The sequence below is a fragment of the Dufourea novaeangliae genome, unplaced genomic scaffold (assembly GCF_001272555.1).
Source record: "Dufourea novaeangliae isolate 0120121106 unplaced genomic scaffold, ASM127255v1 scaffold39, whole genome shotgun sequence".
In the NCBI taxonomy this organism is placed as follows: Eukaryota; Metazoa; Arthropoda; class Insecta; order Hymenoptera; family Halictidae; genus Dufourea; species Dufourea novaeangliae.
In genome coordinates, this window is record NW_015373918.1 from 2,342,820 (window position 1) to 2,414,908 (window position 72,089).

The following is a 72,089-nucleotide window of genomic DNA, read 5'->3' on the forward strand; positions in this document are numbered from 1 at the left end:
CGAGTGTTAGGAAGACGTTTCGCTTCACAGTTTCAGTGAACAGCGATCATGATAGCGATGGCGATAGATTTATTACTAGTGATATAGTTATAATCAAACGCGTCGTATTTTGTGTAAAAAGACTCGCGTATAATTGACTTGAATCAACAATTGCTCGTGTACACGAACACTGAAATACATATAATTATAAATGTAAATGTGTCGGAAAATTTTGCAGGTTTGAGTTGGGAGCGCCTTTGTATATCGATCGGTATGGTTAACAGAGCTTAACGATGAAATGTATGGTTTCAGGGGTGGACAAGGCGTACGATGCTTAGGGATGCTTGGTCGAACGACGGTGGGAAAGGCTGGTGCCGATGGTGGTCTAGGCTGGGCGGATTGCTGGCGATGGCGACGGCCATTTCCTGTCTTGTTGCCCCGTTTCCGGGTGCCTCGGCCAATCCGGAAGCGAAGCGTCTCTACGACGACCTGCTGTCGAACTACAACCGCCTCATCCGCCCTGTTGGCAACAACAGCGATCGCCTTACTGTCAAAATGGGACTACGCCTCTCCCAGCTCATCGACGTTGTGAGTAAACACCACTTAACCTATTATCCTATCGTACAACTAGCGTACACGTTAGAAGCAACATACGTACAGACAAGGTTACCACTTTCCAACGGGAGGCCAATCTATTCGCGAGTCTAAATCGAAAGTTTTTTTTTATTTTTGCGCGCTTCTTGATTTGCTCTACCGAACCTCAAAGAGGTGTGTGTCACTTGAGAATATATATACTGACGCGTAGACGTGTAAGCGAAGTACAAATCCTCGTATTTCACAATAGATTACCTGCTGTATTCCGGTAAACAGTAGGTACCGCGAAGTCGACCGATGTTCGGTCACTGTAGTTTTACCGAGACTACCCGCGAGGGGAGCAAAGGCAAGGTAGAAATTCGTTTGGATCCGATAGGTACACAGCGTAGTCGATGGCTCGTGTAGGAGGTATATCCTTGAAATGTATACATATACCGATCGTTTACGTACTTGCGGCGATAAGTTGAATTCCGGGAGTTCTCTGCCCGGAACCGGAACTAATTTACAAGCGGGTTGAGATCCGTAGCACTTGAGCCATTAATTGCCATAATCTGATCGCAAGCAATCAATCGTGTCTCGGCGAGGTTTGCTGGACCCCGTACAGCCACCTATACACTCTAGCTCTAGGTCATCTTCTCGACGGATCAATGTGCTACAATTACGCGATTGTATCTGCGTCCCTTTACCACCCCCATCTCCATCTCCACCTACCCACTCCCACCCCAATACCCATCCCCATCCCGATCCCGCCTCAATCCGGGACCCGCATTGTTTCCTTGGTTATTACATTCGTGTTACACGCTTATATATCCCGACTCCGAATTTCGCCTGTAATTACCTCGATCGCCGCCGTCAATAGACTAATACGTGTTCGGGCTGAACCTATAATTAATTTGTTATGGGCTGCAGCCGACCGAATGGCGGCCGTCGCATTAGTTATCGTCGTTGCAACGTCAACGTTAACGCCAACACCGTCTGCGTCGTTTCTTCGTTTAGGTTGAGCTGCAAAAAAAAATGGATCGCGTAACGTCGGTCGAATGGAACTATATCGTTAATAGTCTTGGCGGAGTGAATGCTCGAGTGCAGGAAATCCAACTGGAAGCAAGCACGCGTTGGAGAACAAATTTTCGACGTAGAGCGAAAAGCGAGGTTGTGGCGGGAAGTGAATCTGATTGCCGAGCTGGGTTATTATAAACTCGTACGCAGTAAAACTTGCCAACGTGCCCGGATTATTCGATTAAATCTGTTTATTGTTGTTTACGTCCCGCCTGGCTATTCCGTACGACTTTCCTAGTCGTTGGAATGGAATTAAAATCGACCGACCGTGGCGGCGCGACGTTCCCGTTTCATCGAACCAGCCGATTCGACGGAAAAAAAATGTACCAACACCGCGACAAAGCAACAGATGCTGGTCCGCCAAACGACGGGACGTGCCAATAAACAAATTCGATGAATCGCGGACACATTGGCTCGTTTCGAAGGAACAAGCGGCGGTGATCGTTTGTCAATTGGTAAACGTTCACAGGCTGTCGATGACGTTTACAATATCTGTGCCGTGACAATTATCGTGAAAACACACGAGTTCGTGGATTACGATTACAAGCTGCCCGAGTTAGGAATTTGTAATATACCGGCAATGTAGCAGCGGTTAATTCAATTTTCCCTTTTTCGTGTGTTTTCCGTTTCTCTCGATATCGAATACCGTGAGTTGCCGAACCAACTGTTTTTTTTCTCCGCGGAAAAACATTTCGTTCGGAACGATTCGTTTTAATTTTCCCAGAGGAATCGTGATTCGGTAACGTGTTACGTTCTACTGAATAGTTTCATTATTAACCTGGACGCGAAACAACTACCAACTCGCGCTGCCTTGTCGCGAACACCCACGAAACGCGCAACCAAATACAATCGATAATTTCGTTCGGTGAATCCTTCGTTTCCATTCTTCGACGTGTTCCACGAGTATTCTGTACAGAATATTCAGCGACAGACGAGAAGAACGCGTCTCGTTAACTGCACTCTTGAACCACGAGCCCGATGAAACTTTGATGAGGGACAACGCGCGCGGCCACTTCTCCATTGCATAGTCGAATCGCGAACCAGAAATCGCCGACTGGTTCACCGTAGAATGCAAATCACGACCGAATGAAAAGAGTTCGCGTATCGCGAGATACCTACTCGTGTGTAGACGAGAAAATACCGGGGTCACGAGATAAGGACCGTAGGTGGGAAATTGTTCAACACGGGAAACCTAGTCTGAGCGTTACGAAACGCTTACGGTAACACGAACAACGATGCTCTGTCACTATTTGTCGGACTATTCGGCTTCCCTCGGCTTTCAAAGACTGGGTCGGGCCAACCTGTTTCTCTAATCCGTAATTCAAAACACGCCGCTCCATTCAACCTCGGTTTCCTGCCGCGATCGCGTTACACGATCCACGATTTTCACTCGATCCTCGTCATCGACGTTTTCCTCGGTCGGCCGATTTCGGGATCCTCTTGTCGCGCGGACAGCCAACGCCCACTTTTCGCAGCCGACCAAAGGTTCGGAATCCGATCGATAATCACGGACTAACTGGCCGATTGTTTGCCGTGTGTAAACGGTTTCGCATTGTCCGCGTACTCTTCCGTTTAGACGCGTTCGCTCCAAGATACATACTTGGAATTTCTACCGGAGCGTGGAGTGTTTCTGCCGGAGACATAAAGCTGACCGTACCAGACGGATTTAAACACGGCAGATGGTTCGAATCGAGCCCTATCGTCTCGAATCGTATCGAATCGAGTCTCGCGATACTCGAACGGGATGGAAAAGCATTATTGGGTTAATGGATGCGGCGAGTGGTAGGTCTGGTCACAGAGGAATTACGTCCCAGAAGGGCCATAAGAGAAGCGATTTCTGCCACGGCGGCGGCGGCGTTGGATCGTTATTTACACGGCCTCCTTTACAAAGGAAACACCTTCCTCGAATCGTGGCTGTTCTCCTCCACGGGAGAACGGGCTTCGACTTCATAGGGATTTACGAGCTGCAGCACCCGGGCGAGATTGACTTTCGGCTAGAATAGCTGACCCCTTGTAGCCGCCGTTCGAAGCTTCCTCGCTTTTTCCGTCTTTGTATCGCGAGCGGATTTTCTGTCTCTCGCAAACAGACGAAATCTTGATTGAGAAAGGAGACAAACGACGCCGAACAAATATTGTTGTTCCATACCGCTCCCGAAGAAAAGCAATTATTAAACGTTGGACGTGGTAAATGCAGAGCGAAAAATTTACCGGCCAGCTGCGACTATTTGTCCTATCGATTATTCCTCGAAAGGAGGTGATTAATTAGCAAATATTTGAACGACTCGAAACAATCTGTCGCATACCTGCAACAGTATTTGCATCCGGTCGAATAAATGAGATGTATCAACTTAAAAGTTTCCACGGAACCGACGCGAGGTATTCTCTTTTTTCTTTTTCCTTTAAATTTTCCACGCAAACGATAACGGCTTGAACTCTCGCCTCGTTAGGGCCACAGCAGAGGGTAAAACGAAGGACTTGATCCCCTCGTTTCTGCTAATTAAGCCCGAGCTCGCGATATCTGACCGGAAATCCGGAAAGTAAATTCGCAACGGTTCGATTCTCCCTGCGAGCGCGCGCTGGCTGTGTTTTGAACAGCGTGCACAGTTTTGCATCATCCGACACTGTCCAATTACTACGGGCAGTTAGATAATCAAAAGCGTGCAATGAAATATCCTTTGATTATGGGCTTTTGTTTACTTGCCGTGTTTAGATGCACGATTTTCAACGCACTCTTCGGAGCGACAGTTCGCCACGATTCGATTCTATTCGCGCACTTTTCTTTATACTTCACTCACGATCAGAGACGATTGGTCGATCGTATACGATTTCATTGGAATTGAAACATTTGACCGTAGGATGTCGTCTGCGTTCGATTGTACTCGACTTTCGGACGATTTGATTCTTTTGGAACACATTCTACTGCACTCCTCGCGACTCGCGAGTGAAAATGGACCGGGACGGTTAATTGAAACGGGCCTTATTGGAAACTCGATAATTGGAACTTTCTTCGATTAAAGCGCGGCAGTGTTTAAAGAATGCTGAACCATTCTCGTCTCGAGATAAAACAATTACGGTTAGACAATCACGGTTCTCGACGATCACGATGGAACTACGGAGCCTCTGTGCGTTGTTTGCCAAATCGAACGGTGAATTACACTTCTCGATACAGTTAAATCGATCGAGTTAAACGGAACGTGTCGTTTTCCATTACGCGCATTTCGAGGGGCGATTATACACGGCGGATTGGTGCAATGCAAATAAGCGATCGCCAGTTCCGGAACTTTATTGCTTCCTCTATCGAACGTAACCAATTTAAAAATACTCGGGTCTTGCCAATTAATAGCACGGATATTTTGTAACTACGTCGATTAATCAAGCGGAATTTCAATGTAGGACGTAGGAAAACCTCGGTATCTGTGCAATTTCTTCAATCACTGTCAATTAACTCGAATTACTACAGTCGTAAGTTTTTTTCCTCGTTATCACTTTGGATCGGACAGCGAAATATTGTTTTACATCATCGCGATTCGAAGTGACGGTTGCGCAGGGCTCATCTTTAAGCTAGTGTTACAGCGATCGCGTTACCTCGTCGTTATCAGTAGCGACACGATAACGAAGACGCATTTTCGTTCATTAGGCTCTCGACCAGAGAGAAACATCGGAACGATTTTTCCCGTTAACGGTTCGAATCTTCTTACAAGCGGTGTTTCTCGACAGAGGTGTCGAATGTTCGTTAATTATCGATAGAATGTCGCGTATCCTGGAATTTAGGATTTCATTCCTTTCTCGGGTAACGAGGGGAAGGGTGGCTATATCTCGCAATGCACACTAAGGATAAAACAGGATCAACTATCGAAGTTGAAAGTAAGTTTCTAAAATACTGTATGGAAAGGCATACTATTCTCTGTTCCTAGTTTCGAAGTCAATTTAGAAGTTTGACACGACGTTAAGGATAGCGGAAAAGTTACATAAAAGAGGACAGCGTTGAGTACAGAAGGGGGTAAATCGTAACGATATGTCGATCGAAATCAGTCTGAGCGACGGACCACGAAGCGGTAAGCCACTCTGCACCGGGTTTGCGTGGATAAGGGCAGCGAACTTTTTTTTTTTTTTTTATTTTAGTAATTTAACGGGTATTAACCCAGTATACATATATAACAATTAATCACAATAAGATTAGAAACAGTTACATCGATATATTATACAGTATGGAATTAGTCACAAAAGGAAATTGTTAATGAAATATTAACAAGATTAAACAGTTCTTAGTGCTCTATGTAGGGATGCCTTAAAGTATTCAATAGAGCAACTGAAAAAGTCAATCAGATCAGTGAAATTATTGGCTGATTTCAGGATTCGATAAATTGGATCGCCTGAACCATATTTAGTTTTTACTATATCATAATAAAATATATGATTCTTTCTAATACACCTTGAAGGAGCACAAAAGTTAACGAGCTGCAACAATTGAGGACATGAGATCTGACCATTTATAAGCTTGAATAAAAAAAAAAGATCGTTGACAACTCTGCGATCAGCCAAAGAAGTCATGTTTAGTGTGTTTAATAAAGGTACATAGTCGTGATCATTACGCCGCATAGGGGTGTTCAGTCTAAAGGCAATGTACCTGATAAATTTATGCTGCACTCTCTCTACCATTAACACATATTTTGAAAATTGAGGAGACCAGACTGTTGAAGCATGCTCTAACTGAGGCCGGACTAATTGAAAATACAGTAATTTAATGGTGTTAATATTTTTAAAATTAATAGTGAAACGTTTGATAAAGCCTAATGTTTTGAGAGCAGTGCTTACAATGTTATTGTAGTGCTTTGAAAAATTTAACATTGGTGTAATCCAAACGCCAGGGTCTTTAGTTTCATTAATTTCTATTACTTCATCACCATCAAGATTATAGTCAAAAGTTGCGGGATGCATTTTACGGGATTACCTCATTACATAACATTTAGTGAGATTAAGATAAATCTTGTTCTTTCTACACCAATCACAAAATCTTGTGAGATCAGCCTGAAGTTTGTGCGTATCACTAACATCCGAAATTCTTCTAAAAATTTTGAGGTCATCGACGTATAACAGAAACTTGCTGTTGACAAAAACATCAGCTAAATCATGAATAAAAATAATAAAAAATAATGGACCTAGATGTGCACCCTGTGGAACACCTGAGGTAGCTTTAATGGGAGCAGATAGGCCGTTATTTACTTTAACAACTTGTAGACGCTCTGTAAGGTAAGATTTGATCGATGCCAGCAAGTTTCCATTACATCCGTAGACGATGTCCGTAACGATTATTATTTTCTTTCCGGATCTATTATTATTATTACTGTTATTGCTGTCATTTGAAATTACCAGATGGATCGATAACAATGCAAAGAACCAAAGGTGGTTGCACCGCGTTCCAATGCATGAATCCCGTCGGCTCGGTTCTAAATCAGCCGCGCATAGTGGTGAGACCCCTCATTTCCTGCCTTGTTACCGGTCGACGCGAATAATTAAATTTCCTTCAGTCTTCGCAGGTGACTGATCTCGGGCTAATTGGGACGATTAAGTTCGCGATTCCCGTAATATCTGCCGAGTCGAGCGTCGCCTAGTATGTACGAACCGTGGGTACTTGTGAACGTCGAAATCCTGTGAAATTCATGGTTACGGACTCGACGAGTTTCGAATATGTATTTCGTATAAACGGTAAACGAATAATTACAGACTCGTTCGAACGAAGGGAGAGAATCGATCGAATCGTCTGCACGGATTACAGGGCGGCCAGACCCGTGACGAGGGAATAACGGGGACGGTCGAGTAAGGCCGAGAAAGTTTCACCAAACGTAACTATCGATGAAACGGTATGACAAGGGTCAAGTGAATTCTAAGGTTAATGGTTCTACTGACAGATGCTGCCTCAATTGATGGGATGGGTGGCTATTAAAATGGAGATCTATTAAGAAGGTGACTCCTCGATATTAGGCAATACTCTACCGTAATGTTCGAGAGTCTGTCCACGCTTGACATCGCGATTCGTTGGCGAATTCTATGTAGCTCCATACTATGCAACCGTGAATCGCATCACGCTGTCTGTGCCAATTAATTATTAGAAAATAGAGACGTCACGCAGAACCGAACCATTGAAGCGAACGTGTAAACAGTCGAGACGGTATCGGAGGATCTTCAGGGCGTTCGTAATTTCCTGTTAGGCGAGGCTCTCAAACGAGTCGGCGACACGCGTCCAAAGAGACGCATCGGGCCGCATCGAGTCGGGAAAACAAAACGAGATGACGTCGTAGCAACAATGGGCGATCGATATCTGTTTTTGCCGCGGCATTGCGGGTTGAGCCGAATCGAATCGAATCGGGACACGACGCGACGCAACGAGACCAAGTGCAGAAGGTGCACGCGAGTTTACACGCAGTTGACCGTAAATTGATGACAGTACCGACAGATCGACGAGATTCAACGCGGCGAGTAATCGCTTTCTCCCTTGTTACCGGCCACTTCGGGTAATTAAGTTTCCTGTAGTTTTCACAGGCCAGCAGCCACGGCTGGTTGGAATCCAATTGCCGTAACTACCGGCCGCAACTCTTGTATCCACCCTTCGAGCATCCAGCGATTCCATCGGGTAGAAGATTAACCTCCTGTGGCGCGAGTTATCTCACGATCATTTTTACTCGACGAGCTGCAATTGGTAAATAACGCTTGGCGTAATTAAGAGAGAATAACCAAACGTTTAGTACATGTAACCTCGTTGCAAATCAAGCTTTATTATTTAGTCGTCTAAAATCTTTCCGCGCGTTCGAAGCTCCTCGTTACGAGCACGACTCGAATGGAGAAGCATCGAACCTGAGCTGTCCCTTCAATTCCATCGGCTTTGTCGTCGGGACCCACGGCAACTTTGCTTCTCTTTGGGAACGTCAGTCCATCCGACATTGCCTTTCATCCCATCCCTGCGTTTCCTTTCATCCGATACGACGTGCTATCGATGATCCACAAATCGTAGGTTACTGTCGGCGACCATGGAATATCGGTGAAACGTATCATTTTTCATGCTTTCCATCCGATCATTCGACGCTTTTGAAATACGTCTCGAACCGCCTGGAATTCCGAGGCTTTGAGTTGTCTTCGCCAATCGGTAATAACTTTGACGAATTCACAAGGAGTTACTCCGTACAAGAATCGCGTCGGTTTAGATACGGTGCCTTTCCATGGGTTCGCGATGCCTGTAGACTCGTGAGAACTCTCTGTACATTTTTGCTCGTCGACACTTTCGCGCGAAAATACAACGAAAAAGGCGAATGAAATCGCAATTATCGGTGTAACCTTGGCTGCGCATCGCGCCGCGCCATGCTGCGCCGAATGGAAGAACCATTGAATGGGCCACGCCAGGCGAAATCAAAACGGTAAATAAAAACCTCGCCCATTCGCGTCTGCAAGTTTCACCCGTGAAAAACCGGCTCGGCGAAACTACATCAAACGGAAGCTGTTTCTTTGGATACACGGGGAACGTAGACGGATCCAGGGGTAATCGTTCATCGTGAAAAGTCCGATTACACCGTGCAGAACTGATGTACGCGCACAACTCGTCTCGGTGCACTTTTGCACTTTCCTGCGGGCTTATCCAGGAGCGATTTAAAGCACGGCCTCGAGTGGCAAAATACATAGGTACTCGGTAGTTAGGTGGCAGTGGCTGGAAAGGGAGCGACGAGAAAAAAAAAAAGAAAATAAACGAGGAAGAAAAGCGCAAAAAAGATAAGGCCAACGCGATGCGACACGACACGGCGTATCTCAGCAATGAGTGCGCGTCAGTCACCGGTACCTACCTACTTATCTACATACGTATCGGACTCGAGGGCGGGATATCATCGATTTTCGCGTAAAAGCTGCGAAGGTTCGTCGGTATCTTTATGTCGACAGGAGCGTCGTACTCGACTGCCGCGAGAACTCGGCTGGACTCTCGTTCGATCGCAAGCAAACTTCAGAAAAATCGGAATATCAAGATACATACGATACGACGTACCGGGTATCAGTCGTTCCGACTCGATGTTAGTGTATCGAGATCGTTTGCCTGTACCTACACTCGTACGGTATACCTACTCGAATAGCTTAAAAATGGTCCAAGTATTGTATACAAATATTGCAACGCATTCTTAAGCTTCTTATCGCAATTTATATTATACGTTGCTCGATGGTCCAACAGAGGGACAGAAAGTTGTATTCTCCAGAGGGGGAGAATGTACGAACGATCGACGCGGTAACTTTGCTCGCCCTAAGGATCGACGGAAAGGGGTTAACTACCCTTTTGAGCGAACGAGCAGCTAACTCGGAGCCGATAATAGACGTCGGACCGTTCGAACTTTTGCATTCTCGTCGCGTGGCTGCTTGGCTATATTTGATAACGAATCTCTCGACATCGTCCATCGGAGAACGCATCGTTGCTTGTGCCGGTGACTTCCGTGAAATTAGGTATGCCTCATTTATATACCACGCTGGTGGCTGTATGGACAGTTTCCACGGACTACTTATCCGATGGACCTGGATCGATAGAATCCACCAGCGTATCGTTCCTTCATTTTTCGAAATACCGGGAAGAAACCATTCTTCCAAATATTATGGGTAGAAACGCGGATAAATATCGTTTACGATTATGTCGGCTAGAGCAGCTCGACGCGGAATCATTTTTTTTTCCTTTCTTCGTGGAAGAAGCGGCGAAGGTTTTGAGCTTTAACGCGCGTCGTCGATTCGAGTTCCTGGTTCGCGATGTTCTAGACTCGGCGATACGCGAAGCCAGAAGCAGTTTTCCTATTCTGCGAAAATGCAGTCGACGGTCGGTCGTTGCTGGAGTGAGACAGGCTGGGCTCGCGACGCGACGCTGAATGCGCATCTTGCGTTCGGAGATGCCGTTTAATCGGCCGAATGCAGTCGACGGTCGGTCGTTGCTGGGGTGAGACAGGCTGGGCTCGCGACGCGACGCTGAATGCGCATCTTGCGTTCGGAGATGCCGTTTAAGTAAATTGCTGGCTACAGCAATAATCGGGCATACGTGGCCCAGGGATCCTTCTCGAATAGAAATGTAATTGATCAGCTTTGTTACCAAATAGAGCAGCGAACGCGTTTCACCGTCGTCGCATCGATTCGGGGTTGGTATATAGGGATGGGGAATTGCAAACGATTCGAATTATTTGCAGTGAAAAATTTCAGTATACCTCGCTTCTCTCGCGGCGAGAACGAAACGTTACGAGATAGTTTTATTAATATCATTCGCGTCTGTTGAACGACACTCGTTTCCATGTCGTCTCATTTCTGTTCGAGTCGTTGGTCTTGAGGGCCTGAACGCTGAAACGTGCTGCTTATTAAATATACTTGGCCGCGTCTTTCGAGCCGCGTGATGCAATCTACATATGTATGTGAAATTGTAATCTGTCGGTTCGAACAACAATCTGCATATGGATCGTTCCATTAGCAACCAGACCTAACACAAACTATGGAGCACGAGAGTGTCGGGGATAACGCGAGGCTGTTAAATGATTATGTGCGAACGCGACGTGTGGTGTTTACCGTAAACCGGGATTAAAATAATTTCAATGCAATACCTTCGGAATTTACGGAGGTTCTGAGAAAAACTACAGGAAGAGTCCCCGATCAGCAAGATTATACGAGAAAATTGAGATATTGGTGACGCGTGATTATTAGCGGTGATTGGTAGTGTCCTCGGAAAAGCCTCGTTTCACTGGTGGGGCTTCGAAAAACAGGACACGGTACGTGCTTCTCACCCGCTTCTCGCTTGCTTTTCACCGGGACGGGGCGGCGGGGACGACGACGGGTTAATTTGCTAATGAATTTTAAAAAATGACGAGCAGCCGGAGAGTGCTCGACCGGTCTTTCATCATAATAATTTGATTTCACGGAGCCGTCCGATGCAGCGATGGTTTTGTTTATTCTTGGATATTAACTGGCTTTCAAGAAGGAGGCACGGGGGGGGGGAAGAGTGGAGAGGCGGAAAAAAGGCAGAAGGGAAGCAGAAGAGAGGTGGTAAAAAGCAAGAAGGGCGATCACGGCGAAAGGGTGAGCCGGGGGCAGAGGGGGTGAGTGAGTAGTCCAAGCACCGTTTGCGATCGAGACCGTGCAATCGACTGGAATTGTTCGCTCGTGCATCGTCGAACTTGCCTCGAGGCTGAAACACCGCCAGCGTTCCTCTTCCTCCTTCTCTACCTCGAATCGTACACTCGTTTCTCTTTCGTCTCGCTGCCAGTTTTCGATTCCGCGTTAATTCTCTCGTTATTGCGAGTCGAATCGTATTCAGGACCGAATCGATAACTCGAAGACGCCCCATCGAACGTCGAGGGTACCTACCGGGCATCGGAGCCGCAGCGAGGTTAACGGATCTCAGAATTACTCCGAGATGGTTTCACGGTGAACGGCAACGATCCACCGTAGCGGTTAACAATCGTATAATAGCGTGGAACTGCTATCGGCATAACGGTTAAGCGTGGGGCGTAACTCCTTTGTACGTATTCGAGTTAAACTCTCGACGATACGCTGCGACGAAATCAGAGCGAGAAGCTGCGTGGAGAGTGTAATCGCGCGACGCGGCTGAATCTTGCGCGCGAAAATAAAGGGAAATAACGTTGATGCTAACATGATTTTCAGCGGTACAGCTCCTGCTTACTCTTTTACGCCCCATGAATTCTATTCGCGGGACGAAAACACGTGGAAGAAGAGGAGTGTATTCGCCTACTTTGACCGAAATGCACGGTGTATACACGAGAACGAAGAGGCGTCAAACAAAATGGTGCATATGATGTCGGTTTCAAACGTTCGCTGAACTCTGCCGCGTTCACAATACGTCTCGTCTCGTCGACGCACGTTAAAATCATGTCACCGATTCGCCCCTGTGTGTACCACCTCTTTATTACAATAAATTACGTCAGCAATCATCTCGCTCGAACAGTCTCTGGCGGAATTCTGATTTCGGAGCTTTTGGTTTTCAGTTTTGCGAAAAATCAATTCGCGGCAGAGGATCTCGGACAATGATTTTACAAGAAATGTACAGCGCACCGCTAAGAATACCAGTTTCCCATCAAAAGATTTCCATACAGAGTTCCCCGGTTCGCCGAACATTCATCGGATTCCGTTTCACCGAATGGAACACGGCTAATCAACAACAGTTTTTCCATTGCGAGTCGGATCGGAAAATAATAAATTCTAGTTTGTTTTTTTAATCGTTGCATCGAAGATACAAGACTCCTCGATCTGCGACAGTGAATATAGTTTACATAACTACGAAGTTTATCGCGACCAGAGCCAGCAGCGCGTTCGAAGAATACACGTAACTGTATGCCTCCGGTTTCCCTTGTTCTCATCCCTGACGCGCTTCGAGCGCCCTGGAAAATTTTTCAGATAGAAAAAACAGGAGGGAAGAGAAAGAGAGTGAAACGTTTCGACGTTACTTTTGTCGGGTGAATATGGGAGGCGTATCGATGCGCGAGAGCGTCGCCGGTGCAATCCAGCCGAGGGTCATCGAACCGTGGCTGCTGCACTCCCAGCTGCAACGAGTCCGCGAACGGCCAAACGGCGGCAGTGGCAGCAGCTATTGCGGCCGCACGCCGCTTTTGCAACCGTGTCCCGCAGCGAAATAATAGCAGGCGTGGCGTTGGCGACGACGTCGACAGCGTCGCGCCGCCAGTCGACTGTCGGCTCGATCAAATACTTACGATCAAAGGCACTAAGGCAATCTAACCGCAATGATATCGAACGGCCGTTGTTACTTCGACGCTGTATCGTTGAATCCACGGTGCAAAAGGCAATGGCAAAAGAGTTGACGTCGCAATAATAAACTACCTCGACGGTTTTGTAAATTTATGAAGGACGACAGTTCTTGCCCCGACTGTTCGGGAAATATTTCTTAGAGAATAACGCAATTTATAATAACGCCATAATAATTTCACCATCGTTTTTCCCAGAATTTAAAAAGGGAGGAGGCGAAAGACGTCGGTACGTCAGGTTTCAACGGCTCCCCCATAAATTCTCCCACCGTCAGTCGTCGAGCTGGGACGAGGAAACTATTCGCCGAAAAACTTTTTTCATTTGCACATTTGTGCGTGACCGGGACGTCGACGGCAGCCGTGAAAATTGAAGCAGGGAATCGCAATGACCGAATTACAATTATCGTTAACGTCGTTATTCGATTCGGGAGTCCGTTCCTGAAGCGGGCAATCGATACGCAGTATATTTTCCATCAGCCGTCATCCTCGGTTATCGATACGGCTGTTCCAAGCGTATATCTATTATTTCGGGATGTCTCTGCGAGAGACGAGACGCTTCGAAATGACGCGTGACTTTTCCAAGCTGATTGTCAATCATCTCGGTATATTTCGCCAGATTTCGCAGCTTCGCGATAATCCATCGAATTCGGTGTCGCTCCGTCATTTTGTTATACGACGGACGCACCCTTTTCCTGTTTCTTTGATCGTTTGGGCGTTGATCGTTGGAAGTATAATCCCCGCAGCATCGGAAGGTACATCCTACGGCTTTGCTTTCGTCGTCGCGTCGGTAGGGCGCGTACTCTTTTGTGTGTCGCCGCAGCGTTGGAGACATTAGTACACCGCGACCAACATCATTCCAGCCGATTTCACGCTGCGAACATTCGCGGTCGAGATGCTAAGCGTCGGCAGTTTAATTACTGGGTCCAGGTTAATTAGTGGCCGCCGTACTTGTCGTCCGAGCGTGTCACGGTCTGTATACATAGAACGTGCGCTATCAAACTTTAACAGCACTTCGTAGTTTTTTCTGCAGTGGCAGACAGGATTCGATGGAATTTTATTAATGGCGACGCGACCCGTACGTTTACACTAGTTCCGACATTATTACCAATTACGAAGAGGCTGCTTTTTATCTGCAGGTGTCTCGTTGATCGGATTTAGTACCAAAAGATACGGACGTGTTAGCTTCCTCTTTATGCTCTTTATTCTAGCGATATTTTAGTTGCAACACGCGGCTGAATAATCCACATTCGAATCGAAATTCGTGAAATACACGTGAAACGGTATTCTCGCCTTCGAATAACGTTTATCGAGCGAGGCAGCTGGTGAAACGATTGAATTTCGGGTAACGCGCGCCTGCGAATAATTACGATCGAAACGGCTGACCAAAGCTGTTCATTTTTAAAACAATTTCCGCTCGATTTGCATTTGCCGTTTCGCCGTGAGCCGGTCTCCCGTTTCTACTATTCGCGTCACTTTCGTTTCCTGTAACCGTGGCGGGTAATGATAAGCGAGACCGTTCGAGTTTACCTGTCGACCTGTTTCGAACAGGAAACAAAACGGGGCAACGGTAGGAAATCTTCAACGGACATCTTCCCGGAAATTGTCAATTTCGCCACGAGCGCGCGCAATAACGAGGGACCGTGAACGAACGCCATTGAATTAAAACGGTAACAAAACGAAAAGAAAAAAGAAAGAAGATATCTACAGAAGAACGCAGGGATAGCGAGGGAAATTGTAAACGACGCGATGATTGTTTTCGGTGACAGTAGGGATCGAGCGGTATTCCCCGAAGCAATCGGTCGATTTATTCGAAGCAAACGTTGACAGATGGAAAGGATAGGTATATCGGAAATCGGGGTATAGAAGTAGGCTGTGATTCGGGTGGCGTCGATTGAATGCTGTTCACCGACGGAAGTGCTTTTCCGATATTTAACGCCGAAACTCGTTCCGTCGACACCGAATACGATAATTGTTTCTTGCGCGACCGAAACAATTTTCACGAGAGATCGCTTAAAACCAGTTGAGAAACGTACGCGCCGTAGCTGTGCGTTGATCGGGATAGAGCGCGAACCACAGGCAAAAAGAACGCGTTTCCATCAACGTCCGAAAAATCGAAATATGTACTGTAGGAATAATATTAAAGTGGTGGTTGTATTTAGTAGAAATAAAAGGTTTATTCTAAAATGTGTAATATAAAGAACTCGTTAGGATACGCTTACAACACTCTAGCTCTTAAGACACTCTCGCTCTGACTAACCTCCCTCTTATACATCCCCTTTCATACGCGGTCACACTCGGTCATAAGTAGTGATGGGATTTGGAACGCTTCGAATCGCTTCGAATCTGTACATAGACGAAAACTTCGAATCGCTTCGAATCTGATTCGAAGTTACGAAAGTCTTGAACGGATTCGAAGTCTTGACCAGATTCGAAGTCTTGAACGGATTCGAAGTCTTGACCAGATTCGAAGTCTTGAACGGATTCGAAGTCTTGAGCGGATTCGAGTCTCGAACGGTCTTGGAAATCTTGGGAGTTCTCTACGCACAGCCTCTTAGCGAAACGTCTGGGTCGTCGATAGTTTGTATATTTTCATGGATAGGCTGTGCGTGACGAATCGACCGAACGCATTAAGGGCACGTCCACTTAGGAGTGCACCCACTCACTGTCTTTCCTAAAAGACATTTTCCTCAAGATTTCCAAGACCGTTCAAGACTCGAATCCGTTCAAGACTTCGAATCTGGTCAAGACTTGATATAGTAAAAACTAAATATGGTTCAGGCGATCCGATTTATCGAATCCTGAAATCAGCCAATAATATCACGGATCTGATTGACTTTTTCAGTGGCTCTATTGAATACTTTAAGGCATCCCTACATAGAGCACTAAGACCTGTTTAATCTTGTTAATATTTCATTAAAAATTTCCTGTTGTGACTAATTCCATACTGTATAATATATTGATGTAACTGTTTCTAATCTTATTGTCATTCATTGTTATATATGTGTACTGGGTTAATACCCGTTAAATTACTAAATAAAGAAAAAAGACTTCGAATCTGGTCAAGACTTCGAAGCCGCTCGAGACTTCAAATTGCCTCGAAACTTGGAATCCGTTCAAGACTTTCAAGATTTTCAAGACTTTCAAGACTTTTGTAGCTTCGAATCAGATTCGAAGCGATTCAAATTTGTCGCTCGAATTCAAGACAGTTTCTAATCGATTCGAAGCGTTTCCAATCCCATTTAGGTTTACACACGTATTCACGCATTTTTACCTCGTGTAGATTATCGATCACGACGTTCGACGCAGTTCCTTTCATTCAATCTTATGTAGCACGCACTCTCGTTCGATCTGAAACTAAACTCACAAACCTCACGCATCTCACACCCTACAGTACCTATAACGATCACGGGCCAAATGAGCGGGATTCGAGTGCTCGTTGTCGCTTAGCGGATTTGACGAAACAGGATAACAAAGCAGATGATGTATGACGGATCGCATTCAAAGTTCGCCACGCAAACGGCGAACAACTTGAATTTGCAATTCTAGATTCTGCTAGTCACGATTCGCGAGTTTGTAGAACGGTTTGGGAACTTGGTCCCCACCGAATGGATTATGGATCCTCTTCAGGAGAGGCATAAGAGGGCCCGAAGGAGAGAGGCTCAGCCATGCCGAAGCAAACTAATAGGCATATCCTCTCAGGACTGTCTGTATTCACGGACTAATTGGATTTGTGTCTGTTCCCATAAATTTCCCGGTAATCTTCCTCGTTGCTCGTGGAAATTGTGTAGCCGTGAACGTGTCCCGCGTAAATTCGATTGATTCTTTCGCGAGGAAGCCTGTGAGATCCGAGGGTTAGGGTTCCTTCGTGCGAGTCGGTTCCCACCCCCCACCCTTAGCTACTCCTGTAGACGTCGCGTCGCGAGCTTTGCGCGAAACCCCTAGTGACGTTACGGTAACGTGTATTATGCGCGAAATTGCAAATCCAAACTCGCGAGAGCGAGCTCTGCGTATTCGAAGCCAGTTATTCGAGGCGTGTCGTCGCACACATTGTTCCGAATAATTTAATACTTGCGTTGTTGAAATTACAAACAAGTGGTCCCGTTTGCGCGCAGGAAACTATACGCGTCTGTACCTTCGAATTCGACCTGCTCCGTCTTTGCCGTGTAAATAATTCGAGTCGAAACAACGAAAAAGCATAAAGACGTTCGATTGGATTTACTTCCGTGTGCCAGGACCCGGGTTTCCGAGTGCAGCGTACGAAGTTTGTGCTTTAAATTAACCGAGTAACTTGATTTCTCAATCGTACAGAGGAATATTAGGGATTCCGTAAGTTCGCTTGAAAATGTTACGCAAGGCACATCTGACAAAAAAATCAGTTTCGGTCTCTCCGTAAAGTATTCTCGTTCTCCCCGCGAACTATATGTTTCCTCTCATCGATCGGCGAAACCTCGACAAAAGATAAATTCAGAAGAAGCGGCGAGAGCCCGTCGTAGAGAAGAACGGAAATCGCGAAATCGGTATTTCTCGAAGCAAATCCATTTAACGAGCTCAGTTCTCAAAGAGTCGTTAGCACGGCACGGAGTCGACGTTTCACGGGCCTGGGAATAAAGTAATCCACCATTACCATTCGTCGTTGTTACCGTCGACGTCGACGTGTTTCGCGGGTTCGAGAAATGTTAGCGCGACCGGTGGGCGGTCGGATTCTCGCTCGAAACTTTCGTGGCAGTTGGCCATCGCGAATCGAATTGATTCCCTTTTTTCTTTTCTTTATTCAACCCTACCAGCCCAGTCTCAGCGCGGGGGTGAGAATGTCGTCTTCGAGCGCGACTAAATCGGAGTTTTGCGCGCACCAGGCAGCGACCGGGAACCCGAGAACCGAAAGCAAAAGAGTAGACGCTCGATCGAGGACTAAGGAGCGAAGGAAAGACCGCGATGTACCTGGATGGTCAAAGAACCTGGCCGATTCAGTGGCCGAATGCAATTAAAACTTTTCTACTTGCGCCGGTTAATTTGTCTTTGTTGCCTCCAAGACTCTGCGGAAGCTCCCACTTTTGTTATGAAGCCCGGTTCACACGATCCTCCGCCGACTGTCCGTTCCCGAGGCGACGTCTGCCTTTTCGAACGCGCGAGCGACGGTCCTTTCAAAGCGCAGATCTCGCTAATTGTAAGGCCGTTTTTTTTCTTCTTTGTTAAAGTCGATCAACGAATAGAATCGAAACCCTTTGGACGTTCGTTCTTCCAGAATGGGTAAAATACTCCGCGCTAGCGGGAACAATAAAGTTTTTAGAACCCTTTGTCGCCGTCACAGTTTCCACGTTTCATTCATTACGTTTCCCGCTGTGAACATTTTACCACGTAAACGACTCGCGTACCGCTCTTTCCCCTTGAAAAACAAAAAAAAAAAAGGCACAACGAAAAAGCAAACAACAAAGGAAAAATCGGTATTATTGTAACGAACCGCGTGGAATCAGTGAAATAACTCGTGTAAATAGTGAGAACCGGGCTGAATCGCGTAATGCAAAGTATCTACCCTTGACAGGTGAAGTATTGAATGAGCGTATAACTGGAAAAAAAAAGCGACAAACTGGATCAGTGTTCGTTTCCAAGTAAGTTACGGTGAGCCACGATTAACAAAGTGAAAAACAAACAGTAGTGGCTGTATATTTGTATTCCATGAATTTAATAAAGCGTCATCGTCGTCGTCGTGTACGCGTTTCAACGAGCGCGATACAAGGTGCTTTACACGAGATAAGTTCGCTGACACGTTATACTTTTCCGGGACATTCCTCGAGTGGTGGTTGCCGGGAGAACGAGCACGATTCACGACGCGCCTTTCCTTGAACAACGTTAAGAATTTTCTGTTTCGGAATTTGTCTATTCGCGAGCAGCGAATCGCACGTATCCGCACAGGATTGCAACGGGGGGACGCGTCGCCGAAGAGAATTTCGATTTACGAGCATCGTAAAAAGATTCTTCGATAGATTACGATTCGTATGACTGCGCGAACCGTGTCTGACCGGTATTGTGTTATTGGTCGAATGCTTTTGTAATCGAAATATCGCGAACGGTGTAAAAAGTTATGCGCGATGCATGCTTTCTGAAAGGAACCGATAACTGTCTGTGTGGACACAGTAGAGTATACCGTGCGCGGTCAGACACGGCGGCGGAAGCTAAATACGTTCAAGATTAAATGGGTTGCTCGTTGACGAGTCGTTCGTTTCTTCGTAACGTTATCCACGGCGATGACCGCCGAACAGAGATCTTTTTTGCGTGGTATAAATTTACGGCGTGGAACCAGCCGGCAGGTGTTAAATATGCGAACAGGACACCGAACGTCAAGAGTCTACGGTCGTGGCGCGATGGTGTCGCCATGGAAAAGGCTGAAAGGAGAGCCGACGAAAAAGCTTCTTCGCACCAGCTGGTCAGCCATTTTTATCGGCAGTCTGGAGCTCGTTCTTGTCGATGAGATGTTCGAAAATCGCTTAGTCTCGACAGATAAGGGATCGATAAGGGAAACCACGAACCGATATACGACGTAACTTCCTTCGCAGCTCGTCGTGTTTCACATAGATGATCGAGTTCCTGTTCTCGCCTCTCTGTTCGTCTCACTTATAAATATACCATGGATGGTACGAGTGCATAGTATTACTCCTATTACCGAGACTAGAAGCCACCGAACTGACTTTAGTTTCAAAAAAAAACTCTTCTCGCTTGAACCTTCATCGGCGATGATTAATCGTGTACATAATGTCTCGCGTTTTCATCGACGCGTCGAGAAACCCTCGAAGCTACGGTTCACGAGGGGAGATTCAGCCCGACGGATGGACCGGTTTTTGCTCTTATTCGTCTTCTCCTAATTTCCAGACAACAGCCGGGAAACGCCCCTCGTGGTCGCTCCCTCGAGATAGCTTCCTTTTTTATGCTTGTGTAATAACAGAGAAAACTCGTTTACGTCCAGTAGCTAGCGTGATGCTTTGCCACCGTTCACAAAATATTCGCTCCATTACACGAATACTTTGAGAATCCTGACGCGGTCTACTCCCCGATGGATTGCATAATTTTGCTAAAAGTTCGCAGTATGCACCGCATTTTCTATTCGTCGGAGAACGAACCAGCGTAGATAAAACATCGAATGCGGCGTTTAATTTTGGCCGGGGAGGGGGTTGGATGGTAGGGGGTGTATTGTCGATAGAATTCCGGAGAACAAATTGCCACCATAGTCGGTGGTATCCACGTAGCCGGAACCAACACCAAGAGTGCCCATTTCTATTTTATCCGGAGGCGTTTCTTTTCTCTTCTCTGTTGCTGACGTTAGAAGGAATTCTCATAGCCGTTCCTCCCTGTACTGTGATCCCGGAAGGCGCCGAACTAAGGTTTCGTGCTCCAAACGATCGGGCTCGATTCGTCAAAGGAACAGGGATCCCCCTATCCCATGTAAATAAATCAATGTTCAGTTTCGTGCTCATGGTTTCGTTGTTTGCTCGTGGTCCCCCTCCACGACCCTGCCACTTTCGAAGTATCATGGATTTCTGCTACCCTCGTGCCTAACCTAACCCTGTGGGCGTAATTCGGATATTATCGGGGAACTGTTCGAACGCAGATTCACGGCCACGATTGTCCTCGGTAAAGTAATTTACGTAATTGGCGGATGTGGCATCGATGGAATTGACGATAGTACCTCCAGTTGCGGGCGTATTATATCGCGTTACAAAGCTGAAACGGAATTACGCCGGTGCTAGAAGTTCCGATGGTGGAGGCAACATTTTACTCGTCGGACCACGCCCCTTCTGAATATTTTCTCGCCGGTGACCAAGCTTCCCGAGACTCCGCGAACGAAGGAATGTATTATGCACACTCTTGGTGCATAATTCTCGCAGTCGTAGCCGAAAGGAATTCGAGCGTTCGTTACTTGAAAATTTCCCACGGTATCTCCAGGGCTGGCGGATAGAGACAGTAAGGATCCGAAAGAATGGTTCCGCGCGGTATGTTCCAGTTCGATTCGATCCGGTTGTACGGCTTCTTGAAAATTTCTCCGAGGTGTCGTTAAGGCGCTCGGCCACGGAATTTGGTGCGCACACGAGCGCCCGACCGATCTGAATGTGCCACGTAAACTGGTAAATAGATAGAAGCGATACCAGGGAAACGACATCGATGGGAAGGACAGGGTAGGAGGAGGTTGAAACTGGTAGATAAGAGTTGGGGTGCGAGGAAACACGGTTAAGAGGGGCCTTTGGGCGAATAGGATGGATCGAGGCCGGGAAAGTGAAACTGAAATTTAGCGCGACAGAGAAGCAGAAGAAGAAAAAGAAGAAGAAGAAGAAGAAGAAGCAGTAGATATGGTGTAACAGGCGGAAAGTAGATCGTGGCGAATGTATTAGCGTTACGTATGGAGCATCGGTTGTCGTACGTTGCCGTAGATAGGGCGGGGTGAACGAGGAAACCTTTCTCTCGTATTCTTCCATTTCGTCTTCGGAGGTCGCTCGACGCAGACAGACCCCTCTGTTTTCTTTCGGCATTCAATTTCCATAACATTAGTCCGCTTACGCGTAAATAGCCGGCTCGTGTTTTCCCTCCGAGTATTCCGTTCAAGATTGTCACCCAATCAACGGACCGGAGAATGCACTTACGCGGTACATCTTTTTTCAGATAATCCAACCGTTCCGGGTGTGCTGTTGGTATTCTCGGGGCTGAAATTGCAGACACCCACCTCACAGGAAAATGTTTCTACTTTCTTTTACAACTGCTTGCTTGAAAGTAGCCGACCAAAGAGTTCTCTGGGCGCGTAAATGTTACAGGAACAGTAGAATGTACCGTATATAATAATAATATTAATAATAATAATTTATTAACGGGATAAATACCCTTTAGTACAGAGTTATAACAGTAAGAGAAAAATGGAAATAAATGATATAGTTAAAATTAATTATTGACAATACGAAGGAACGAATTCTTTAATGTTGACGGAGAGTGATTAAACATGTTGACAGAGTTACAGAATTCGTTGGCAAATCTCAAAGCACGATCGAAATAACCAAGTTTGCCTTATTGAGTACGGTGAGTTTTGATATAAAATAGGTTGTGATAACGAGAGCTTCGAGATGGTACATGAAAATTTAACAGTTCTATAATCTCCGAGCAATTTACGCGGCCAATGAGAACCACATTTACGAAAATAATGTCCAGCAATTTACGTTTGTTTGCCAAAGTTCTTGAATTAAACTGAGATAAAATGTCATCGTAGATGTGGCAAGTCATAGGGAGATACCAGTATGATAGGCTAGTAAACGCAGAAATTTATGCTGGACAGTCTCTGAAGAAGCGATGTGGCACTGGTGATAAGGTGACCAGATTGTAGAACAATACTCCAGAAGGGGTTTGACTAGTGAGCAATACAACATAATCAACGTGTTGAAATTTCTAAAATATTCCAAAACCCTATTAATATAACCTAAGGTACTTAATGCTTTAGCTATAGTCGAATAATATAGTCGAACGTGTCTTCGGTTCGTGATGTAAAAGTATAGGAATGAACAAAATACGATTTTATATCCCGTCGTACCTACTTAGGTCACAGCCGAATGTATTATGACGCCTGTATCTTCTCGAATAATTTTTCGACCCTTTGCGTCCTTGGATCCGAAATGAAAGGTTACAGGATCTGTGACCAGTGCGACACGGCGCAATCTATTGTTTTAGTGGAAATGGAGGGGGAACGGACGGTCCGGACCGCCAAACGTGCCTGATTCACGGCAGTCGTTTTGATGTAAGGAAAGCGCTAAGAATAAACATAGATTTACAATTTCAGAAGTGGGATTCTGAATCCAAAATAGATCCGAACGGTAAAAGCAGGAGAAAGTCACAGTTGTACATACATATAGTGAGTGTAACACAGAAGATTGAAAGAAGTGTTTTTTGTTAGTGTCGAAGTAATAGTCATTACTTGTGAAAGTGAGAAACTAACTTTACAAGAAAAAACTCGAGTGAACTCGAGGATCCGCGAGTGTAATTGCGAAGCTGGCGGTAGTCTCTTCGAATCCGGGTGAGGCGACGGTATCCTTCTCGGAACCCATAACTCTCGCCTCTCCGCGAAAACTGTCGTAGATTTTGTCCGGTAGGGCTTATCTCGGTCTATCCTCTTATTTCCTGTCCTGCGATGCAGCTTTCTGGGGAAACTAGAGGGCTGGAAGCATCTCTGGACCGTAACGGTGAATCCTAGGTGCTCAGCTATGTGACGAGAGATGCGAAGCGACGCGACGTTTCGGTAAATCCGCGTCAGCCAGGAAAGGGAAACCTTTGTTGAAAACAGAAATCTAATTGCTGGATCGAAGGATTCGTTCAGCGCATTCTTAACGACCCCCGCTTTTTTTTACGATACTCGCGGTCTGTGGAATAAAAGTAAATCCCGTTAGATCGTATTTATTATGACTTTCCTCGTTCTCGTTTTCGTACGTCCACGTAAACTCGTTCGAACTGAATGTCAGGCGTAGATAATGATCATAATTATCATCGTTGTTAAATCACCTCTGTTACGCGGAAATTGAATTATCTGCCGGGAGAGTATATAATATCATCGATTTTGTTGCAATTTGGTCAACGCGAGTCTTATAGAAAAGACCACCATTTGTGGCAGGTAAATTTGACCAGCGCCGATTTAACAATTCACGTGACCACATCGCAATAAATTTCATAATAATAGGTGTTTGTTTGATCTTACACGTGCGTGTGCGTACGCGTACAAAGTATAGGGCATGATTATGGGTACCAAGCACGATGGTATCGTAACTAGCATGACGTTTGTCGACTTCAATTTCTATCGTTCGATCGGCACCGAGCATTGAATCGAGTCAGTGTAGCGCGAGATACTGATCATTGACGGTGCGGTATCATTGATCTACGAGTTCGTTGAACTCTTGTGTCCCGCGGGTTACACCGATATTTTCTACCGCTATCAAATCGATCGCGTCGCAAGTTAGCAACGCTCTTGGATACCGTAACACTTCTCGCAGAGACAGAGGGAGGAAGAGAGAGAGAGAGAGAGAGAGAGAGAGAGAGAGGGGTCTAGTGTGAGAAATGATCCGAACAGGACACGACAAAATTTTCAGCCCATATTTTCAAGTGACACATTTTTCAAGAGAGTACACTGCGCGTTCGGGAGTAAACGATTCTTCGAAAAGTTTGTATTCTCGCGTTCACGAAGCAACGATGATAAAACTGGCGTGGATAGCAAAGCAAAGATGATTTGCTGGGTTTTTTCGATGCACAAGAGGTTTGTCTCTCCTCAATCCCTCCTCAGCCAGACATCTTGAAAACCCAATAAATCAGTCCTTCGGTAACCAGAATCACTCGAGACAGCGGAGTGCCGTCTGGAAATACGATCTTCATTCGGATTGTTCTGCTTTCTTTTTCAGAACCTGAAGAACCAGATCATGACGACGAACGTTTGGGTGGAACAAGTAAGTACTTAGATCTGCTCTCGTTGGTATTCCCACCCACCCCGAATTCATTTTCACCGACGTGTTAGAAAAATCATGCTTAGGAATCGAAACAAAACTGTGTCCAGGCTTTCTCTCGGTCGAGACGAAATGTATGCTCGCGTTTCCATTTTCTCCGACGGCCGAGGAGCTCTATCCCCGCGAATCTGCTCCTCGAAATTAACGAACCGTGATGCTCTCGATTCGCGAAACGATCCCCGGTAGTCGAAAGGGGTTGCAGCTCCTTCCGCCTAGAACGGACGAGTTGCCGTGAGACGAAAACGATTGGAAAAAAAGTCCAGTCGACTAGCGAACCGCGATTTTCTCGATAACGATACCTCGGCGCAGCAAGGGGAATGGAAGCGAGGGTATAGGAAAGGAGGAACTCCAGCCGGGCAACGTCGCTTTGACCGATCGACTCTCCTCCGCCTCCTCCGTTCCAAGGCGAACGTTTGCAATTTCAGAGCAGCCGAATTTAATTCCCGTGCCTGTCGACGAGTCGACGGATTCGCGAGATGGTAATTGATCCCGTATTGTCTGCCTCTCGCGAACATCAATCTCTTCGATCTTCGGCTCTTCGTGGCTTCTGGTTAATTACTATCACCGCTCGTCGTTCTCTCCTGGTCTATTGTTTCGCTCTTCAAAATATTACATTTGGAGAAATCTGATTGGATTTTGGATCGACGGTCTCCGAAATTCACGTTCGAAATCCTCTTGTCCGTAACCCAATTTCAATTTCAGCCCCACGCGGAACAAGATATCGAAAGGATCCGGCCGGATTTCGAAGCTTATCTCGACCAAGAATCGTAATTGAAATCGCAGTCGATGTCGTCCTCCGGTTTCATCCGATAACGCGATTCCCTCCTCGACGGGAAAAGTCCGTCGCGCCCGTGACGACGCGACGTTGAGTAGGCGCGTCGAGGTACGAAGAGTCGGAGGATCGTTCGTTCGGCTAATTTTTTCCTCGATCGTCCGCTCGAATCAGCCACCAAGCGATCACCGAGACACACAGCCTGTTGGCTTTTCCTTGCCATTTTTCTCTCGGTTGGCTCCCGCCTCGATCGTTTGTCCGCGTCAATGGAGCTAGCGCCTCTTTTTCTTGCTTCGGCCCGGAGAAAAGCGATGCTTGCCAAACGAGAACAAACTGCGACGTAGGACGGAAAGACGCGCCGTTTTCCCAGATTCAACGACGGATTCGGATTCGGTCTGCCAACCAAAGTGGCTGCGCTTTACCGCTAGACTCGCCGAATTGTTTGCGATTGTTGGAAGTCAAAGGAGCTTCCGAAGCTTTTGGATTCTTTTGGATTCTTTTAGATTCTTTCGGAACTTGTACCACACTCGGTGCATCAGGTTCGTCGTCGCCAGCCGAAAGTACGAAAAATACCGAACGACCTAGTGACGAATCGAAACTCTATTCTCGACTCGCGCTATCCGGAGTCGCCTCGAAATCGTTTGTAGGCATCGTTGTACGAAATCTGATTGGTGGCACGTTTCCGTGCAGCCGTTTGTCAGCCTCCCGTTTGCACTCGACGTCTTCAGACGGCGAAATAAGCTGGCAATATTCGACGTGCCAACCGTGAGCCGTCTTTCGCGGCTGCGAATTTCTTCTCTGACATTCCAGACGCGTATCTTTTCAGTGGAGATCCGTCGAAAATCCTCGGAACAGGCCGCGAAGGGTTGCACACGATGTCGAGCAGGAAATACGCAAATTTCCAGATATCCGTGAGTTTAAAGGGTTACACGGAAGCTTCGATGCGATGCCCAACCCCTCCGCTTCACCCACAGCCCTGTAAATCGAGCGCAATTTCGGCCTCCGTGCACGAAAGCCGAATCTTCGGGGCCGATAGCTTTCCGATAACATGACAGCTTTCGCTCCGCTCTATTCCGCTCGACTCTGCTCCACGCCGCTTCACTCCGCTCCATTCTGCGCCACTCGCGTGGATACGTTTCGCGAGCCCCGACAACTGGGTGCGGCTGCTAAAGGCTTCGCGTTCTAACAACGGCACGATCGATTTTCGCTTTGCATTCGCGGCTCTATTTTTACCGCGGTTTGTTGCGTCGCCCGTACTATATTTAATTTCGCGCGTTGATGTCCAGTAACCGAGTAAAAATATCGAATCTCCGTTTTTTTTTTTTCGTTCGCCTCTATCAACCCTCTTCGTCGCGTCATTTATTTTTGCATCCTGATGGTTATTATAGAAAACACTTTGTAGAACGTTCCACGGATTTCAACGTTTCGCGCGCGTCCACGTAGCAAAATTAGCCTCTGCCACGAAAATCAGCTATAAATACAGGGTGTCTCGTCGGGAAGTTTTTTCATTCGAGACTTTGTTTTCGAGAAAATCGGCTTTGAACGTTAATTCGAAACGCGTGTATTCGTGTAGTAAGTAGAATAGGAATGCAATGAACAGACGCGCTAGCCAGAGATCGTCAAAGTTGTTTTCTCGAAAACGTAGTCTCGAATGAAAAAACTTTATTCTATATTTTCGAATTATTTTTACAGGTAGAATCACCCTCTGCCCGATTGTACCATCAATACTGTGATACCCTGTATAATAGAATATGTAGATACTGTTCCGGAATGTCCACGGATCGATGCGTTACGGCGGCGGAAGGGAAAGGTGCTGCATTCGTCAAAAGCTCTCGAGACCAATATCCAAAGCAATCTCCACACGGTAGAAAAAAAGTATTGCCGGTAAATTGGCGTAGTTTTTTTTTTCTCGCCCCGTTCCGGATCCCATCGATCGCTTGGAATTTTACGACGTCGCGATGTCGTACGGGTCTCCTTGTATCGGAACACCTTTCACGGTCGAGAGTGGAGAAATCTGAATAGGAACGGTGCCAGCGTGGCGCGACGACATGATTTATCGTTCGGTCGAGAATCGGTAAATTTTGATGGGTCTACCGAACGGTGGTTCGTTCGCGTCCACGGGTACATGTACAGTGGGTGTAAAAAGTATTCGTACACCCTTTAAAACGGAACAACTCTTTTAAAATTGGTCCAAATGACTTGAGTTTTTTTGTGAAGTTAGAGACATTAATTTACTAAATGATGTGAAAAAAGAAATTTGAAAAAGTTGCAATTGGTCCGAATCGCGAAGAAACTATTAAAGGTCGTGTTTTACAACTTTTTAATCTGAGGCTATAATGAAAATTTGTAGGAATAATATTAAGTGGTGGTTGTATTTGGTAGAAAAAAAAGGTTTATTATAAAATGTGTATAAAGAATTCGTTAGGACACGCTTGCAACAGTCTAGCTCTTACACCCGCTCTGACTAACTTCCCTCTTATATATCCCCTTTCATACATGGTCACACTCGGTCATAGGTTCACACACGCATTCACACATTCTCGCCTCGTGTCGATTTTCGATCACGACGTTCGACGCAGTTCCTTTCATTCAATCTTATCTAGCACGCACTCTCGTTCGAAGAAACTGTCACAAGGCCTAAACACTCTTCACTCGCACCGCACTCGCCCGATCTAAAACTAAACTCACGTATCTCACACCCTACAGTTATGTACATGTTGAAAATTTCATCAAAATCGGTTAACGTTGCTACGAGATACAAACGATTAAAAATGTTGAAAATCGCAGTTTTTCCCGACTTTCGATCTACAACTGTAGTAAATCTAACAATTCTCACATCATTTGGTGTCTGTCGCTCGTTTCTGTATTAACCGATTTCAATGAAAGTTTCAGTATGTACATAACTAACATAAATCTTCGATATGTATTTATTAAATTTTCATTATAGCCTCAGATTAAAAAGTTGTAAAACACGACCTTTAATATTTTCTTCGCAACTTTTTCAAATTTGTTTTTTCACATCATTTAATAAATTAATGTCTCTAACTTCACAAAAAAACTCAAGTCATTTGGACCAATTTTAAACGAGTTGTTCCGTTTTAAAGGGTGTACGAATACTTTTTACACTCACTGTATCTCGGAACGTAAAACGAAACACTCGTCGAGTTATCGCTGATTTCCCTGACACGTGTCGATCTATCGTAGAGAATTGGTTAGAGATTTCGAGCATGAAATTAGCGATATCCTCGGGCCAGCAGGAGGAACGAAAGCGGCCGCTCGAAAAAAACGCCGACAGGACGTGTGGCGTCGACGCGCTCGCAGCATCCTCAGGAAATTTCGGTCGTTTATTTTAATGAGCACGCCGTGTGCCACTCGCGGCACCAGGGTAGCATCGGGGTAGGTAGCGTTAATTGCTCCGGTGCAATTGAATCGACTCGACAGTGTGCACGGTACAGTCGAGCGGACCGTATTCCTCTGGAAAGGATGCGCTTCTTGCGGAAAAGTATACACAGCGAAGGCTATCGATCGACTTTCTATTGGCGGATTGCGGGGGCAAAAAATGAAAGGTCAATTATGTCTCCGACCGAAATTCACCGGAACAGAGAGCCAATCGTTCTTCGTTTCGGGGACAAGTTTTCCACTTAGCGATCGTTCGAGCTCGTTTACTTAAAACTCGAGAGTCGAAGTCGTCTCGCGTGCGCGCAGTCGTAATCGATTTAGATTCGCGAGAGGAATTGCGCGCGTTCGGATTTTTGTCGAACGTCTGACCGAGCATCGAACCCCGTTAATTGCGACCGGAATAATTTATGCCCTCGGAAATCAATAAATTTTCTCCGTGAATGGTTTGCGTACGCTTGAGTTTCCGAGCGTTTATCGTACTCTCGATAGAGGCGATCGACGCGAACCAGACATGATCTGTTTACTGGAGCACAAATACCTACTCTGTAAAAATCGTTTGTTATCCCGGATTTCATCGCGGTGTTTCGCGACTCTGGTACGCAGGAAAATTGAAAATAAAAGGAGTCAGAGAGAGAAAGAATAGGCCGTACGGTAGGAAGCGATCTCGATGGGTGGAGTAATTACGTTTCCCGCCTGTTAATCGTCTGATCTCGTCCGATCGCACGATCCGTTCCGATGAAAAAAGTCGGATGAATCCTCACGGCGAAGTTCAGACTTTTCTCCCGGATCTAGCTGATTGGTGTAACAGTTCAGGTTCCAGCAGCAGCACCGACCAATTAGTCGTGCCTGCCGTGTTGATTTCTCGTGATGCGAGAGGGGTCACGGGGAATCCAAGGGCGGTAGTTGCTGGCTCGACAATGCATGGCGTTGGAAACGATGACGTCGACGGCGAACGCGCCGGAAACACCACACCCATTCGAGAGTGGACGGGGCGTGGATTCGTTTAACAGCGCTTGAAACTTTTCGAAAATTTCGCGGGTGCATCGGTGATTTATCGTTGCTGTTATTAGTTCGATGGAGTGAGCGAGCCGGCTGTGAATTTTTCTGGAGTTCTTGTGTTCGAGCGTGCCGTGCATTACGTGCTCTGTGCCATTTATCTTTTCTCGGGATTACTATTTGGATAGCAAAGAAATGTGAATTTTGCTTTGCGTAGCGAGCCAGAGACTGGACTCTATTGATCCGCTTGAAGTTTCTGATCTCGTCGAGCCCGTCCAAGGTGATATTGAAATTAAAGTTGATCTCGACTAATTAATAATAAATTATTAGGATTTGTCTAGAGTCGAGTTTCTCCCAATAGAGATCGACGTATGGGATGGGATCTTTATCATCGAATTCGGCACAGCGTGGCGGGGGAATCGTGTGAGAGATTTAACCGTAAACGAAGGTCTGGATCGATAGCATTGGATACCTCTTTAATTAAGTTTTTCGATTCCCACATCGATCGGCTGTCTGCGCTTCTCCGTAGATCTTGCCGAAATTCTCGATCGGGAACTCTTCGAAAATTCGTCTCCGAATGCATGTTTTTTTGATTTGTAACGCGTTTCTGTTTTCAGGAGTGGAACGATTACAAGCTGAAGTGGAATCCGGACGACTATGGCGGTGTCGACACCCTCCACGTGCCATCGGAGCATATATGGTTGCCAGACATTGTTTTGTACAACAAGTAAGTCGATTTAATGAAGTTTTGGTATCGGTTTAATATCGTGCTCTCGCGCGAGAGAAAACAAACGAAATTAAAAACGTAAGCTGGAGGTGATCGTGCGACGTTCCGAGTGTCGACACGCTGAGACAAACCGAACGAATAGGTATATACATATATACCGCCGCGAGCGAAAAGCAATTTTCTGCGCAACGTCTTGTACGAACGGGTGCAAGCCGGTCTGCGGAAGTAATTTCTTCGTTCGACCGATTTTATTTTTATAACCGGAAAAGACCACTTCAAACAGCTGCTCGATACGCTCGCCAACGATATTACTGGAGCCCCGCTTTCGGTCTCGTTTAACGTTGTCGTTTGTAATGTGTGTCGTCGACAGACAACGAACGAATCGATAAATATCGAGAAGAACGTACCGCCGCAGAACACGTTCGATCGGCTTTTCCCATCGAAATCGTAAATTGTCACGAGAAGTAAAGAAACAAGTACCCTAGATCCATGGAATATCAGAAGGCGTGCGGTAGGTCTGATCCGCTCGCTTCCGCGACCATGGCCATCCTTTCGGTTTAATCCGGTCCACGTTGATCCCTTTTTCTCCATTCTTTTCCTGGGTCGGAGGTGTATCGGACCGGTTTCAGGGCAGCCAGTCGTCCGTCATCGTGGTCCTGGCTATACTTCATAGGATTTTAGCGGAAAGTTCAGAGGACGGGTGTCTCGTAAACCTGCCGTGGAATATTCGAGGGAGGCGGTGGTACGTGACGTTTTCACTGGCATCCGGTAAGGCCATTTTGAAAATCCACGGTCGGTGGAACGGGCCACGTACATACGTTGCACGTATCCCCGGCTAGCTAACGCTGAGAAATAGGATGTACTTCGGCCACGCGGACGACACTTTTACGAGGAAGTAGGGCCGCTGGGCCGACCCCGAACGGCCCGAACAACGTCGTTCGTTCAACAACGATGCCTTCTATTTGTGCCCCGACTTCGTCACCGGTTATCGCCCCGCCTCGCCACGCCACGTCGGATTCTTCCTCTTTGTGGCTGAAGGACGACGATCCGAATTGCGGGAGTAAAACCGGATTTACGTTGAACGTGCTTCTTTACACGTCTAATTAACACCGAGACAGAGTCGCTATCGTTTTCACTGTTATACGCGGCTGTAACTGTTAATTGCCGGACGAAACGTGGCGTCGCGTTACAGCATCCAAGCGATTCTTGAAATTCTGCTCTGCTTACCTTCGATCGTTTGGGGATTTTAACTATGGTAACCGTACATATTTCGAAACGCGTCTGGTAACTCGTCCGAGATGGCTTCTCGTCGCGGTAAGCGAGCGTTCAATGGAAAATCACCAAGAACTTTCTTGAAATCGAAGCTCTCGATGCACATTAAGGTCGCGTCGTGTCACGCCGTTTCAATTACTCGGCCGGGAGAAATCGATTGTCCTGACGGCGAGGCGCTTCGAAAGGCTCAAAGTATACCGAGGCTTTGTAGCCCGACAGCATGCAAATGCTTCCTCCGTCCCGTGCTTGGCCATGACGGGATTCGGGAGTGGGGCAAGTAATTTATATGGAACACTCGAATCCGCTTAATAATTCACCGAGATTGGGGAGAAGTTTCCGGCGAAAGGGAAGTGCATGTTTGAAATGAAATTCAGCGGTATCCGTTCGCGGATCGTCTGAAACGATCCTTCCGATTGCAGGATATCGAGATCTCTACGATATAATATGCCGTCGTTAGGATGAATTTTGATGGCACCGTTCGTTTGACACGCCCAAGACTCGGTGACCCTGTTCCTTTGCGACGTACCTTTGTCCATTTTATCGAATTTCGAGCCTCTGTCGCAGGCAATTCGCTGTTTAATAACTTGGTCGCGACATTTTGTCGCGGATATAAAAGTTTGTCGATTGCTTTTACCCCGCTTTGTACGGACAGGCACTGGAAGAAATTGAATTATTAACTCTTTCGCTCGCTATCTCTATCTATTTCCCTCCCTAGCACGAAAACGACAATTTTCGCGAAGCCACGGTATTCCAGAATTCTGTCCTAAAATGGTAATTTCGAGTATAAAATTCGGGACTACAGACACGGGTACGTTGACTCGGAGACAATCGAGTTCAAAGATAACGAAATCACCAACGATGGTTGTCTAAGTAGAGCGAGAGAGAAGAGGAGAAACGGAAACTGAGACGGAGACGGTTTCCCATAGCTCCCTGATTAACTCTGCCCGCGTACAAGCTTCAGGTTGACGCCCACACTCGTCCGGCACTGACTTCGAGCCAGGTCTGGCCGGGTTGTTGGTCGACCCTCGAGGGAGGAGTGGATTGGGAGGTTCCCTTAGGTACCGAGAGCGCATCGATTAAATCGAAGTATACTTGCTCCAGTAGGCCCGACCGACCCGGTCTCGTGCCGGCCGAACTTTGTCCTTTCATTTTTGCGCGTTAACAGAAATTTCGCGTTCCCTTCCAATGGATCGTTGAAGTCACGGTTCGTAATTTTCGTATTTTTCAAGAATTTCCACCCACCGTACCGTTCCACGGATTTGTACCGCGATACATTATGTAACAGTCGAGCCATCGCAAGACATCGTCGACGAGCCTCCTCTCCTCCATACCTCTTTATTCTCTTTCGAGAGCGCAAAGTGCACTCCGTTCCGTGGGGTGCTGAGCGCGGATACGATCGAGAGAGCGACGCCAAAAGACGAAACAAATTCGATCCCGTTCGCCGTCGAGATATCGAAAGACCGAAGAGTGCACGCAAAGCCGATAGACACATAAGTATAGACTCTGCGTTAAGCTGAGCCGGCGTCCCAACTTTAGACCGACCACTTTCGGAGGACTTGCTACCTCTTTCTAATATAGCTGAGTCAACCATTTAAAACGCAGATACCCAGAACCTCGCCTCCACTAGGTATTTAGATTTAAAAAGAAATGCCAAGTTCTCCGAAAACTGTCTACCTTGTTCTGAACTTAGGAAGCCTGTCGCCCTCTGCCTATGTCTACGGCAGAGCTTCGCAATTTGATTACGTGTTTTACGGAATTATCGGGTATCGATGCGTTAAATGACGCAAAAGTTTTTCGAACTATAACGTTTATCGGGCACGATACTTCCTCGTCCATTTAACAACAATCCGATTCATTGTCAGTTTTAGCCTCTGGTCCCTTGGAACCGATAATACCTGTTTACCGTTGGCGAGGTGTATCCAATTTTTGTAGAAAAGAATATAATGGAACGTCGATGAAACGTCCCTTTTTCCTCCCCACAACTCGCAATTACTTTTCATTCTTCCTTGAACAGGAAAACGGATTCTTTCCTCCCGTGTACCTGCACCGGGTTCCTCGCGATAGACGACCAGGATGAGTGGAAGGTTTTATCCCCTTCACGAAGGGTCGATCTCTATGTATACATGCAAATTAACCGACACTCGATGAAAGTATTTATCAGGGAGAGGGTTCTCCGTGAAAAGATAGTTTCTCTGACGGGAAGTTTCGCCGAGAAAGCTTTTTCAGGGTTCGAGAAGTTTTCGAGGGGTCGTTTGCAAAGTTTTCGCGGAAAATCGATAAACGTTACGATGGAGGGGAACAGGTTCGAGAGTTCGAGAATTCGAAGGACGAGAAAACATCGTTGGACGAGATTGTATTAAGAAACGAGCCTACGGAACATCGAATGATCGATTCCGCGATAGCATTTGATCGCAAAGTATTCATTCTTTTACTGTACGGACATAGTTAGCCCCATATAAAAGGTTATAGCATTCTCCGATGATTCGTTACTAGTGCAATATCTGCGGAGATAATTGAAACCACATGTCGCAAGAGCATAAAGGCGCAAGGCAAGAAAGCCAGTTTCGTTTATGAAATAATATTTGTCGTTACCGTTGAATGTAATTTTCCAGTGAAACAGTAGACGCGAGCAGCAGAGAGTTTCTGCTTCTGAAAACAAGAGAATTAGCGGTAACGATATTCTGAAAATGTGTGTGCTTCGCCTCGTATTACCGTTTCAAGACACGGAGCTTTGTGGATGCACCGCCCGCGATTTGCAGTACTGAAAGAAATATTTATCCGTACGCTTAATTATACAGGGTGTTTCGTTTAACTGGAAACGGTGGAATATCTCACGAAGGATTAAAGTTATCAAAACAATGTGGCAGTTCGTTATATTCGTCTCAACAAACACTATCATAATATAAATAAAAAAATACAGGGTTCCATTTAAAAAAATTAACTTGACTTTGATATCTCCCCCACTACTACACTTATAGAAAAATTATTTATACCACGTAATGTCCTCTTTTGTACCAAACAACTTTTGCACGAACATTTTTTTGATCACTTTAATCCTTCGTGAGCTATTGCACCGTTTCCAGTTAAACGAAACGCCCTGTATGTTCCGTAACCGAAGATAAAACGAAAACAGTTTTGAACGGGAAAAATTTGAAATTACACGGATCTCGAGGAGTAATGATTTTTGTCAAAAAGTAATCCAATAGAGGACGCAAAAGCGCAGATCGGTGGGAGTGTATTGGCACGAGAACGATAGGCGAGGATCCAATGAACTCGACGAAGCAACGCGTCGCGTCGGGGCGTAAGCAACGATGCAAATGCTCGGCCACGTAAAGGAATCTGCACGAAACGAAAGCAAAGTGTTTTCTCATAAGCTCTTGAACCAGGGACAAAATACAGTTTCCCGTTGATTCGATCTTGATCCGAAACGCCCCTCGAGGTACGAGTAGTTCGAGCTCGTGGTACCCGACGAGCTTTAGTACGAGACAGTATCGGCTCAGGTGCTAGCAATCCTTTCCGAATCCAAGTAATCAAGAGCCGTGAGGCGAGCAAAAGGATCGCAAAAGGATAGATGACCAATACCAGTGTCGGATTCTCGGGTCAATGAACGAATTGAAATAGGTGTCCGCGAGGAGGGAAACACAAAGGGGTTCGGTAGAATGATCCTCGGACGTGTAGGTGTGCGGAAGGTCGGGTGGTCCCGACGAGCCGCGAAATGTAAAGTTAAAATATGCAGGGAACGTACGTGAGCCGGAATCTCGTTACTCCATTATCGCCGGATTACCGCACCTGCAGCTCGTCCCAGACGCGGTAATCCGGTCGTGCCACGAGGCGCGCAGCACAGAGGGGCGCGGTGCACAGCGCACGGCGACGCGCGTTAACGAAGCAACACTGCCTCAAAGTAACCACCACGCTGGACCCTGTTCGCGAGATAACTTTCGCCCCGTAGAAATTGCCTGTTACGCCGGGCCCGCGTTTAACGTTTAAAACATCATTCTCGGCGGCCGGATTCTGCTTGGAAGCTCGTTACCCTGTCCCTAAGAGGTTCAATTAAACCGAACGCATTTTTATGAACCACTGATACGCTTTTACGATGATCGCCACGTTGCTGGGATTTCTCGAGGGTTTGATTTTATGGAGAATTTTGTTGGCTCGTAAGCCTCAGCTTCCCGATACCTTCCGATGGAACGAAGGCTTTTCAGACGTCACCTCCAAAAATCGTTTCGACGTTGCGTGCTTGTATCGAAGCGTTGACGAGTCGCTACGTTTGTTACGCACCGAAACGAACGTAGCGTTATAAAATCATTAAAAACGTATTTTCGTAATTACAAACGCTTTCCGTTTTCTCTTGCTTCCTTCCTTTCTACCTCCCTTCGTGGGATCCTGTGCAGAAACTATGCGCGTGGTTCCGTTCAGGAATCGGCGACAACGGTGCCGAGTTTACGATTCATGGCGGCGTGCAACGCGTCGAGGTTCGCAACAATCCCTCGACTGCCAGTGGCTTATCGCGCATCGTAATACATTTAACGTCTGAAATGTAACGCGAACGCGGCTCGCCCCGGTACGGTGAATTAAAAGGAAATTGAACTGTTCGCGGAGGTATCAAATTTGTGACTTAACGCTCGTAAGTCACGCCACGCCTCGCCGTTTCGCTTCTGGCGTGCGAGTTAACGGCCCACTCGGTCTAATTCAACTGTCGTCGAACGCAGTATTCCGGTACCTTTCCTTTCCAATCGCGAATTAGTCGATCGCTTTACGGCTGGATTCGCTACGCATTTCTATCGAGCACCGAACAGAGCGGATCAAAGAGCAGGATAGGATCGACGCGTTTAAAAAGAACTCGTCGACGACTCGAAAGCATGTGGGATCGGGAACTCTATACCCAACAAAGGAGCAAATAACATCTTTGGAAAATATGAGGGTTCCGTGGAGCAGTGGGTAGAGTCTCTGCTTTCGGCGCCGGGGGTCGTGAGTTCGAATCCCGCTTTGGGCCCTCTCATTTTTTCAACGCTCCTATAATATGTAAACGGGCATTGCCCTTTTGTACAGTGTTTATAATGTGGGATCGGGAACTCCATACCCAGCAAAGGAGCAAATAACATCTTTGGAAAATAGGAGGGTTCCGTGGAGCAGTGTGTAGAGTAGTTAGAGTCTCTGCATTCGGCGCCGGGGGTCGTGAGTTCGAATCCCACTTGGGCCCTCTCATTTTTCCAACGCTCCTACAAGCATACCGAACGCGACAGAAGAAAAGGAATAATATCCCTCGAAAGGAGTCTCACCTGTTTCGGTTTCCCCTCAGCGGAATCAGCAGCAGGCGTTAAACGGCAAAATTCTCGGCCGTTCCACTGTCGTCGCAGCCGTCGCGCATATCACCGAGTACTCTCCTTCGTTCCTGTCGTCATCACCCCACTCCTCGCCTCAACCCAGCCCGCGTTGTCGAGTCGAGTGCTCGGCGACATCCAGACGCATTATAACGGCCTAGGTGCCTGCCGGCTGACCTAAAATATCCCAAGTACATGTGGCCCTGTGAGATCCAAACCTTCCAACACCCCCGAGCCACCACACGCCCCTCGTCTTTCGTGGAAACCGCCCCCGATGCCGAGTAAACGTGCACGACTCGTCCACGCAATTTGGAAGTCAGCTGGATGGATATAGGCTTGATTACTAATTGGTGAGTTTGGCTTCCTAAATACGGAACAGGAACGGCGTTACCTACCGGGATGTATCGTCCTCAGGGATTGAGGGACACAGTTATGCGGCTGGGAGGCTGCGTGTTCGTGGTAAAGATTACGCCGAGAGAAAGAACCGACGGGGCTCGTCCCATCGTACAGCGCTGGGAAGGCAAACGCAACTAATTCCTTTGAGCGATATCGAGAGTAGAGGAAGCTACGCTCTTGGGCGTTGTTCGAACGTTGTTCGTAACTAAGGTATTAATTAGCTCGCGCAACAATTAATATAGCTCCTACTGTTCCGTGTACATATGTATACGTATAAGTACATATGTATTGTACTTGCCGCGACTGCATGTCGGAATTGGAAGCCTGAATTCGGTATCTGGTCCGTAAAACTCGTGTGTTCCGAAAGAATCGGTGCCGCATGCTTGTTTCCCGGGTTCCATAAAATGATTAAATTACCGCGGAAAGCGTTTCGACGACACACCACCTTCCCATCGAACGAATCGCGAAAATATCTCCGGGGCAAATAGAATTTCCTCGGTGGTAAAAGCTCCGTTCGGAAGATACTTAAATCCCGGTGACGAAACACGTTCGTTGGACGTGCGGTTTACTCCTCGCAATTCCGCCGGTGACGCTTCCTCGAGCTCGCGAACGGAATAGACTCGCAATCGCGATGAAACGAATTGCTGACGATTCTCGCACGGTCCGTGATAATCTTTTTCCCTTGGTCGGTTTGCTCGTGAACCAGATTCCGCTGGGCCATCGCTTTCGTCCGGCTCGTGTGTCTTGTTTCGACGAGCTGCTCGTTTCTGTACGCCCGGTTTCAATGGACGCGTTGTGCCCGCATTCGCCTATTCTTCCCGTCGACGGAACGACACCGTTCTGAAACAGAAAAATAATACTCGCGACGCGTGCTTAAATATCACGGCGCGGCTGCGTATCGTCGGGGCCGACAGCAGCTGCAATCGAGAGAGTTTATCTTTCGTAATCCTTGGCTTCCCCTGATTATCATCTGCAACGACGTTGTTTTCAATGGTATTGCGACCAGCGGACGTAGAAGCCCGTTACAACCAGGAAATCGGAAAGATAGCTCGGGCGTGCCGTGCACACCACTTGCGACACGTTCTTTAAAAACATTGAGAGGAATTCTGTGTTTCCCTGGACGGCCGTTAATGTTTATGGCGATTTTTGTCGTCATTCTTCCGCGTAAAGGCGACGACCGCCGAGTTTCCATTACGGGTCTATCGACTGGAAGAATTCGCGACTCACCGTTACTCGTCGCCTTCGACCGCAACGATATCGGATCGAATTGGATCGGTTTGGTTTGGTTTATCCGTATGAAATTGGCCAACGTACCGGTTGAAATTAATAATTAAGAATTCCATCTGTATCAACGCTGAACGGATCGCGATAACCGTTCGTGAAACGAATATCCAGAAATAATTGTCGAGCGTAACTTCGGCTAGACCGAAGATGAAGTTTCGGACCGAAATGGTCCCTCTAAGAAACCGTCGTCTTCGTTGATCTCGCGCCACGTATTTTACGTCCCCGTCTGATCGCGAATTTATCGCCGGGCTGATTTTAATTGGTTGAAACGGGCGCCGGAGCAGGGATCCACGCCAGTGGAAGGACAAAAACCAGCCACGAAATTTCCCGTTGTACACACGAAACTTATATCGATCCGGTGGCGGCGCAGCAGCACGTTCAGTAGCGTACGAAGGGAGACCGCGCCAGAATCACCTCGAAAATTTTACCACGCAAGAATGCGACATCGATACGCCCTATAATGTCTGTACGGTCGAAAGAATGCGCTTTAAGTTGCAAAACTTCGCTACTTTACCAACAAAAAGTACAAAGAGTGAATTCTCATTCGAAATTTTTATGCGCGAAATAAACGAGCTCTTAGAAACCCCTGTAACGTGCTAATGGAATTCCATATCCGTATTGTGCCTAAACGGCGATTATAATACGCAAAGAACGTTCTAACGAAAATCACCTCGAAGGAAATTCGACTCTAGGAAACACGCCGTTTAAAAATATCAGCGAAGCAAAACAAAAGGGGTTTCTAATCCGCTTAAACGCTCTTGACGGTGTCCGTGTACTCGGAAAGTAAATTAAACGCTCGGCAGTGTTTGCTCGATCGCGTTCCGTCGAAAATTTCGATAAACCCCGACGACAGTGGTGGAGGAGTCCAACATAGAGCGGGTGCTGGCCAAGCGGCAAACAGTTTCCACGCCACTGGGAACGTTCCACCCTTCGGCTCCACCCCAAGAGTCACGCTGAATGGCAAACTAAATCTCAAGGTTTAAGGCGAGATACACGCGGCCTCCCCCGGAGCAACGGCAGTAAATTCTCCAACTTCGATACGCGTTTTTCCTTTATTCCTGCGCGAGAACCGTGCGAGGGTGCATCGACCCTGCAAAAGAAAGGGAGTAGAAAGACGAAGGAGAGCCGTCCGAATCCCTGGATTCGACTGTTTCATTTTTAATCCTAAAGGGGGATCGGGCGAGGGTACGCGGTATAATTCGCGAAATTGCTTTCTCAGCGCCAAGACCAAGAAACGGCTCTAGAATATTTTTATTCGGCGCTCGTCGACGTTTCGGGAATTCCCTCGGACGATACGCGCGAACTCCAGCCATGGGGAATGGAAGCAGCGAAGGAATTCTTTCGAGCGAAACGCGGAAAATGTGCTCCAACTAGAGATTCTCCGGTTTCGTCTACCAGCGGAAAATTATTTATTCCATTATACCTGTTATCGTTGAAAAATGCGCCTTCTAGCTTCAATTGAGCGCGGTACGAGGGACTGTACATATACGCTTGTTATGTCAGCAGTGTTTACATTGACTCTTGATGCGACTTCTCGCACTGCCCCCCCCCCTCTCCTCTCTCTCTCTCTTACTCTTTTTCTCTTTTTCTGGACTCGGATAATAAAGGGAAAACAGCGAAATGGGACGGGGGTTTGCGAAAAATTGAATGTCCCCGACGAGATCTACGAGAAGACAATGTACTTTTTTCCCCGCGAGATTCGATGTCGGTCGAGTAGACAAGCACGCTTAAAAGGGACATCAAACTTTGAAGATTTACGCGGCGTCTGCTCGCAAGAACTGTCACGCCGGACGCTGCTGCTGTCTACTCGAAAAAAGGCATGATTAATCGAGAGAACCGAAAGTTCTTTGGCGCGTCTTCCGGGGATCCTGTGCTTCGTTATCTCGTCGCGGCCGAACTTTGCTTGCACTCGACAATTATTAGGCTTGCTACGGTACTGTCTCCGAACTACCTGATAGTCCTTGTCCCATCGTGATTTCGCTACCGAAAAGCGAATGTTCAATCTTTTCTCGGCCGAATCGAATTAACTTGGCACCATCGGAGAATAAATCTTTCGGTAAATAAATTTCATCGCATCTCCGTCGCGTCTATTAACCATGGCTCGAGTGAGAATTTCGTCTCGAAGTTCACACGAAAACAGCGGCTTCGGGTGATAACCGACTCTGGAAATAAAGCACTGGATACACGGACACACTTCAACCGGAGACACGGTCCGTTTAAAACGTCAGCCCGAAGGCTTGTCGCCACGAAATTATTACCCGGACCACGCATTGTTCTTCTTGCCGCGTCGCCGTTCCGCGTCTGGTCCACGGTGAGAGTCTACGAACATCGACTTCCGGTTACCGCCGCGAGCAATTTCGTACGGTTAAGCTGGGACGAATGGTGCGCTCGCGCGCGCCTTCCTAATTCTCGGTGTATCGAGTATCGAGCCGTGCTTATGCGTATTAGGACGCTTCCCTTCACCATTTAGGCCTATAATCGTCGTTTGTGGCGCATTGCCGGACCTATCCATACACGGATCACGATCGAATCGATAAGGATAATGAACCGCGTTCACCGTTCGCACGATTGGTCGTCGTCGTAGCGTATGGCCTGCGGTCGAATGTCTTCGTCGATCTATCGTGGAACATGGTCGAAACCGTAGAAAACATCGGTTACCGGTCAGACAGACCTCGGAGACCGATTGCACAACGGATTCGGCTCTTTATTCTCGATGTACCAGCTTAAAAGTTGTTCGATGAAAAAGATACGAAAATTGAAATTTCATCGCGTCGAACTCGATGGACGGCAAACGGGCGTGGCTGTTTTTCCCAAGTTCGCGGCCCGAACGATCCACGACAACAGAAATACAATTATCGGCTGTCCGCAAAGTGCAGGAGACTCGCATTAACTCGGCCAGGTTCGGCGTAACCTGATTACCGACGGTCGGTACAGGGCCAGGCTATGGAAGGTCCATTCGATAGAGAACTTTTGTTGCAAACACACCCCTGCGCGACAGTCAGTTACCCCGGTTGATGTTAAACGCCACGCTGGAAATCCGCTTGTACGCGTCTTCAAAGCGGATTACAACGGAGCCTCGCGGTATAAACTGATGCACACAACATACGATGCGTTCAGTCTGGATCAATTCAAGACCGTAGACGGTCCCAACCGAATTCTTACTGGTTTCTTTTTCGCGCGACCTGACTTGAAACGGTTTTCATTGAAAACACAGCTTTTAAGATAAATAATTTTCAATTAAACGATTTCATTTCAAAACGCATCGTTTCCTTCGCGCGCTTTGTTCTGTACCTGCCAGGGGGACGAAGAAGTCGCGATCGATAGAAATGGGGAAGAAAATAACGTTATCGGCGTGTAACGGAACAATTCGTTTACATCCCGTTACATGCCCGTATACATTTTTCAGGCTGTCGTACACTTTACTACGATTAAAAAAAAAAAATAAAAAATCGCGGTACTTTTTTTCGCGTTGCACGGGTGTGCAACCTCAATTCCCAGCAGCGTTCGCATTCATTCTCGCGCACGCACACCTGAAACCGACGTCCCCTGTTCGAAATCCGTCACGTATTAAGATTCAAACGCGGTTTTCCCACTGATTTTCCATATTCTGCACGCTATTCGAATCTCTTTCTCGCCGGAGAATTTATCGAACGTGTTTCGTTACGCCACTACGCGCGGCGCGACGGAAGCAATCGTGTTCGATATTGTAGGGTGAATTTTGCGTGTTCAGTTTAGATCGAGCGAGAGAGGATTTCGCTTCTGATGATCTTATCGAGAGATAAGATCGAACGAAAGGGACTGCGTTGTGACGTCGTGACCGAAAATCGACACGTGGTAAGAATGGGTGAATGCCACTGATCTGTATATATGGATAAGGGATGGGGTATACGGGGTTGCTGTATTTTGAAGGTACGCCATCTTTGAGAACAAAGCAACTTCGCCGCCTATATAGATTAACGGTAACTAACGCTTTCCATTCACGTGTATACCTATTCACATTGTATTATAGTATACTATATACTATCAGTACTTGTCTCATTTAAATTTCTGACTGATTTATCGTTCACACCTTATGTTCTTTATACGCAACAAATAAGTACAGTAAAACCTGTTTTTATGCGGTAGATAGGGACCGCATAAAAGAAACCGCACAAAAAAATATTCGGAAATTTCATAAATACTACATATAATAAACAACTTTGTACGACATACTACAGAAATTTTTTTTTATGCGGCGGAGAGGGACCGCATAAAAAAAGTCGCACTTAGAAAATACGTCAATTATTTACGAAATACATGAGAAAGTGCTTCCAAACAAAATAAATAATTAAATTACACATTATAAAAACATTTAATTTTTCATTGTATACATGGAGAAGTTTTCAAAATGCACATTACATAATTCACTGCTAGTCGTCGTAATCCTTAACGCGCATCTTCTTGTGATGAATTGGTTCACCATCTGCTAGTCTATTTAATATTAGATTTTTTGTTTCTAATGGAATTGTCTTTCTTTTCACTTTTTTTTGGCTACAATTATTCATTTTAAGGGAGTACATATGTTTAAAAATAAAATGAAAATCATAAAAACTATATACAAATAGAAACAAAAGTAATTAATTTATTTACCTTTAATCTCACTATAAAATGAATCCTTAATCACGTGAGTCGTGGATAAAACTCGGAATACGAAGCGTATGCTGCTAGCGCGTCGAGCGAAAATAATTGAATGTACATTGTCGGGAAACTGTTTAAACCAAATGAACAGAGCCTCTTGAAGTGTATATTTATATATACACTGATAGAAAACATTACAGTAATGCCAACGCCGTTGAAATTCATATACCGCATAAAAAAAAATCGCACAAAAATAAAATCGCACAAAACAAATCGCATAAAAAAGGACCGCACAAAAACAGGTTTTACTGTACATACATACTTTGTATTACTCTACTAATTATACGAGGAAGCATACATCTGACTTGGAAAGCATTAGTTACCGTTAATCTATGTAGGCGACGAAGGAGATTTGTTCTCCAAGATGGCGTACCTTCAAAATGCAGCAACCCATGCTATGCTTAGAAACCCCCATCCCGTATTCGTATATACAGATCAGTGGTAAATGCGTGTATGAACCTTGACCGAGCATAACTGTGTATGACAGAGGATATAAGAGGGAAATCATTCAGAGAACGAGTGTCATAAGATCCAGAGTCTTCAAGCAGTGATTTTTATATTACATATTTTGCCCTTAAACCTTTTACTTCTATCAAATACAACCACCATTTTAATTTTAATTTAACGTAATTTAATTTAATTCATACGGGTAAGGACCCATTTTTACAATATTTTGTTCGAAACGTTACAGCACATAAATACAATGGTGTAACAATGAGGTATAATAAGATATAACAATTGTGAGAATAGGATTCAGACTTTTATCCCTACAATATTGTTCCAGGCCATTGCGCTGCGTCGGCTAACTAGCGTCGCAGTTTAACACCTCGTCGCGACGTTTACTTTTGTTTCAAACAATAACCACCGCGTTTATTTCCCCGTCTAAACGCTGAAATCGGGTAAGGAATTGATCCGCGAAGTTTTTTAAATTACTTTTTTAATCCACTAGTTGACGGACCTTACAATATCAGCTTCGAAATGAAACACGAAAACGACAAGACGCGACGACAATCGAGGACACCGGCGCTAATAAAGGAGAACGGTGAAGCGAAAATAGCGCAACAAGTGTAGTACCGCAGCAACGACAGCTGCAGTTGCAGCTGCAGCCGCGCGTATCATATTAGAAATCCTGCCGCATTATCCCACCGAGTTTATTCCTCTAGAGTAATGTAGAGTCTCGAGCTCTGTTTTCCCAGCGTCGCGTCACGTCGTTCGCAGTATCTGGAGCGTGCGTTTTCCTGCTTACCGCTATTGTATATTTCGAGAATTTTCTTATCTCTTATCTTCGGCGTCGCGTCGTTTCGTTCCGCTTCGTGCTTTAACGCGCCATCAAACTTCTGCCCGGCGACTACGCGTTTCCTCGGAGCGTTTCCAAATACATATACATAATACAACAGCGTGGTCTCGATACTTGGGATCGTCTCAAGGCACCTTCCTTACGCGCAGAGTCTCTCGTGATCGTTAGTGGTTGTTTTGAAGAAAAATACGGCCGAAATTTCGGGAACGATCGATCGTTAGGCGGAAACGAAATTATTCCGGAACGAAAGCCGGGAGAAGGAGGAAACATAAATCAGGCTGGACGTTAATTTTGTTTTCAGCGCCGATGGCAACTACGAGGTGACCATTATGACAAAGGCGATTTTGCACCATACGGGGAAGGTCGTGTGGAAACCGCCGGCGATCTATAAATCATTCTGCGAGATCAACGTGGAGTACTTTCCCTTTGACGAGCAGACTTGCTTCATGAAGTTTGGTTCGTGGACATACGACGGGTACACGGTGAGTAATAAGATTCCACTAACAATCTTGTTCGCGATGGTGATTAATCATCGTCAAGAGATTCAGCCGAGCGCGACACGCATCGTAGGACCTCGCCGTCGTACTTACGATCGTAGTACGATCATTAGACGATTCGGTCGTTATAACGATGAAATTCCCGGATTCAAACGGACACAAACTTCCCCAAGAATCATTGGTCCAGGAAAGTTCCTAAAATTTTATTTACGAAAATCGTAAGTACGACGTTCGATACCCGATATGTCGACTCTTTTAAAACGCCGACAGAGCTATCGCCGGTCGAACAAGTCGCGTTTAAAGAACATACACTGGTACGGATAAATCAAAATCACCGGAACATCGACCGTCCATTTATATGTACCGCATCCGATACATCTTTCTCGCGGTTTGTACATACATGCCTACACGCACGCGTGCTTTTTTACAAGGTTTTTATTTTCGTCGCCTAGCACGACAACGCGACATGATCGCCGTAAAATCGAGCCAACAACCCATCGAAATTCCAGTCTTCTCTTGCGTTAAACGTTTCACGCGAAAAGTTTTACGCGACGCGTACTCCGTAAACCCGGTACACGTGTTTACAGCTTACGGCTGACGTAAAACTTTACGCTAAATAAAAATCTTATTTGTCTTCTATTTCCAATACGTTGGATTCCAAAACAACGATATTATTTACGCGCCGCGGATGTAACTCTAAAAAAATTTCATTACAACTATCGGAAATGACTTTACTACAATTGAACGCAACCTCGTGGCAGCTTTGTGTATTTTCGATCTATCGTTTCGTCGAATCGATAGTTTTATTTCGACGGTGACAACGTCCCGCTCTAGAGATCGCAACTTCTAATAAGACGGGCGTAAGAGGGGCGAAGGAATTGTGGCCGAAACGGGTTTCGCGTACGAGAAGACTCGTTCTCGAGAGAGAAAACTGTGGAAAATCAAGAAATTCCGTTGCATTAGACGTCGCGTCTGCTTGGACAGAGCACGGGAATAAAGAAAACCGAGAAGGAAGCGGTTCAACTCGTGCACAGAGTTAGAATGCGGCCAAGATATGCGAAAACGCATCAATGGAACGCAGACCTCGTTCTTTCTGAGATGCAGTTTTCCGTTTCTGTCAAACTGCGCGTACTTCCTCGTGCCCGGTAGATTTATTACACTTATATTTCGTTTCCCCGTTTCATCCCTCCTTTCATTCCCTCGCCGTTACTCGTGAAAACTGTTCACGGGAGCGATCTTGGAAAAGTTACGATTTCGTGACGGGAATCGGTGTTGCTCGTGGCGTCGTCTGAATTATACAGGAATCACACGCTTCGATCTAGCTTTGATTCCGATTAAAAGGAAATTTTCGGAATCACTCGGTGTCGCGTCGTGCGTGTACGTGTTCGATTTTCGTTCAATCGGAAAGTTTCAGCCAGTTCGAGCGACCAACGACGACGCGAATCCTATAACGATTCGTCAACGGTTCGCATATTCCTTGGGAGGGGGGGGGGGGGGGGGGCCCGCGTTTTGAATCGGGCCATATTATTACGATCCTAATACAGTATTCCTTGAGAGACCGATCACGCTATAAATTCGGTCACGCTCGACTCTGCTTCAATTTCGTCCGAGAAATAAGAAAATTCTTCATGAATTCCCAATGTTCGTACGGTCGTCAAACTCGAACAAGACCAATCGGTATACGACCAATCGAATTAGTTTAAATCTCAGAGATCAGCGTAGCAGTAAATTGTCTGTTCCACTCTGATTCGGTTCATTCGCCGATCGACGTTCAACCCGGTATTTCGGGCGTGGGCAACGACGGACCATCAAGATACGCAGCTCGAATCGACAGGTGCATTTTCCGTTGGGCTATAAACTCATCGCCTGGAATATGAACGAGGCCGGGGATGCGGGCCCCGCGAAATTCCTGTTTAAAGTATCCGCGTGCGAGCGGAAGCGTGAACGCGCGAAAGCGAACACGCGACCGGGGAAAAACGTTACTTTAACTTTTCATGCCCCGCGTCTAAACAATTTATTACGTTAGAAGTTACGTTGACGGTTCTATTCCCCGGTGTTTCGCTTTCATTTCTCGACTGCCCCGCCGTTACGAATCCCTCGAGCATCTGGATTCTAAAGCATTCGAACGCTATACGTTCCGTTCTATGGAATAATTCATGTCGCTGCAGAGCCACCGCAAATCTTCGATGAATTACTTAACCGGTCGCCGTTCTTTCGCTAAATTGCACGCGACAGGAATATTTCTTCGGTGCCGAGGGCGCTTTACAAGACGTTATATATTCATACGCGTCTGGCTATGGGTATTTTTGCGGCTGTTTCAAATCCGCTTACTTCGTTCGGCGACGCAATTAAATGTCAATTCGCTTCGTTCTTTTGTTCCCGATGGATAACGTCGAATTTCGGGAATATTGAATAACTCGTCAATTCTCTCCTTCTCTCTTTCTCTCTAGTATGTCCATGTTCAATACTGAAAGAGCCTTCGAAGTTTGACGGTGATTGTCAGATTAGCGAAAATCCCAGAAAAACGGTAGATCGTCGAAGAGTTTGATATGTACATTAAAAACCAAATAAGACCATAACTGCTTCGCGCAGCTGGGATGAGCACCAGAGGTCTCTCTGTAACATGGGCGATAGAATTTGTCATACACCGGGTGACATAATGAAGTATTTCTCGATATATGAATACTTATGAATGTAGGAAATTAAATAGGATTTCCAGTAGATAAATATATAGTTTATTAAAGAAGATAAAGGAATAGTAAAATGATATAAAATAACACACAACACACTAATAGCTTAACGTACTGAATTAGTTTCTACACGATTCTGCTCGCAATCACACCAGTCGACTCTCTTAGCGCGTTCTCACCACTCGACTGCCTCGAGGTCCCAACCATATCCCTCACAAGGGTTACCCACACTCACACACACACACAGGCACACAGAGTGCAAGGCGCCCAAATTTCCACGACGCAGTCTACAGACATTCGGTGCCAACATCGATATCTATTAGACTAAACATCCGCTCAGTTCCAGGCATTCATCGTTCATACAAAACACTCGACTTACTCTAGCGACCGCAGGCACGCACAACACCCTATCCTACATAATGATGCTCAATTGTTTAAGACGTTGGTAACTAAGGTAACCGAGAGGAATATCCGGAAACAAGACCGAAATTCGTCATTTCGCAGTTATGGTCTTATTTGGTTTTTAGTGTACATATGTATTAGGTCGATTCACAAGTACCTTCCGTCGTGAACACTGAAACAATTATTAAATAACGGTTGAATAGCAATGGTCATAGGATTAGAGTCAAACTGATCATCGATAATTATGTTTAGAGGTAATGGGGGATGTTACATGAATTAATATTTATTATTAAAATGCCACGAATCGACATTTTAGAAAACCAGAACGGAAGTTATTAACGATTTGACCTAATATATAGAACAAAATCCGTTTCGATCGATCCCGTTCTCCGTTCGAGTATGTTTCACGGTCTTAAACATCTCTTAGCCAGGATCGAGCCGCGTTTGTCCCGCGCGAAATATTTCACGCCCTTGCTCGCTCGTCTAGACGCAAAATCCCTCGATATCGGTGGTGCACGGTGGCAGACATCGACGAAACGTCATGATCCATCGGCGCCGTTTTCGAATAGTCTCCTCGAGCGTTCCCCGTCCCATTTAACGTACTCTGACGAAACATTTCCCAGAAGCTGACGAATGCGAGTGTCTCGGGACTCAATTGTTTTTGCTTTCTATTCGTTACGATTCTCGATCTATAATACGTACATGTACGTATATTTCAACGAAACGTAAGCCGATATCCCCGAACTTTCGATAAAACGTCGTTCCTCTTCTTGTCTCGGAAATATTCCTAGATACATCTTCTACTCGACCACCGAACCCCGAGGTATTCTCTCCGGATAGATGCGCAAGTGATTTTCGATACTTCCTTCCTCATTGTCGCCGTGAAATACGAGAGGGGAAAAATAATTCGGCGACGATGGAATGGATCGCAACGGTTTCGGTCTCTTCGAAATCCTTTTCGCCGTTCCGTTCTCAGTCCCGGTGACCGTAGGACTTTCCTGCCGGACGCGACGGACAGATTTATCCTTTCTCGACAAATCCACCTGTCCGTGGATCTCACCACCGAGCAACCATTGTGGGAATAAATCCCGCGTCTGGTCGATAAACGAAACCGTTCCTATGCTCCACGTGCGGTAGTCGACCGTTCTCTTTCCTCTTCAATTTTGAATTATTCTCCGTTTCAAGACGAAGTATTTCATGTATTAAAATTCTGGGAACAAGTTTGGTGGTCGGTAGAATACCGACGGCGCGAGAATGCTGTTTTAAAGTAGGCACTTCGCTCTTCTTCGCGTCGTTATTTTCATTCGTATCGCAGTCTCCGACACGCTCGGCCGTAGCTCGTTACTCGCAATCAGTTTATCCGTCGATTCCCCCCCCCCCCCGACAAGGGAAGTGCACAGGACATCGAGTAGAGAAGCTCGACCTACTTGGACATATCGATGGCATCGGTTCCCTTGTTTCCTTCAAGACGGTCGATCCTGGCTGAACAAATTCTACGGAAGACCGAGGATAATCGTCGGGACGATTCTCCTCGTTTCTACGAGGACATTGCTTGTCACGGATGACGGTTGTTATCGTTTCGCGTTGCCCGACAGGGACCAAGTTGGGCAAGCTTACTCGTCCAGTCGCCAGAAAGCAGAACAGACACACACACAGGAGACGGAAGCATCGGTGGCCGAAACGAAGAAACGAAGTGAGGTTAACGCGTCCTGTGTTCTGCCCGCGAACCTATCGAAAGATCTTAAGCAGGTGAGGTTTACCTCGAGGCCTGGCCTCACGAGGTGAGCTACTCCCCCGTAAGGGGAGCTGGGTCCCTCGAGGCCCAGGTGTATGGCCTGCTTTAGGAACGGTCCAGTGGGAATCAAGGTGCACATGCCGCGAGTGGTGGAACTTGGATGGAAGAGAGATTTCGCTCCACTTTTCGGAGTTTATTCCCGTTCTCAGATTCCGATGGGTTCCGGAGGATCCGCTACCTAGCTACCTATCTACCTACCTATCTACCTACATCACTAGATAACTATACCCAACCTATCTTCCCCACCACCCATTAGAGGCAGGTATCCAATTCCTTTCGGTCCCTCGGTTCGACCTCTTTTCTCGCCTCTTTCTCTTCGACCCTTCTTCGTTGACCCCTCCATCGCCTCGGTTTTCTTTTCGTTGAACAATTGGATCCGCCGTAGCGCGGGTGGGAACGAAATCGGACAGGCGGAGAATCGCGCAGGAAAGTTCGAAAAGTTCTCGTACGGTTCTAGAGGATGCTCCAAGAATTTCGGAATCGAGTTACCGAATTCCGGAATCAGGGCACGGCAGTTCAGCAATCATCGTCTTTGGTCGTTGAAAAATCAGACGATGACTATTCTCCGCGTACGGTCGTCCTTTCGTCGTCGTTCTACCTCTCTTTGGATTTCTGTTCGGTTCCGTCCGAGATTGAACCTTGATCGAACAGCGCGACAAGATAACATTTGTGCGTATCGGTGATGGGCAACTCAGTGTCCGCCAATACGGGCATATGGCAGTGGTTGGTAAAATGTGCGAATGAGAGCGCGTATCTATCATTTACTTCACGCACAAATATGTCGTGAATCATGACTCGTGACTCGTGATGTGTCCTGCTTCGCAACCCCTCCACAGGAGTACGACATCTATCGAATCTCACCAAGAATGAAAATTTCGACGACAAATGTATGAAACTATTCCATACGAAGCTTTGAACATCGTACAGAAGATTTACAAGTTACAGAAGAGGGGGTTATTTTTATCGTTATAAGTTTGAATAATATTTAAGCCATGTTTTACTGAATTTATGCACATATTGTTACAACTATATTGTAAACTCGTATATATATATATATATAAGTAGTATTTAAGTCAATTGTTGTGAAATTTATTCAAATACTATTGTAAATTATGTATTTTCATCAGATTTTTTCAATAAAAAATAGTTAAGTCGTACATATGCGTTGTTTGTTAAGCCTATCACTACGAGTATCTCATATTTTCCATAAATAAATAAATAGTAATTGGTAAACGTACTTAAAATTGCATTGAAATAAATTTTAAGTTTAATTTAACGCGGAATTTGAAAAAGCGCGGGAAAAATTGGGAATTTTTGTTAAAATTTGTGGCGCCACCACCAGTTGGTGGCGGAAATTGGAACTAATTCCAGAACTTCGTCGATAGTTCGCAAAGACGCCACCAGATGGCGCTGCTTAAAAAGAGTTTCAGAATTAATTCCAATTTTCGCTACCAAAGTGGCGGGGGCGTCACTAAATGTCCCATAAATTCCCAAATTTTTCCGGCACTTTTATGAATCCAAGACGGCGGAATCAACGACCGATTGATTCTGTTGACCGAATAATTTGTTTTAAATTGAGAAAAACAAAAGAGAAGCTAACGACTGAACGAACGAACTAGGCTAAGTAATAGAGGAATTGGGGGATAAAAGCACGATCAAAAACATGTTCGCAGGTCGACTTACGGCACCTGCTCCAGACCGAGGAGTCGAACCGTATCGAAGTCGGCATCGACCTGACCGACTACTACATTTCCGTCGAGTGGGACATCATAAAAGTGCCTGCCGTGAGGAACGAGGCGTTCTACATATGCTGCGAGGAGCCCTACCCGGATATCGTGTTCAATATCACTTTACGCCGCAAAACCCTCTTCTACACGGTGAACCTGATCATACCGTGCGTGGGTATATCTATCCTCTCGGTGCTTGTGTTCTATCTGCCGAGCGACAGCGGCGAGAAAGTCTCATTGTCGATCTCGATCCTGCTGTCGTTGACCGTGTTCTTTCTACTGCTGGCCGAGATCATACCGCCCACGTCGTTGACGGTGCCGTTGCTCGGCAAGTATCTGTTGTTCACGATGGTACTGGTGACGCTATCCGTGGTGGTGACGATCGCTGTGCTGAACGTGAACTTTCGCTCGCCCGTCACCCATCGTATGGCCAACTGGGTGCGGGTCGTGTTCATTCAAGTGTTGCCGCGATTCCTTTTCATCGAAAGACCGAGCAAGGACGACGACGACAACGACGACGACGACGCGGACGACGAGGATGGGAGGAACGGCGGGATCGGTGTGATCCGCGTGAATGCGAACGGCGAGCCAATCGACGACGACGACGACGAGGACGACGACGAGGACGAGGACGACGAGGACGACGACGTCGAGGCGGCGAACGGTAAACCGACCGAGGGCATGCTCACCGATGTGTTCCATGTACAAGAGACTGACAAGTACGACGCGTACTACGGGAAAAGGTTCAGCGGGGATTACGAGATACCCGGCCACGGGCTGCCCCCATCGGCGACCAGGTACGATCTCGGAGCCGTGGCCAACGTGGGACCGGTCGCCCCCTGTTTCGACGAGCCCCTGCCCGCGCTTCCACTGCCCGGGGCTGACGACGACCTCTTCGGACCGGCCAGCCCCGCTTACGTTCACGAGGACGTCAGTCCGACATTCGAGAAGCCGTTGGTCTGCGAGATCGAGAAGACCGTCGACGACGCCAGGTTCATCGCTCAGCACGCCAAGAACAAGGACAAATTCGAGAGCGTGAGTAGACGGAAAATCTCTCCTCTGTCATTTACCTGTTACATACACAATTATATACGAGTAGCTGCCTCGAATTAGTTTCTCAAATGTTTTCGACTAACCGTGTTCATTGGCAAACGATTCCCACGGTACCACCGTAATGATCCTTCGATCGGTTTGACTCGGTAAATTCCAGGTACACCCTCTTTGATACGAGCCAACATTTTAATTCAACTGTTCGGTATTCTTATACCGTGCCACGTAGGTGGTGCAAAACGACGCATTAGGTTCGAGTACATTTATAAAGTGTACAATGTACATTTATCAAATATTAATAAATAGTTAGTAAGTGTATTGCAGACATCATAGTCTTTAACCCTTCCTCCATACCTCGGGACATAACACCGAACCTACAGAAATCACCGAGCTACCCCCGAGGTTACTGTAACGCGGATCTTCCGCGATCATTACGGTTACGATGGATCAAGGTAAACACGAAGCTGTTTGCATTATCGTGACGCGAGTGCGCGCAAAGATCGATTCGAGAGAAACCGTCTGGAAAGCGTACTGCAAAATCGAACGAAAAAGAGTCCCGTCCGAAAGCAATATTCCATTTCGAAAGGTAGATAACGGTCCTGCTGCAATAACGATAACAGCGTGTTCGGTTCGCGACGGTGAAAGAATATCAAGTGGAAGAAGGCCGAGGGATTATATTGATCAGAGGGTTCGTTCGATCGAAAGAACGCTCTTTAATCTTCACGAGTAATCCACGTCGCGGGATCGGTAATGGACCGTGCAAATCACGGTGGATCGAGCGCGCGCGAGCTGTGATTACGAGCGGCGGATACGCTCGGGCACGCTCGGGTCAGCGAAAGCAAATTATAACGAATCAGCTGTAGGAACCGAGACCGCGCCGGCAGTAGTATCGGATCGTATTAATCAGCCGTAAGCGCCTCGAGATCCGATTGCTGTTAATAGCTTCGTTTCCGATTGTCCGTCGCCATTCGATTTTGGCAATTTCTTGTCCGTTGGATCGAATCTCTGTCTTCCGGAAGGGGTCGACCGAAGCCAAGAATCTGTTGATTAGGCAAACGTCGAATAACGAAGAAAGAAATCGAAGGTACGAATTCGGGTTTCGCGTTTAAGGGCGACAAAGAGACGAAATCGATTTCATCGCGAACATTAGTCGGGAAAATCCAACAGGGATTTCACTGACGAACATCATGAACTACGCGCACATCTCGTTTCACGAATCAATCCCGTCAGGGTGTACACACGATGGCCACATCAAGCCGCATAACCGGTCGTTACCGTTTCTGCCGGACAGTCATTTTTCATTTCACCTCCGTTCGAAATCAATCGCGTGCATTTGAATTCAATGAGCGTGTCCCAGGACGCCTCCACCCCACCCCTGAACGCTTTAACGTGACAACGGTTTTAATTAAAATCACGATTCCCCTCGGACGAGATCCGGTCCGAAGGAGCGAAAACGCGACGGAGTTTCCCGCCGCTCTGCAAGCTCTGCACGCGTTCGTCGCCGAAGGAGAAAAGGAACGTCTACACACGGCGCACGGCTGATAAAGACAAAAGGACGGTGACTTTTTTGAAACGCGATGGAAGACCGTTTACCGTATTATTAGTTGGGCAAACGCCTTTACCGTCGTCGGCACGCTTTCGCCTCGTGTCCTGGCTCCGTGAATAGGCGAGTTAACCGGCTCCAGTCTCCGCATTAACTTTGCGCAACGACCCCCGCTCGTGTCACGTCCATGTTTGTGTTCGACCGAGAGGAATACGGACGGAGGAGACTCGATAAGCTGGTCGATACACAGCTACGAATTACACGCCATGTTTTGGCTTCGGTACTTATCGTTAATCTCTTCGATCATGAAAATTACGCGATCCGTTCGAAGAGAGAAGACGCGTCTGACTTACGACGGATTACTCTACTGAATAACCACCGCGAAGCTTCAGGGTTTCACCGATCGATAATTTCGCGGAAATTTCGGAAAAAGTACCTACAAGCACATTGTTCGTTCCGTGTGTGTTTGCCGAAAGTTTTCACACAGACAGTCGACTTTACCTTCAAGTTCGGCCGGGCTCCGGCTGATGTAAAACTCCGGAAATTGGTTCAGACGGTGACGTTCACCTTGCTCTGGGAATTCCGAAGTTGAGACATTCGTCCGGGACCGCCGTAAATTCGAACGAATTTATGCTTCCTGTTCGATATTTGCGCGGAACGAGCGGCGTGACACACTTTTCCGTGGGCTCGGTTCGAGTTTATTCGACGCTCGAGAAGACCTTCGCGAAATTTCGACCAACCCGAAGCGTACGATCGGAAAAGATCAGACTGTTCCTGCGACTCGACGTTACGACAACGATGGACAAAGAATCGCGCGATTTGTCCGGCCTGTTCTTACCTGATATTTCGACGAAGAACTTTGCCGGAGTACGAGCAGCTGACGGAAGCCGAAGTCCATGTCTCGATGGGACGAGGGGGATCACGGTAGTTGCGAACTCCAATGTAGTTTTTAGCACACTTTATAGTTGGCTCGCCGGCGAGAAGCCGAAGTTCGTCGGGAACTTCGACAGCCGAAAATATGATAATTCGCCCGGCGAAGGCTTCTGTCTTCGGAAAGTACCGTCGAGGAATATCGTTTTTGTTGTAACGGCGGCCCTTGGAGTAACGTCGCCATTATTACGCTGCACGTTCCACTTTTCCGATATTACGGACGTGTTTTATGAAACTCGAGCTTAAAAAGGGCGCCGTCAATGGTGCCAGCGTGCTGAAAACGCGATCGGTGAGACTCTCGTGGTCTTGTTACTTCCTGCGGCATATACTTGATCGATCGCTTATGTTCCGCGAACTCCAATTTTCATGGACGTCGACGCACGAAGCGATCTCGAACTAGGGATCGTAGCCGCTCGCGATTCCAGTAAATTTATTTTTTATTTATTTATTTATTAATATTGTTGGATCGGGAACTGCATACCCAACAAAGAGGCTAATAACATCTTTGGAAAATATGAGAGTTCCGTGGAGCAATGGGTAGAATCTCTGCTTTCGGCGCCGGGGGTCGTGAATTCGAATCCCGCTTGGGCCCTCTCATTTTTCCAACGCTCTTATAATATGTAAACAGGCATTGCCCTTTTGTACAGTGTTTATGATGTGGGATCGGAAACTTCATACCCAGCAAAGGAGCAAATAACATCTTTGGAAAATAGGAGGGTTCCGTGGAGCAGTGGGTAGAGTTTCTGCTTTTGAACCTGGGGGGCGTGAGTTCCAATCCCGCTTGGGCCCTCTCATTTTTCCAACGCTCCTATAATTTGTAAACGGTCATTGCCCTTTTGTACAGTGTTTATAATATTGTTATATGACGAGCTTCGTGCACAGAAGTGTGAATGCGAGGTCCGCTGGTATATGGCATGAAGAATCCGTTAAATCGTTATGTTGAAGGACGTGTATACAAATGTAAAAATTAATTATCGCGATAAAAGTCGGGAACGTCGACGACGCGACACGATCTATTTCGAGGATCGAGCTGCCGCGCCTCGCGGCCGGTTCGAATCCACTCTCGAACGTAGCCCGAGGTAACCGACGAGCAAATTCAATTTATCCGAGGTGGAAATCTCGAGTGACGATCCCCGGAGATGCTTCGATTTCCGCGAGCCGGCCGCGCCAACCGGGAACTTCCGGTTGCCTCCGGAGGAACGAAACTCGACCAGAACGGAGCGTAGGCTCGACGATCGGGGACGCGGAAAGTTGCTGCGGCGTTCGTGAATTATCGATACGAACGAACCATCTACCCGAAAACGCACCGCGGCGGAGTTCCTTTAGTTGCGAAACGCGTCCACGCCACTGCACGCGTGTTGCTTCGATATTCTATTGTACCTGTATTATATGTGGATAGAGTCACGGAACTCGAAACGGTTTCCATGTGCCCGAACACGCAAGTGGGTCTGCGCATCAACCAGGAGAAACTGAACGTTAATGTCAAACGAATGTCCGATCGATTCGGCACTACGTTCGGAAAGTTTTGCGACGCTTCGGTTGTCGGTGGAAACGCACGTATTCCCGAAGAGATTAAACTGGGCTGGGAACGAGACCGCAAACCGTCCTGGAATTAACTGTTTCGCGATCCATTCGAACGCCGTTGGAACGAGCGTTTCCAACGGATTTCATGGGCCGACGCGACCGCTGGTTCAGTCGGCAAACTCGCAGCTTCCGGGAAGCAGGTGCGACGCGAGTGTGTTAAGCTCGGCAGATGTAAACGCCAAAAATGGAGGATAGCTGGACGGGATAGAAATCTCGACATAGAAAAAGGAAAGAACAACCACTTGGCATCGAGTTCCTCGCGCTAAATACTATGACAGTCCCCCTGGAGCAGGAAGGAACTTGGAGAGGAATTCATGAACGTTCGGGCTGCAGTACCTACGCTTCGCCGCGCTGGCAAGCGTCGAAATCGAGATGTTACGATTCCAATGTTGATTTCACAGATGCATGTTTGTACCCGTAATAGCAACGCTTTTCGTAACGCCGCACGAGAAAACATTCTAACAGCTATCGACAGAAGCGTGAGACGTGCGTTTGTTTTTTCGTATCGAGCCATCGTATTTACGAGCGCAAAAAGAGAGACGAATCGTGGGGCATGTTGTAGAGAATCGTCGTAGAGACGATCCTCGAGCGTTACGAGAAACCCACACGTACTTTCTCCGGTGGCACTGGATTGGCTCGATACCAGGAACGGGTGTCACGAAGGTGTTGACGATAAAGGATTTTGTCTATCGTGATCCTGGATTAAACAAACTTTTTAGACCTCCATAATTTCTGCTCGCATCGTGCATCGCGAGTGCAACGGACCCGATCGAAAGAAATTGGGTAGACGGACGAGACACGGTGCATCGGACGAAACCGTAGCAGCTTACTCGAAAGGAGTCCTTCGTGGTGGTCCTTTCGGGAGAACAACTCACAGATATGCGCGTACGCAAAGAGATGGTAGCGTACTTGTACGGAATTGAAAGGAAACGATAGGTATACCGGGCATCGTTCTTCTCGAAGTATCATAAAAGTATCGGGTGCCTGTTTTATCGTTCGCTTCCACCCTTGTCGCAGAGGGAATCGAAAGAAGCCGATACACTCGAGAGATGACGGATCAGTTGCCTCTTGTTGGTTGTTTCTAGACGAAGCTAAGGTGACAACCGTCGCTGTGTACACGTCCTATGGGTGCTCGATTGAAACTTCGTAGATAGGACTGGCCTTTCAGCTGCGTACATAAAGCCAACCAATTGGGAGCACGTACGATGGATCCATCCCGTTACCGTAGTAGACGATACTTTGCTTCGACGAGAGAGGAAAGCTCGGGAAAAATGTTTCTCATTCCGAGAACGAGGCCAGGAAAGCAAGAAAACGTGCGTCGATGGACCCAAGGGTCGATGATCGGTTCGTCGACGGAAATTCCGTATTTATGATAGCGTTTAGTTTCCGGGAATCGTTTGCTGTTCTTACTAGACGAAATTTTACCGTCACGGCGAGACCCTCCCCTCGTTAATCGGAAACATCGCGAGATGCGCGCCAACTGGATATCTCGGTCATCGAAACCGACGAACGTAGATCGGCAGCCACTCGAAGCGTTAAATTTAAGCGGAACGATTATTAATTTCGCGACGAGATAATACACGCTGATTCGGTCACTAACGAATCATTTGCGAATGCTTTCTGTTCACAGGTGGAGGAGGACTGGAAGTACGTCGCGATGGTACTCGACCGGATTTTCCTATGGATATTCACGGTGGCTTGCGTGGTCGGGACGGTGTTGATTATCCTTCAGGCGCCGAGTCTCTACGACACGACGAAACCGATCGACATCAAGTACAGTAAAATCGCGAAGAAGAAGATGATGCTGATGAACATGGGTCCCGAGGAGGACTAGTCGACGATTTCGCGCGGCCTAGCGCCGCGTCCATACCGATGGCTGCTACCCCGTCGTCGTCAAAGTCGACGTTACCGATGTTACCGTCGTCGTCATCGTCGTCGTTGTTGTCGTCGTCGTCGTCGTCGTCGTCGTCGCCGCCGTCGTCGTCCTCGTCGTCGTCGTCGTCGCCGTTGTTGTCGTCGTTGTCGTCGTCGTCGTCGTCGTCGTCGTCGTTATTGTTGATGTTCAGTGGACGTCGCCCGCCATCGAAACTGCCGATTTTCGCATTGCCGCGAAGAAAGACCCTCTCTCGATCGTTGCTGCGAAACGCGAGAAGTCTCTCGAACAACTCCGGAGACTGGACGAAACAAGAAAAAAAAACAGAGAACAAACTTTTACGAGAGTTGTACGAGCCAAACGAAAGAGGATTCGTGTAATTTGTTTGTGTGACTGGTGGACGTTCTCATCGATGAATTCGGTGTATTCCGAGTAGTATCCGTGGCGTGAATTTTTCCCTCTGCGAACCATGGACCTACGATCTAGGGGATATTACCTAGAAACCATTGCGCGGAACTTGTGGAGACGAGAGGGGATAAACGAGAGAGAAACCGAGAGAGAACGAAAAAGATGGAACGAACGATGAGAGCGGAGAGATTGTGTGTGTGCATGGATGTTTGCGTGCTAGGAAGAGAGTAACAGCGACTGAGCAAATGGGAGCGAAATGGGAAGCGAGGCTGAATGAGCAAAATGGAGGTGCGAGGGAAGGCCACAGTGAGGAGAAAAAGTGCCAAATACGCGAAACACACGCGCAACGTATTTTTGTAAATCTGGTTTCATACGTAAGGCTAGAGTCGTGCGGCGAGACGTCGAACTGCCCGAACTGCCGATTTTATATAAATAAAGAAAAAAAAAAGACGTTCACACGCGTACACCGACCGAGAGAGACACACACGTACACCGACATACGCATGTACACGCACGGACACAGAGAGCATACATGCATGTACACGCGCGTACACGCAACGAGAACGCGTTCGTTCCGACATTTATACGTAACTGGGAGAGTAAAGAAAAAGAAAGAAAAACGCGCGTGGACATCCGTTCGGTCTGCACGCGTGTACATATAGGTATTATAAGGATATAGGGGGTTGCCGTGTATCTGTTACGCGCGTAAATATATTTGGGTGATCCGAGCGTGCACGAGCACCGCGCGATATCTCATCCGTACATTCTCATTCACGATAGATCGTGCGATCATCGCGACGCACGCCTTACGCCACACGTGACACGCGACGCCCACAAACGAGCACACCGGATATCGCTAGAAATTGGGGAAAGATGTTCGCGTGCCGCGCGACGAAGGAGGATTTATCGAACGGGGAGGAACAGTTTACGATGATAAAGAACAAGCGAGTAGTCGAGGGAACGATTATTGCGTCAGGAAACTTGGGGGGGGGGGTTCGTGGGAAAACGAGAGGGCATTCTCTTTTTTTTCTGTTTTTTTCCCCCGATATCATTCGATCGAATTGCAGCGCAAAAATTTCATTGACAGTTTCTTTTTTTTTTTTTTTTTTTTTTTTTTTTTTCAATTGCCCGTGTCGCAATTGCGCCAACTGGACGGTGGATTCGGGTGAAAACGGTTCACCGGTAATTATCAAGGCAAATCATTCGGTTGGACGCACAGTCCCGGAGAGAATATTTAATCGCCACCGAACCGACGATCGAACGAGCCAGTTAATAGCACGGTGAATGAAATTTTGGACGTTGCGGGGCTCGCAGGATAACGAGAGGACTCGTTCGTGGTGCGCGTTCGCGACGAAAATCAGGATAAACCGAGGATTCGCGCGGATCGTCGTAGCTCGCAAACAACTGCCATCGCAAAAAGGAAACTGCCTTCGACGAACGATCCAACCGATCTTCGCGATTAGGGGACACATGGTCTGGGTTAGGTCTGGTTTATTAGTCCTCGGTGAATCGGGAATAGTTGCGAAACGAGGGGACAGGGTAACGAGCGATTCAAACGGAGGTTTCGACGTGCCAGATAACGTACCGTTCGGTGCGCCGAAACCATCAACGAGACACGAAGCTTCCCGCTTTTCTTTTCGTTATCGCGATCCACGGCTGGCTTTTCCCTCGAAACGTTCTGACCAAATCGATTACATTCTTTCAGAAGGTTCGCCGATTTCGGTTTTATCGGAACGAAGACAACGACTCCGTTCGGAATCCATTTACCGTGTTCAGTCTCTGGTGAACTTTGCCGGGCCTTCCGAACCCCGTTACCGAGTCGCCGTGGATCATCGTGGAACAAGACAGTTCGAGTGTCTTTTCCCCCTGAAACAGAGAAGAGAAAAGGAAACGGAGGAACGGACGCTAGAATCTACCGAAGGACTGCCATCGACTGCCATTCTCCGCGGATATTTCCTTTTCGAATCGCCGAATCGCGGGAGCGTTTTACCGCTGCAACGAGTACTCCTTCCATCATCCTCGATCACTGTGACGAAACCGTGACGATGGAACCGGACAGCTCGATAAAGGAAAAACCTGTCACCGATCGAAAGACCGTTTCGTATTCCAACGAAACTACGAGACGACGGAATAACACAGTGTCGAAAGAACACGCCGACGCGCCAGAGTCTGTCGTCGATGATGCAACGTTTGGACGTACCCGCGACACGACGATTCTCTACGGAAGAGATACGTACACAGAATTAGATAGACCGACGGTTCTAGACTGTGTTTAAAGCTACCCAGCACTTTCGCACTCCTCGCTTCTCACAAATTCCCCTAGATTACTCGGTCATTCATTAATGGTCTCGAAAAGACGAAGAAATCTCGCGTTCGAATCTTTCCTTAGCCGACTATCGTCATCGAACACATTCATCCGCCAAACGCGCGCGCGCGCGCGCACACACACCTTACCATACACAGAGAGACTCGTTTGTATATACCGACACAACAGCATCTGAGAGGAAGTCATATTTCTCACGTTGGCGTCGAAGGACGCGACAAACCCGCCCAGACCCCCGCGAGGCGGTGTAATAATCAATTTATTTGCTCACGTTAAGATAACGGTATAATATATTTAATATGTGCGTCTAGGTTTAACGAAGGTGTTGACGACCCGAGATAATCCGCAGATCAATCGCACAGCCGAGGACAATTCGCTCGCCGAGAGTTGGCGATGCTCGTTGCCAACGGTGCACGATGTGTTGGACGTGTTTTATAATGCTGTGCGAACCGACAAACCGCGTCTTTCTTTTTCCTTTTTTTATTTATAACTACAGACTACAGAGATTAACTTTTCTACGTGGGAGTTGGATTCGCCGAGAATATCTACTTATTTCCCCTAAACAGAATCGAAAAACGATTCTTGTCCTCCACTCTGTCCTCCATCCATTTTTTCTCGACTGGAGAAACGAAAGTGATTTTTACCAGGTTCCCGAAGCGACAGTACCCGCGTGTAGTTTCAACGTCGACTTGCATCGCCCCGCAAACATGAATTTCGATGGCACGAAGAAAGTTCGAGTTGGTTCGGTGACCTTAACGGCGAGTTTTGCACGCTTAAGGCGACTGTTGCGCGTCGCAACGCAACGCATTGTTTGCCGCCGACCGCGCCTCTGACTTCCTATTCCCGGTTATTAATTTTTCGACCGCGGATTAAATCGAGACTTCAAACACCGACGTGTGCTGCGTCGGGAGTTACGCGTTGCTATTGTTATTACACGAATGTCATCGGGCAACGTAGTACACCGTGTAACGTACCTGAAAAACTGGGTCACGGAACTACGCTCTGAACAAAACAGTTTTTTCATCCAATCGGAATTCCCGCGAACGATTCGTGGATCAACGAAAAATCGAAGTTCGAGTAAGATCACCGTTCAGTTTCGCCGAGGTTCGACCCGATGAAACTCGCGTTAAGCGAGTATGTTCATCGGACCAGACACCGTCGCGACAACTTTGCCTATTAACCGCAACGGCGCGTTAAACCCAACCGTGCTGCGCAAATTGAAATTTCACCCGGATCTCATTTTCAACGAAAATCCCGTCGAACTTGAAAAATTGAAATTTCCATTAATCACCCAGGACCAATATTCCAGTTGCGTCGAGTTGCGCCGCGAAACGATACCGACAAACTTTCTCCGCGTCGAGACTTTCCGCACGGTCCTTCCACCGTTCGGATTCGCGAACGATCGATCCGGAAAGGAAGCCCGAGGCGTGGGTAAAGTTAATCTACGTGCCTCGATCCACCCTTCTGCCACGACGCCACCTCATCGCTTCGTCGACGATCGCGGCAACGATCATCGATACGATTATTATACGAACATTAAGAACGTTTCAAGTCCTCGTAGAAATCGAGTTATTAATCGCGAAACGAGGTTCCGCGGAGGGTTTACGGGTTATAACGAAAGCTAGTGATACCGATAGTTGTTGTCGTACGTTAAGTTGCCACTCGTTGATAATAAAACCGTTGATAATCGATTATGACAATGAAGCGTACAGGAAGCGATGGCGCGAAAACAAAATGGAAATTAATCGAGTAATATTTGTCGTCGTCGCCGTCGATTCGATTTTGGTCGGCGATTCGATCCGATGGAGTTAGAGTATAACCGTGTACGGAGTAATAGATTACAATAGGTGTTGTGTCGTTTAGTCACGTAATCGCGCATCGGCGCAATCCACGGGGATGATCGAAAGGGCCGGTGTTACGCGTGTGCGCCAATACGCTGGAGAGCTTCGTACACTGCCGTGCCTGTTCGTCCCTCGCGCGGCAAAGTTTCACTTTAAAAATCATCGAACGATTCCGATCACGCGGTGTTTCCCTCGACGCGCGTCGATCTCCCGTTTCTTGTTTCCGGGAACCCGAGGAAGTCGATCGATCGAGACAGCCGCCTCGTTACTTGCACGTTCGAAGATCGTCCAGAAACCGGGCCATTATTCGAACGAAATATTTCAAAGACGATCTTTGGAATAATAAATCGCGATATCGTCGTTGAATCGGCTACTATCCAGCTGTCGTTCATTCTCCGCAAAATAGACGTAGCCCATTTTCGGAGCGCACGATGGTGTATACAACGTGTTCGGATCCTGCCAGACGCTTCAATCTCCATCCCTTCGTCGAGAAACGGAGTAAATATAAGCCAAGCGGAACCGAACCATTCAAGCTGCGTCTCGCTATTCAACTACTTATCTCATCAACCGCCTTGCTTCAATCCCACAAAAGCCTCTACGGGGACCCGTTTTTCTACCAAGCGTATCCGCTTCTCATTTACGCTCTCGCCATTGAATCGTCTTTAGCGATATTTACCAGAGATTAATTTAACGACGAATAGCAAAAGGTTTCCTGGTCACTTTCGACGCGGTGTCTCTTACTTTTCAACGTATCCGATAGAGGATCTCGAAATAATCCTGTTTTATCCCTGAACGTGCTGCAGGGTTCGTTCAGGGTTCTTTTGGCGGTGTTCAATGCTGAAAGGATACTTACTCGTCGGGTGGTAATTGAATTTTTCGAAGACGCGCGAGCGCGATTCATTAGCAGTGTAAACCCAGGACCGAGGAATTAGGGCAAGCATGTAAGGTAAACGAACGAACGAACGAACGAACTACGAGCAAATGGATTAAACGAGTAAGTTCTGATTCCGCCGGTGCGGCAGTTCTCACGAGGTGGATCGCGTCTCGATTATCGCGAACGTGTGTCTACTTTCCCATCGACAACGGACTGATTAAAAACTCGAGCCAGACCCGAGTCCTGTTCCAATTTGAAATATCAGACTTCATATACATTTCGTATTTATTCGAACCCCGAATCGGGAAGGCGCGTGATCGGAAACCGCGTGAAAATCCGTCTTCCTGTTCCTCGCGTTTCCAGTTTCTCACTGTTCTCGACGTGTGATCCGTCTGACGGTTACGCCGGAGACTATACATACATACATACATAAATACATACATACACACATATATACATACATACATACGTACGTGTGACTGCGCAGTAGTAGATTAATACGAGTATGTGTACGTTTGAACTCGCGCCCGATAGCCTGATAAGTGAAGTCGACGATTGGCGCAAGTGAGAACTCGTGTAAGCGTGTAAATTACTTTTAGGCAGACCCTTCTGATTGTGACCCTCGTGCCAAGGACTCGGATATATAAGATCGAGCTCGATATTATTCTTTCCTCGACGATTCTTCGTAATCCGATGTCTTTCGTTTCGCGCGCGACCGCTCGTCGAAATCACCGCGAATCGGGCGACCACTTCCACAAGACCATGGTCTGGGTCACAGTCGTGAAACGCTCAATAAAACAAGTACTGTTGTATCGTCAGAAGCTTGAAGTCTTCCGTGGGGCATTCAGCGAACAAACCGAACGGATCGGGCGATCGAAAGAACGACCGAGTGGCGAGGAACGGACAATCGTGGTGTTGATCGGCACCGAACGACCATCGGTCGACACCGCTCGTCGACAGCGTGGGAACGTGAAAGAGTTAATTGTTGTAAACCGTCCATATGAGAATTTACGTAACAAATACTACGAACGACCGGGATTTCGGTTCAATTTTACAAAACGGGAATTTTTATATTTCATCCGGTAAGCACGATTTCACAACGTTCACCGATCTAGCGACGGGTTTTTCGGGTCTTCGAGGCGATAACGACACGGTGTCGAACCATTTCTCGGGTTCTTTTTCCACGTTCAGCTTAAAATTCATGAAAGTTTGAACGATTCCGTGCCGATATCCACCTTTAATTCTCTTTTATCTGCGTTCACGCGGTTCTCGTTATTCGACGAGGAGTTCCTTCCCGCTCGACGCGATCTCGCAAGAGCGTTCTTTAATCGACACCGTTCTTTCTGTCCTTCGTTTCTCACCGCCACGAACGATATCATTCGTTTGACAATCACGCGCGAAACCAGTTTCCATAGTGTCGAATCAACCGACTGGGGTTGCATCTCTTTCTACGGAACAATTTTTCACGTTTTCATACGGGGAGAGGGTTGGGGGAGTAAAGAGATGCATACAACGCAGGCGCGGACATTTAGATTGTTAAGGCGTGTACGAGGATCGTGGCAACGGCTGTTTCCCGGAAAACATCACGACGTTGCAGATGAAATTAATTGGCCACGCGTCCGAGTCGGACCGCACGCGTCGTAAATCGCGCCTTACGCGCCGGCTGTAAAATCGACTGAACGATCTCTTCGCTTCCACTCGGAATTTTTATTAAACCGACCCCTCGGACGCAAGTTTCTCCCCTGTTGACGCACACGCGTTGCACGCTCGCTCACGTTTCCCTCCTCTTTGCCCGTCGACTCGTGGGCGAACCACCTAGGATCTGCACGCCTCGTCGCGCCGGAGTTTTCGGGGACGAGCCGCGAGCGCGACTTGCAACTCCACGGAATTGAATTACGAGACGTTCGAAGAAAGAGGAACGAAAGAACCGGAACACGGATATCCTTTCGAATTCTTCCATCGTCTGGATGTAAGGCGTGATTTCGGTTTCAAAGGACGAACAAGAGCCAAGCTGTGTGTCCTTGCTGGAACGGAACGTTCGATTAAGACAACCCTTTGTTGGCCGAACGATCGGCTGAATTCCACGATACGAATTGTAATTCGGCCGGTGGAAGGAGGTCGCTTCGAAGCCCGTCGAAATTCACCGAAATCACCCAAAATCACGATTTGGCCTCGCGAGAACCGGAACAATCGTCAGGGATCCTGTCCCTGTCGTAAACGCGTTCGTGACATCGGAACGGAAGAAGGGGCGTTTCTTTGTTCCAGGCTCGGGGGGGGGGGAAAGGGGAGGGAGGATAGGGGTTAGGGATCTCTTCGTGTGTTCGAACGGATTAAATCGAAATCTTTGCTCAACATTGCATACGTGTTATATACAAGTAAGATGATGTTGTTATCGTCTAGCGTTGCGAAATAGCGTTAACTACGGCCGCAAGGGGAGGAGAAGAGAAACGAGAGGCGTGTTTCTGCCGCCTACGTCGTCGTCGTCGTCGTCGTTGTCGTCGTCGTCGTCGTCGTCGTCGTCGTCGTCGTTGCCACCGTCGCGTCGATGATCTTCATCGGGCTTGGACGAAGGATCGAAGGTCTCGGATCGATCCAGCAGCAGCGAACCCGACGAAAGTTGCAAATTTCTCGTGGATGACCGCGGGATCGATCGGAGTATTCTTTTCGATGGAAAGAAACTGGGACAAACGGGAAAAACGAGATAAACAAGATAGGACGCCGGAGAGGCACGACGCGCGATGCCCGTCGAACGAGCGGACGAATCGAAGGAGGACGTAGATCATTAAAAGGTAAACGATAGTAATAATCGATACTAATAACGATTACTAGTAACGATGCTAACGCTGCAAGCGGTAAAGAAGCATAGTATGTAACGAGTAACGATAGCACGTAAAGAGAAACCAGTAATAATAACACTACCATTTAACGATAAAACGAGTAACGGTAAACATTATACCATAAGGTAAATTAACGAGAAAATAATAAACGCTACGTAACAAATATCGAGTAATTAATTTAAAATACCCTTGTAAGTATTGTCGAGCGCTAACTCTACTATCGACGATCACGAAACGTTATACGAAACGGGTGTATGTATGTATATTGTTATTCGATTTCGAGGAAGAGTGAAAAGAAATAGAAGAGAAGTAGATCGCGGAGAAGGAAGGGGGGAGAGACGAACGAATTGTTGTTAAATTAACGAGAGAGGGAGGACCGGATGAAACGCGTTTTAAAACTGATAGTATCGTTAAGACAATCAGACACACTTATTGCTCCGGCCACCACGAGGGCCATCCGTGAATATTCGTTGTCGAGGTTTGTCCCTCGAAGACAGGGAAGGTGGACGAAAAAGTAGAAGAAACGATCGTCAGAATTTTCGTCGTGAAAAAGTAGGCGGAGAAGAGCGACGAACGCCTGTATCCACCCGCCCCTCGTCTACGAGAAACGAGAAACGGGGAATCGAACAAAGGAATAAGACAGAGGGACAGAATTCGAAAGGAAAAGAACACGACACGTGTTCGTCGAGTGCGCCGGGAGACGATTTTTTCCACGTCTCACATTTTCTACGGTTTCAAATATAGGACAACGTGCACGAACGAGCAAAACGGTGCCGGGAGAACCGACAATTATTATCTTTTTATCGATTGCTCGGTAACATGCGTGTCACTCGACGATTCGACAATTGAAGAAGAACGCGTGTCAGCAGTTTTTTGGGTGTTTGACGCGACACACGATCCCTGCGTTGCGATACAGTGAAACGAACCGCTTCCCACATTTTTAAATATCTGCAACAGTACGCGTTGCACTCGCAGAAATTCCTCTCTAGCTTCGCTGTCTCGAAAAAGCGAAGTCACGCGTTCATTTTACGTGCGATAGAGAGTTCGTTGGTTGTTCGGGAAACAGTTGACGAAAAGGGAATTGAATGGTCACGATCGTTATCGATAGTCCTACGGATCGTTGAATATCGAAAGAAAGACGCGCGAACGTTCTCGTTGAGCGAAACACCACCGTGGCACACGCACGATCACGAAACAACCACGATACCTTTCTTCGTCGAATGAATTTTGCCTAAAAAGAAAACATCGAACGGGGGGAATAGTGCGCGTCGATCGATCGGTGTTTCGATCTCGCCAACTACCCTCGCCCCGTTCCACGGTTTCCCTTATCGAGGAATGGGCGATAGGCGAAGCTTCCGATCGAATGCCCTCTCCTTCCTTTCGATTTCGTTGCGACGTCAACCCCTGCTTTCGCCTCCCTTACACGCTTCCTGTATCGCGACTCGACGAGACGATCGCGAACGTTCGAACACGGGGAGAGGCTGGATAAACAGCGAGCTAGAAGAACCATCCGTGACACGCGTGTATGCATATACACGCACTCGGCCATACTTATGCTGACAAGAGCATAGGCATACAAGCAGGGAAGAAAAGAAACGGTACGAGGAGAAAGATAAACAAACAGAACATTGACGGGGCAAGAAGTGAAACAGAGTAACGAAGAATCATACGACGATATTGATAATGATAATGATGATGATGACGATGATGAAGATGATGATGATAATGATGATGATGATGATGATGATGATGATGATGATGATGATGATGATGATGATGACGATGATGAAGAGGGTGGAAATGATGTTAAGAGCAAACATACGAACATTTTGTTATATCCGTACGTAAGAAACGTAGACGAGGAACGTGTGTTATAAGGAAGTAAACGTATCGAATCTACAGTTAAATGTTTACGATAAAATTACGGGTAATTAAGAAGATTCTAGATTTTTTCTAACTAATCGATTCGTACGGCGGACTCGTGCCAATCCTCTAGATTTACGACCTAAAACGAGATATACAAATGAGATGAAGCTGTTATCCTATATTAAGTCGGCTTGGTATAAATATTTGATTACACGTATTTATCGTACGACTGTCTGTTTGTCTGTCTGTTTGCCCGTGTGCGAGTGCCTGAACGAGCTAATTTTGCGCGAATGGGAATGCGTGGGAGGATGCGAGCGAGACCACATAGCGGAGAGATGCGCGAATAAAGACGAATTTGTTGACGCAACTGGTATGAGGAGGGATGGAGCGAGAATCGAGGAAATTACAGGAAATGAACGGGAAACGGAGAAAGAATAATGCTAAAGCAACGATTAAACCGTGTAGATCGTCGAAAGTGACTTCTTTCTGTTACTCGATCGCGTCTCGGTTCATCAATTCTCCGGAAGCTTCTCGAAACTCTCGACGACGAGGTTGCGAAACGCGTAGGTTTCCCCGGAAGCGGAAGTAGCCCCGCGGTTCACCGGGAGATTTTCGTGGTTCGCCGTTCTCTTTGGCTCCGTTCACGACCTCGCGAAGTATCCTCGTATTCTCGAGAGTTTTGAGCCGCTATCGTACCTGATTATATATGTAAATGTATGTATATGTATATGTATATGTACGTATCAATTGTGACGTCGAGTGGGAGCTAAAGCACAATCGAACGAACGAACGAACGAACGAAATCGATCGTCGTATTCGCTCGCTGCGCCTCGGATGCGTTTTCCGATCGACAGACGAATCGCCGCCGCCACCGATGTTCTCGTTCCACGTTGTCCGATCGATCGATTGTTCGACGTCAGTCTATGTTATTCCATCGGCAAAAGGAAAATCGCCGCGCGATTTCGGCCCATCGGCTTGCTAATTGGAGGACCATGCTTCGCCACGGAATCAGCCATCGCGTATTTCCCTGGAAATCATTTGAAATTCATAATGCCGCGACATTTAGCACGTTCCCAGGCTTAATGGCTCGGCCAGAATCGACCGATCGAATCAGAAATTCTCTAGCGGGAAAGGACACTCGACGTCCGCGGGAAATCAGGTCGAAACGATCGCTGAGTTTTCGTCGGTTGACTCGATGGTTAAAATGTTGCCGATTCAATTTTAACGCCTTAATCATGCAGATGCTGCCAGAGATCGTACCTTTGTCTCGAGTACACGTAGGTATCGGTTCTTCCTTCCGTTTTACTTTACCACGGCTCCAGCGAAAATTCGAACGCTAAACGGAAACACGAAATATACGTAGAAACCACAAAATGTAACGAGACGTCGCGACGCGTCGTACCGGCAGATTCCGTCGACGAGCCAGTGCTACTGTCATCGTTCGCTGTTGCGTTTCACGGGCAATATTGTACCAAAGATGCGAGTGCGTTTATTAATATACATATGTACATACAGAGGAAAAGAAGGAAAGGTGGAACGAGATATGAAATGCCGACAGGGGAACTTTACGCAAACAACGGCGTTCGTTGCAGTCAGTATTGTACGTTGTTATTCCGACGATCCTTCATCGTAATCGATATTATCGTTACCGCTGTACTTGCCATTCTTGTTATCGCGAATTTTACGATTATTTATTACTACTACAACAACAACTACTACTATTACTACTACTACTACTACTACTACTACTACTACTACTACTACTACTACTACCATAATTATTGCTACTACCATTACCATTACTATTATTATTATTCTCATCATCATTATTATTATTCTTATTACGAATTGTTATCATTTACCATTTACAATCACTCTGGCGAACAAGACGAGTGTCTACGGAATGCACGAACGCGAAACGATGCTTGGACGAAATTGAGTTCTCTTGACGAGAGTGAAATCAAGTGAAAAAGCGAGAAAAGACTTTGTTTTAAATAAACAACAACGAATCACCGACAGTTTCTAACGTTGTTAAAATGCCGATCTCTCTGTCTATCTGTTCGTCTATCTGCCTGTCTGTCTGTTTGTCTGTCCGCCTGTCTGTCTATCCGTCTGTCTGTCTGTCTGTCTGTCTGTCTGTCTGTCTGTCTGCTGTTGTCTGTTTCTCGCGCGTCTGTGTCTCAGATAACGAGTGCCACCTGCCCACCGTGTCGTACGTTTCTTTTTGGACTTCCGTTTCTCGACAGACCCGATTGAACGCGGCCCCGCGCCGGATCGTTCCTTCGGCCACGAATCGATCGATCGAATCGGTCGACGAAGGAACGCACGCGATGCAGGGACCGACGATGGAGCGACGTTTACGTCGGTGAACGCCCAGGGCAATCATTTACCACCGTAGGACGACCATCGCGAGCCTCCAGAGCCCACCGAAGCATACGATAGACTGTACAGTAACTTTTACGAATTCATTTGTACATCACACTCAGCGACAGTAGTGCCTAGTGGACGAACCGTGTCGAGGAGATCCGACAGATTCGCTAAACGGTTTCACGGCGACGAGAATTCGAAACTCATCCTTCTCGCATTTCAGATCGTCTCGGCACCTGAAAACGTTCTCACTCGCGCCTCCGATCCAGCTACAATCTACAGTGTGTCCCTCGTCGCCGCGGAACCGTCCACCGACTGTTTGCCTCCCTATTGAGACTCGCGAAGGTTCGCCGCATAAATTTGTACATAAACGAACGTGATTTTCCACGGACGTCGCTCGATCGTCGAATCGCGAACGCGATCACCTTTCA

General features: G+C 47.0%; 1 protein-coding gene across 3 annotated transcripts; it reads left to right on the forward strand.

Moving 5' to 3' along the window:
• The first annotated feature begins 309 nt into the window (after window positions 1-309).
• Window positions 310-59,103, forward strand: LOC107194445 (acetylcholine receptor subunit alpha-like 1). Of its 3 annotated transcripts, none has more exons than XM_015584070.1 (7): window positions 388-567; window positions 24,809-24,853; window positions 30,695-30,804; window positions 45,353-45,533; window positions 52,109-52,723; window positions 52,793-53,197; window positions 58,900-59,103. In XM_015584070.1, exons 1-7 carry the CDS (start codon window positions 388-390, stop codon window positions 59,101-59,103), a joined length of 1,740 nt encoding a protein of 579 aa, XP_015439556.1. The 3 variants fall into 3 exon arrangements, with proteins under 3 accessions (XP_015439554.1, XP_015439556.1, XP_015439555.1); XM_015584069.1 differs by having other exon boundaries at window positions 52,109-52,687; window positions 52,751-53,197; XM_015584068.1 differs by having other exon boundaries at window positions 310-567; window positions 52,109-53,197.
• Window positions 59,104-72,089: the final 12,986 nt, after the last annotated feature.

Coding starts and splice junctions, on each gene's coding strand:
- LOC107194445 (XM_015584068.1), top strand. CDS start 310: ATGCTTAGGGATGCTTGGTCGAACGACGGTGGGAAAGGCTGGTGCCGA. Junction 45,534..52,108: donor GGACATACGACGGGTACACG/GTGAGTAATAAG, acceptor ACATGTTCGCAG/GTCGACTTACGGCACCTGCT. Junction 53,198..58,899: donor ACAAGGACAAATTCGAGAGC/GTGAGTAGACGG, acceptor TTCTGTTCACAG/GTGGAGGAGGACTGGAAGTA.